Source organism: Cyclopterus lumpus, chromosome 9 (assembly GCF_009769545.1).
Source record: "Cyclopterus lumpus isolate fCycLum1 chromosome 9, fCycLum1.pri, whole genome shotgun sequence".
NCBI classification, from domain to species: Eukaryota; Metazoa; Chordata; class Actinopteri; order Perciformes; family Cyclopteridae; genus Cyclopterus; species Cyclopterus lumpus.
Genome location: NC_046974.1, coordinates 23,558,422 through 23,630,510, shown reverse-complemented (window position 1 = coordinate 23,630,510; position 72,089 = coordinate 23,558,422). Strand labels below are relative to the sequence as shown.

The 72,089-nt window shown below is 43.3% G+C and overlaps 2 protein-coding genes across 2 annotated transcripts in view; both read left to right on the top strand.

Moving 5' to 3' along the window:
* The window catches only part of mccc2 (methylcrotonoyl-CoA carboxylase 2 (beta)), a 15,206-nt gene extending 7,322 nt beyond the window's left edge, over window positions 1-7,884 (top strand). The window contains exons 11-17 of the mRNA XM_034542177.1: window positions 1,815-1,887; window positions 1,996-2,072; window positions 3,741-3,807; window positions 4,093-4,249; window positions 4,594-4,708; window positions 6,364-6,449; window positions 6,848-7,884. Of these exons, the coding sequence (XP_034398068.1) occupies window positions 1,815-1,887; window positions 1,996-2,072; window positions 3,741-3,807; window positions 4,093-4,249; window positions 4,594-4,708; window positions 6,364-6,449; window positions 6,848-6,965 (693 nt within the window). The 3' untranslated portion in view covers window positions 6,966-7,884. The remainder of the gene's footprint in view (window positions 1-1,814; window positions 1,888-1,995; window positions 2,073-3,740; window positions 3,808-4,092; window positions 4,250-4,593; window positions 4,709-6,363; window positions 6,450-6,847) is intronic.
* Window positions 7,885-12,507: 4,623 nt separating this feature from the next.
* Window positions 12,508-55,511, top strand: tmem8b (transmembrane protein 8B). The gene is made up of 13 exons (XM_034541352.1): window positions 12,508-12,598; window positions 17,472-17,661; window positions 18,411-18,618; window positions 24,731-24,864; window positions 25,717-25,985; window positions 28,076-28,458; window positions 39,857-39,953; window positions 41,099-41,222; window positions 45,717-45,859; window positions 47,142-47,320; window positions 47,982-48,128; window positions 50,615-50,731; window positions 54,926-55,511. Exons 1-13 carry the CDS (start codon window positions 12,508-12,510, stop codon window positions 55,259-55,261), a joined length of 2,418 nt encoding a protein of 805 aa, XP_034397243.1. The 3' UTR covers window positions 55,262-55,511.
* The last annotated feature ends 16,578 nt before the right edge of the window (window positions 55,512-72,089 follow it).

The window sequence follows — 72,089 nt, the reverse complement described above, 5'->3', positions numbered from 1 at the left end:
CTACGGGGAGCAATGCAGGGTTAAGTGTCTTGCTCAAGGACACATCGACTAGGGCGGGGATTGAACTGCCAACCTCTTGATTGAAAGACGGGCATGCTAACCACTGACCCATAGTTGCCCCGCAAGGTTTACATGTTTACCAGTGGCCCTGCATCCAGACAACTTAAAACATAACTTGCTCTTTGTTTAATGTGTGTTTTAGCAGAGAGACTTTCCATTGATTATAAATGATTTATAGTTGTGTTACCACCAAAAAAACGAGATTGATAGAACATATACACACTTTGCACCCCTCATTTATACTTAAGAATTATGAAAAACATCATTTAAATCTTGCTTTTACCAGGCTCAGAATGCGCCGGGAACAATATTTAGCTATCGTGGGTCTCTGTCAGGAGCTGAGTCGATCATGGACAGCCGGCGTCAATCTCTTTGTTTTCTCTCTCTCCGGCGGGTTGTTCTCATCTGGTTTAAAGCTTGTGTCTTTTTGATTGTTGATGTCGCCCTTGGAGCAGGAATTACTGCTAACTTGTAGTGTAGAACAGTATTGGCAGTCCATTTAGGAAACAAGATGACGTGTTTGCTCCCTCTTTGACAAGAGATTTTAAATGCTTTTCCACAAAATGCTTCAGTTAAATCACTATTGTAAAAATTGTATTTGTCCAGTGACTTCATATATTTGTCTTTTTATTATGAACAATTCCTACGAAAAGATCAAAACCAGCAATCGATTGATCCGACCAACAAGTCTTGAGTGTGTAGCCAAAGCCTGATCGATGTTCTTCCTTTGTTCCATAGAGTTTCATTATTTTCCAAAAGCTTTTTAAAAACCCACCGATGAGCCACACTGTTGCACTGGTGACGCGTTTCTTCATCACCAGGAACACAGGCATTGTATTTTATTTAGTTTATTGCAGCTATGAATACTATTGATCTGGCCGACAAACCGGGCCGATGAATGCCATTTTGAGATAACTAGCCAATGCTTGAGCTCACAAGGCCGATTATAAAATATAATAAAGCATCAGATGCAACCTTTTTTTTTTTTTCTCCATTTATTTAAGTTTTAAAATTCCCATTCTCTCTCTTCTTCTGCCAGCTGCTGTTAAACGTAGTCAACCAATAGCGGCTTTCTAAAGTGGACGTAGTCATCGTGACATCACCCGTTGGTTTGTGGACTGATGTTTTAAAGCGATTTCAGCATCTTACGTTACGGTGCTCACCATTTTATTTTTTTGCAACCGATTTACATAAGTTACCCTATTTGGAATGTGGAGGAGTGGTGTAGTGACATTGTGTATAAATGGGTGAACGATGACATGTAGTTCAATGCTCTGTACTTGTATAGTGCTTTACCATTTAATGCGGCTCTGGTCGCCTGTGAATCACAGTGAGCCCGCCCTAAGGAATACCCTGCTTTATGGTGTATTTGACTCTAAATGGACCATCATTTAATAAATGAACATCATGCTGTATTAAAGAAGACTTGAAACTTGAGATTGAGACCATAAACTCATGTTTACAATGTTTACTGAGGGAATAAATCCAGAGAGAAGTACTCATTTTCTCGTGGACTTCTATACAATCTGACTTATTTTTGTAACCGGAGGAGTCGCCCCCTGCTGGCCAGGAAAGATAATTCAAATTTAAAGACACTTCCGCATCAGCTTCCCTCTGCAGAACCGGAGGTTGACGCTGGTTCCTCCCTCTAACACGTCAGAACAAACAAACAAAGGAAACGTTGTGAACTTGTTATGGATGTCGTTGTGGTGATGTACAGCTTTTACAATTTTGCTCTATTCATTTCATCGCAGGTCATCGCCAGAATTGTAGACGGCAGTAAATTTGATGAGTTCAAGGCTCTCTATGGAGACACACTCGTTACAGGTTTGTGGAATGAATTTTAACTCAGAGAATTATGTTTTATCTTTCTCATGAAATTGACCAACCTTTTAAATTTCACTCGCGTCAATCTTCTGTCTTCTTGTACCTCAGGATTTTCCAGAATATTCGGTTACCCCGTTGGAATCATCGGCAACAACGGAGTCTTGTTCTCTGAATCTGCGAAAAAGGTAAATGTCGGTTTGTGCCCAGAGATGACTTGAGGCGGTGAAAATCTCTCGCTCTTCGCTCTTCGCTCTCGCTCTTCGCTCTTCGCTCTTCGCTCTCCGCTCTCGCTCTCGTTCTTTGCTCTTTGCTCTCGCTCTCCGCTCTCGCTCTTCGTTCTTTGCTCTTGCTCTTCTCGCTCTCGCTCTTCGTTCTGCGCTCTCGCTCTTCGCTCTTCTCTCTCTCTCCGCAGTGTTATTAAACAAAGCCTCATGATCAAGCATGATACTGGCAGTGTGTTACTCCTGAAGTCAAGGACTTAAAGTTAACACACTGCGATTTGCCACCAACAACACTGAATACCAATATTTATCCCTCTCTCCTTCTTGGGAGCTTTTGATGTCGCCGTGATGACCTTTCACAGTCGAGGCACAATGCGCTCTCCGATTGCCATCTCGGGAGCTCTCTGACGGATGGCATTGCAATAACGCCGTTTAGAAAGCACGGACGAGAGTCAATCATCATTTTCATTCAATATAATTCACCGAATTAGCGTGCCGGCCTGCCGTGAACAGCTGAACTTTCCACAGGCTTAGGAGAAGACGAGGAGCCGAATTATAGACTAATACGTTTTTCAAACACATTTTGAATTAGATTACAAGATTGACCTGGAGAAAAAAATGTAGGGTTTCTTTGATGTTTATATTGTTATTGTGTCTAAATGTGAGCATCGTCGATCTCATCAGTGTGATTGCCGATGAAAGGGACGGACACGGTGCATCAGAGCAAGAAACAAATCAATACCGCAATTGGAGATACATTTTTCAAGACGCGCTGTCATCACTCAAGACGATGCCCGAGGCTTCTGTTATGCTAACTGCTCAAAGAGCTTTTCTCCCCCTCCCAGGTGTTTGTGTTTGTGAAAAAGAGGAGATTTTATTTCTGTTGTTGCGGCGTGCGCGGTCACCGAGCGACGGGTTCTAACAAGCAGCAGCCTTTCACTTTCTCCAGCTTCTGTTTACGCTTCGGGACGCGAGGCGGGACGCGAGGCGGGACGCTCCGCTGAAAGAACGCCAGCGGAGGTGACTGCCAAAAACAAAGAGACACCTGAGTAATCCAGCATTACAAAGCCTATTGGAAATGAGGCTGCGCCGCACACACAAGCCTTTTGTGCTCCTTTCTTTCTTTTTGTTCCCCGTGCAGTAGCTCTGTGTTGTGCAGTAGCTCTGTGTTGTTCAGAGTACTTTGTTGTTGTTTTTGTAATTTCTGGCGAGTCTGAAGGCCGTTCAGTTCCTTTCTTATTCAAAGTAAAATCTAGAGTTCAAAGCCAGTGAGAAGCCAGAGGACCTCCCTTCCCCAAGTTGATGATGGTGATAAAGGGGAGGCCAACTGCTCACGACACACACACACACACACACACACACACACGCGCTCTCTCTCTCTCTCTCACTCACTCTCAATAAATGGCTTTTTGATGTCCACGAAGCAGTTCCTTCCAGATGTGATCCATACAGTACAGGGACAGCCTCAGCACGAGTCCATGTACACTGGAATACAGAAAAGTAGTTTCTGTTTATATTCCTGTTGCAAACCAGATCATCACCATCCTGTCATTTCTAATTAACGGTTGTTGATAGTACATGCCTGTGAATGTGCTGACTGGATATTTGAATTGCTTTTTTTTTTCTTATCAGGGAACGCATTTCATCGAGTTATGCTGTCAGCGCAACATTCCACTTATTTTCCTGCAAAACATAACGGGTCAGTGGGAATAATTTTCTTCTGTGTTTTTGGAGGATTGTGGACGTGTGAGATGTTGTTCCATTCGGGTGTTTTTAAGGCTCTCGTTCTATTCATCCATCGACTCAATTAAGATTGAGAACTATAATGAACATGTTCATGTTGTTTCTGTTAATGGGATCCAATGCACCGGATGAACCTGTTTTTGGTGTTTTTTTCTTCTTCTCATAATTGCTTTTTAACACACCGACTTAGTTTTGTAAAATATTTTTTACCTATGATCTCTCCTCTGCATCTTTATCTCAGGCTTCATGGTGGGCCGAGAGTACGAGGCGGGCGGAATCGCCAAGGACGGGGCCAAGATGGTGACCGCAGTCGCCTGCGCCAATGTTCCCAAGCTTACAGTCATCATCGGCGGCTCCTACGGCGCGGGGAACTACGGCATGTGTGGCAGAGCCTACAGGTATGAAGACTTTAATGGAACAGTTATTTTATTTTAAATAGGAAGGGGGGGGGGAGAATCTTCCACTGGAGCACTGGAAGAATCACAACTTAACAATAATAGACGCACGGACAAGAGCTGGTGTGTCTTTAGCTGTGTCTGAATAATACACATCGTGCATGCGTGCCCCTTTTTATGATTTAGTATTCCTTATGAAGTGGTGCTTTTCTGGCCTGAGGCTCTCATGAATCACGTTATGGTGTCGTTGTCAGATTATTACTGGACTATTAAACCTTCATTAACTGATTGTTCCTGCTCGGCGAATGACGAGCTAAACCGACAGTTTCCTTGTCTTCTTCTCACAGCCCTCGATTCCTGTACATGTGGCCCAACTCCCGAATCTCCGTGATGGGCGGCGAGCAGGCGGCCACCGTCCTGGCCACCATCACCAAGGATCAGAGGGCGCGAGAGGGAAAAGAGGTAACGATTCCCATTAATCATCTTGCCCGCGACGCGCCGGAACGGCTCAAATTGGCTTTTTTGTGGATTTGCTGCCAAATCGCATAAACATTATGAAGACACTTTTTCTCCCAGTAATGGTTGGACACATTGGGCACTTATACAAGGATAAAATGATATCCGTGTTAAGTGTTACGGTGATGACTTATATTGAATAGTGCAGTCGTCAAACGGCCGTAATTAAATTGTGTCAGCTTTGCTTTTTATGGGTGTATTAAGAGCGCATTAATAGCCTCAGAATGTCACCTCGCATCAGCACTCGATGGCAGGCGTTCAATCAGTAGTGTTTAAGGTGGTTTAACAATGGATTGTGATGGATGGACTGCAAAAGAAACCAATCATACATTTATTTTATGCATTTCAAATGTATATAGTTTTTTTTCCAAAAAATGTTAACCATCTTTTTCTATTTACAGCTGAACCCTGTTGAACAAGCAGCAGGCACATTTTTGGGGGGTGGTGTTGTCGTCCCTCGGCCATCTGCCTCTCTGTCCCCCTGTAGCAGGGAGAGAGCCGGGTTGGAGGGGTTGTTCAGTTGCATGTGAAGTCCAGTCTAGACTCATTGGCATCGATGGCCTCCGTCAGACTCTCACTGCACTGCGTAGTGATAAACCCCCGGCACTGTCCGTGGTGCTGATCTATCCATAGACTGGTTATAATGGCAATTTTCACGCCTGTCTCCCTGTTTAAAAATGAAAAAAGCAATGATCAAGCGAGCTAGAATGGGGATGAAAAGAGGGGGTCGCTTTTAGTGAGAACAAAGCCGGCAATCGGAGGAATAGATGTTATTTTCTGATTGTTTCATGGCGGTGAAGTTCTAGAGCACGAATAAACTCAGCCACACCTCCTCCTCACAAACCTGCGGAAAGTTGCCGAATTTGAATGAATGCCGCCCGAGAGACTCTTCGCCCTGCTGTGGCCGGGCGGTTGTACACTCGGAGGAACCGGAGGTTGCCGCCTGGTCAGGATGTCTGTGAGCCGCTGAGCAGCGTGACAAAGCGGCAGTGTTTGAACTGGGAATGGGTACTGGCTGAACACCCTGCTTACTGGCAGTTTAAAAACATTGTCATTTTCTGTTTTACTTTAAACGCCACTTGTGAGTGAAAAATAGCTCACACTAAAGTTACCGACTGTTGCTACGATCTGTGACTGATGTTGCGCTCTGTTATTTGTAAACTGAGTAAAAACAGAAAAATAACGGATTCTCCAGATTAGGGAAAAGGTTGCTTCACATGGTGATTAAAATAATAACAGCAATTTGAGGTCCAGTATTTCTCTTATTTATTGTTTAGTTTGTGTGCTTTTATAGAAGACTATTGGATAAAATATTGAAATAATTAATGTTATATTAGATTTTGAAAAAAAAAAAAAGGTAATTCAAGATGAATAGATGGATTTCTATTTTATTTCTTTTTAAATTTCCAAGGAATAAATGTGGAACGTTTTTTATTTATTATTTCACTGTACGGACTTTGTGTACACTGGATTGCCAGTTTCTTTGTCCCTCCTGGCAGAATATATATATATATATATATATATATATATATATATATATATATTATTAATCTTTGACAGACCGACAGCACCAACTTTTGCTTGATCATTTTTATTCACAGTTCACAGCAGAGCAGGAGGCAGCCATGAAGAAACCAATAGTGCAGCGATTTGAAGAGGAAGGCAGTCCATACTTCTCCAGTGCTCGGTGAGCTTTTGGTCATGATGCATCATTGTATTATTCAAAATGATAGGACACAACACAGTGAGATAAGTGTGGGTTATAATACACTGATACCTTGCTGGTGATTTTCTATAATTTAAGCTCCAAAAAAATATATTCAAGGGAAAAATTATAGCCATGAGTACGATATGCAAGTGTCACAAATATGGTTACTTATGATAGAATTTGCAGGAGTTTTTTTGCATTAAAAGTGTAAGCGAGGGTGTCATTCAGAGAGAGGAGCATGGCATCTTGACTTTTGACTATTAAAGTGATTGATACTGTACTGTAAGAAGCCTCCGATAAGTCAGGCGTGGTGCGCCTTCTCGTAAAGTGATGCCTTGTATTTAATTTGTATTCTTTTTTTTTTTGTGTATATACAGGCTCTGGGATGACGGCATTATTGACCCCGCTGACACTCGTCTGGTTCTGGGGCTGAGCCTCAGCGCGGCGCTGAACGCGCCGACGAAGAAGACTCACTTCGGGGTGTTCAGGATGTAAAGCTTGCATAGCTTGTGGACCGCCGACGAGCTCTGCACTCAAACTAGTCTTTTTTTTATATTTTGAAAGTTTCAACTGTGGGGTGTCACCAGATTAAGAGCAACAAACAATAGAGAACTCACACAACCTCGGATCAGTGGGGATGTGTGCTGCTCTTGTGGGATATTTCCACTAATATATTGTGCCTTTTAACTGTTACTGTTTCTAGTGTAAATTCAAACTCCTCTCCTACATTCTTTCCCCTCTGGATGTTTTTTTTTTGGTATCAAATACTGTGAATGATGAATTATAAAAAATATGAGAACATACAAAGTTGCTGTCTTTTCTCAATCTGCATAAGGGGGCGCTGTTCAGCTATATATAAATATCTGACTGGCCACATCTAGCAGAATGGCAGAAGCACACACCAAATGCCTTTTTAAAACATGTATTGATTTAATTTATTTGAGATAAGTGATGTGTTGACAGAGTGGGTTGAGGGAAATAATAAAATAATGATGCAGCATGTATGCACACTTGAAGCACACCGGAGGGAGAGGGGGGGGACAGGGGACAGGGTTTATTATGCCTTCTGAGCCAGCCTTATGTTCAGTGTTCATGTTTTTTAATTGTGTGTATATATACATATATATATATATATATCTTGTTGCGTCATGTTCTGAAGCTGAGCCACAGAGGAAGGGTGCTTAACTTTACCAGCTGGCCCTCCACACACACACACACACACACACACACCCCAATCTCTCAAACTGAACATGCTGCACACAGTTGGTACACGCAAATATTTGTATAGACCATCTGAGTCACCATCACTTTGGCAACAAGTGACTGTTCTTGTTGTTCCTCTATAGGACTTTTAGCGGGCGGACATTGAGTGCAGCAGTGGATTTGAATATTCAAATAAAAGTTGTGTTTAGAACTGGTTCGCTGGTTTTCTTAGAGAGATGCCATGATGTTGAGACCTAATGAAAGTGTGTGTGTGTGTGTGTGTGTGTGTGTGTGTGGAGAGAAAAAGAAACGGGCCCACGGAAACGTATGTTAATCGATCATTTATGATGTCACTCTAGATTTATGAGCCAACCTTTCTCTCTGCTCGGGACTACAACGTCCTTGTTGTCTTGTCAAACTCTCTGGCAAGCTTTCCACTACTTTTTGTTTAGTTTTTGGCTTTAAGGTTGTGGAGCATATGCTGGATTTAGAGGCATAGCCGGCTCAGTCTGACTCATGGGCGCCTTGTGTTCTTGCTGATCTGATTACTGCAGCAGTTAATTGCGAGGCGGGCCGGACGCGACGGGTTGCCATGCGTGGTGGTGGTAGTATATCATCTAGGGCATCTGTACAACTTCGGAGCTTCCAAGAAATCTGTGAAAACTACCAACCGCATTACAGTTATCAATGCAATGAAAGAGTGTCTTCACCAAGGTGAAAGCAGTGTAGCCCTCCACACAGCTTACAGGGGTCTTCAGAATCACATTCCCTCGAGGTCACTCAAATGTTCTGTTACGCAGACAGTTTCCAGACATCAAATCCCGACCCTTTGTTCCCCCTTGGGTGTCTAATACCGACGCACAAAGCGCCCTTCAGCATCCGCATCATTATTAGACACGTAGATGATGCTCAGGGAGTGTAAGACCCAAAAAAGGCCATGCGAGCATGAAGGGAAGGGAGATGGATGGATGGGTCAAACAAATACAGACCGGTGTTGATGTCCCAGAGTTACCGTAGGGATTCAATTCAATTAAATTGTATAGCCTAAAATGTTGCCACATACGACATCCCTGTCCCAGGACCTCACATCGGATCAGGAAAAACTCCCCAAAAATAACCTTTCACAGGGGAAAAAGGGAAGAAACCTTCAGGAGAGCAACAGAGGAGGATCCCTCTCCCCGGATGGACAGAAGCAATAGATGTCATGTATACAGATTAACAGTGTTACGGAGTTACAACACATTAAATGAATATGAAAGAATGTATGAATAATTAGGCATCAGCAGGGCCATGGCAGGAGGCAGGGCCACGAAGGCAGGAGGCATCGCGAAAGAGGCCAGACCAATGAGGCCAGGCCTTTGAGGCAGGAGGCACAGAGAAGGAGGCAGGGCCATTGGGAAGGAGGCCAGGTCTAGGCCAGAGGCTGGATGCAGGAAACAGGGGCAAGGACCCAGGACCAGCATCAGACACAGCTAGGTCCAATGGACCCTATGAGATGTGAAGTCACAAAGACTCTGGGGAGGAAGTAGAGTTAGTAATGTGCAATGGAGAGATGTAAATTCATCCATAAGGAGAGAGAGAAGAGGAGAGAGGAGCTCAGTGTATCCTAAAACGTCCCCCTGCAGCCTATAAGCCTATAGCAGCATATCAAGGGGCTGGACCAGGGCAAATCTGATTCAGACCTAACTATAAACACTATTAAAGAGGAAAGTCTTAAGTCTATTCTTAAATGAGGTGACTGTGTCTGCCTCCCGGACTGAAAGTGGAAGCTGGTTCCATAAAAGAGGAGCTTGATAACTGAAGGCTCTGGCTCCCATCCTACTTTTTAGGACTCTAGGAACCACAAGTAGCCCCGCATTTAGTGAGCGCAACTCTCTAGTGGGGCAATGTGGTACTAAGCTATAATGGTGCATGACCAATAAAGACTTTGTAGGTGAGAAGAATTTTAAATGTGATTCTTGATTTTACGGGGAGCCAGTGCAGAGCAGCTAATACAGGAGTAATGTGATCTCTTTTCTTAGTTTTTGTGAGTACACGAGCTGCAGCATTCTGGATCAACTGGATCGACCTAAGAGACTTATTAGAGCAGCCTGATAATAATGAATTGCAATAATCTAGTCTAGAAGTAGCAAACGCATGAACCAGTTTTTCTGCATCTTTTTGAGACAAGATGTGCCTGATTTTTTAAATGTTACGGAGATGAAGAAATGCAATCCTTGAGATTTGCTTAACGTGGGAGGTTAAAGGACAAGTCCCGATCAAAGATGACGCCGAGATTCTTTACAGTGGTGTCGGATGCCAGGGCAATGCCATCTACAGAAACCACATCACCAGATAATTGATCTCTGAGGTGTTCTGGGCCGGGTAAAATAACTTCAGTTTTATCTGAGTTTAACATCAGGAAGTTGCAGGTGATCCATGTTTTTATGTCTTTAAGACATGCTTGAATTTTAGCGAGCTGGTTGGTCTCTTCTGGTTTGAATCGGTAGATATAATTGAGTATCATCTGCATAACAATGAAGGTTTATGGAATGTTTCCTGATAATATTGTCCAAAGGAAGCATATATAAGGTAAATAAAATTGGTCCAAGCACAGAACCTTGTGGAACTCCGTGATTAACATTGGTGGTCATCGAGGCTTCATCATTTACAAATACAAATTTTGATCGAGCTGCTAAGCTGGCAACTGGAACTGATGCGATACACTTACCGGAAGAGAGAGATGATGCATTCAGGAGACTTCGTCAGGGATGTTTGTGTTGGATTTCTTTACTTATGTTAGATTGTTTACGCTTTACTTAGTTAACTTTCGGAAATACATCTTAGTTGGTCTAACTAAGTGGTTTTTCTAAGTTCACGAGTTATTTTAAGCCCAACCGTGATATTTCTCCCTAAACCTAACTTGTTGCCTAAACCTAGCTGTGTGGTTGTGTTGCCTAAACATAAACATTGTAAGACCAACTGTGATGTCTTACCTGAACCTAACTATTTGGTTTTATTGCCTAAATCTAAGTTCACTGGTTATTTTAAGCCCAAGATAGCTTTTTCCGAACGTAACTTGTTGCCTAAACTCAAAATAAGTATTCAAACATTACAGTTGAAGCCCAACCGTGATATTTTTCCTGAACCTAACGAACCTAAGTTTACGACGTTAGAAAGCGGCATGTGACGAGAGGTGTTGAAAAGTTGTTGGGTCTATAAGCTGATGGGATGGGGAATAGACTGCTGACTTCCCGTTAAGGCGAACAACCAAAATACGAACAAGATATACTGTACCTGTGAGTCCGCAAAGCAAACCCTCGTTATGCGGTTCATTGTGACCGTTTACTATTAATACATACGTTGAGACAGAGATTCATAGCGCGCTATTCTGTCGTTGGTAGTTGAAGCCTGAGTGAAATAAACGGCACGCAGATTAGTTGATTTAACTGTAAACTAATTTACCACCCAAAAAACTATTTTTTTGTCAGGTGACTTTTATTTTGAGGTCAACAAAAAAAAAGAAAAAAATTAGAAATGGTCACAAAGTGAAATCCAGCCCACTTCATCATTAACCAACAGTTCATTTGAATGATTCATTCGTGTCGGACAGATTACAGCCGACCTGATTCAGGAGCTCATTCACTCTGCTGACGGATCTGCTTGGACAGTTATGACTCATGTTGAAGTCGCCCGCAGCCCAAAAATACTCATGTCAGAGAGTTTGAGTCAGTCTTAATGTCATGCTCCGGGAGGGAAATGGATTATCGTTGGTGATCCCCCCCACCCACCACCACCCCAATGAGTCCGCAATCACCTGCTGAACATGAGAGAGATGCTTAAAGATGAAAGTCCAGGAGATAATTATGTATGTATTGATTTAGGAGAAAAGAAAAAGAAAGGTATGCATTGTTTTTCAAGAAGAAACAGAAACAGTCATTTTCTCATGTCATCACATCATTGGTCTATTTAGTTGTTAACCTTTGGCATTAATTTGGGGATCCACACTGCTCTGTATGACACAAAATAAAATATTACAAAATCTATAATTGTTTTTTCTTTTCACCACGTAGTGACGTTACTTAATGCATTGCATGCAACAATAACAGAAACCCAAATGCACCAATTTGAGATTTAGGTGTTTATATCCCTTGTATCTTACGTTATTTTACAGATGGGGTCTCTGACAAGGCCCACAGATCTAATGCAGACCTCTGAAGATATGCTATGAGTCCAGAAATCATGTTCAGTATCATAAAAGTACAAAGAACCCCGCTTTTACAATCTTGGATGCGTTCTGCTGCAAATGACATGCACTGCAATGCAGAATAAGCTGTGAGAACAGACGTATTTGTACCGATGCCAGAGCAGGTCAGATGTTTTATATACCACCCCCCCCCCGGCCCCCCAAACACAGCAACTTTGCGTCTCGAGGAGTGAGGAGTCTGCAGCTTCCTCCAGAGGCTCCTCGCTCCAGCGTGAGTGTGCGCGCGCGCGCGTCTGTGTTAGTGTGTGTGCGTGGTGGCCCCGGACGCCGAAAGTGACGAGCCTTGTGGTGCAATGTACGTCTGCACCACTGCCCCCCCCCCCCCACCCCCCACCCTCGACCCAGACTGACAGGGCTGGAGGTCCAATGAGATGAGTCGACATATTGAGGTTGTCAAATCAAAGCTAAAGGGGAGGAGCTGTCCTGTCGGCGTCTGAGTTACGTCATGCACAAACAGCTGGTCCTTGGCAAAAAAAAAAAAAAAAGAAGAAAAAAAAACTGGGAAGGAGAAAAAAAAATGTAGACCAGCACAGCGGCTGAGACCTGCACCCGGTCTGTAGCCCTCCACGGAACACTCGGCTTGTAACGATGCGGCGGCCGGAGCACCCGGGCTCAGGATGTAGCCCTCCCCGGCTCCTCGTGCTGCTCTACACCTCTCTGTGGTGCGCGCTGGTCGGAGGTGAGTGGGCTTTCAGTCTCCTCTTCTCCGCCTCCCGGTTCAGTTGCGCTGGTTCGCGGGGAGCTGTTCCTTTTGTCGGGGGTGCTTATCGCCTCTCGGCAGCATCGGATCCCGTTCGCGTGGGGGACGATCGCTGCTAATTATGGCACGCTACACACACTTGACAGATGCTCCCGGAGGTAGTGTATACGCTACGATACCGAGGGATGAATGTAGCCACGGTGGGGTGAAATAAATAAATAATAATACAAATTAAATAAAAGAAACACACCGGTGCTGCACGCTGTTCGTTGTCGTCGCCTTTTTTTTCTCTCTCTCGGTGGTTTCATGGTGTTTGTGCTTTTGTCCCAGAAAGGGCAAAATACAAGTTGAGACACGTTGGCGTAATGCGAATTTCAAAAAATTCAAATAGGTCCGGAGTCTTTGGACAATAAAGAATATGTTGAAGTTGCGCCGTGTCATTTTCCTGTTTTAATTTAGCCTAATTAAAAACACATAATAAAATGATGTGGCAACATTGAAGTTGAATCTTTCCCTTTTTTTGCTTCCTGATAAAAGTAAATATTTCCTTCTGTATATGAGAATCGTGTGTCGACATCCGTTGATAGGGTTTTTTTCTCGTGTCCCTCCGCCGAGACGTCTTCGCTGCCCCAAGACAAAAAAAAAAAGAAGCTCAATGGTGAGACAACAATGAATCCACAGCTGCAGCACGCGCTGTCCTCATGGTCAACGTAAAGATCTGATTGTTGCTGCTGCTCTCCATCGGTTTGGTCTTTTATTATTTGCTTTTTGTAAATACTTGGACTTTGAAGTCAGTAAGATAAGTGTCCCCCTTTACTCTTCTTCTTTTTCTTCTCCTCCGTGGATTACTGGGGTTTTGTTTTTAGTATCAGTGAAGATGATCATTGTCTCAGTGATGGTGTAGACTAGAGAGTGGGAGATGATGATGGCCACGTTTCAAGTCCTGTGTTTTTATTCATTGTTCTCTTGCTTCTTTCTCCTGTATTTTCAAAATATTTTAAAACCCCAAGTACATCCTAATAAAGGAGGAATCCCCCCCCCCCCCCCCCACACACACACATAAGCATTCGAGGCTAAACCATGACAAAAAGCAGGATTATGTGTGTATTAAGCCCCTAACGGAGTAAAACAGTGGTTGGGAGGCGTTTGTTGGAGATTACTGAGATTAAGTCAGAGCCGTGCTGTAAGAATACTTGTGAGCAGCTTTTATCTTTAAACATCTCCATTTAGCTGGCAAACATCAGGTTTCTTATTTTCTTTTTCAATATAATGTTGGTGTGTTCCTTCCCCCCCCCCCTCCCTCCCCCCGCTCCTTTGCACATTCAGTGTGGTTTTTCCACATAGAGACATGCACGTTTATTATTTCATTTTTGTAATAATGACTCTTGGGATTTCACCTGTCACAGCAACCAAATATGTGTCTTATTTTGTTCTTCAATGGAGTGTAACTGTGTGTACACTTTTACACACCTGACAAATGTCAGAAACGAACGCGTATTTGTCACGTGAAATGTGTCAACGCTGTGACAGTGACCCTTATCTCACGACACTGAAACAACAAGAAAAGGAAAAGCCTTTTTGCACACCTGACTGACTATGTTTGATTAAATAGCTACATTTCTGGTACAGTGCCCACTGCCAAGCGTGCATGCACGAATATATATATATATATATATATATATATATATATATAATATTTAGTTTAATAACATCTACTTGCTCCTAAAACGTCTTTTTTTTGTCGTTAGCGGTTCAATCGAAGAATCTTTTTCCCTCGCTGATAAACCTTCCCTCTGCTCTCTAAACTATAACAACAAACACATATTGGACAAATGTGTGAACAATGAACATAATGTTATGGACCAGGAATTAGATTTCCTTCATTCCTACTCCCCTTAAAGGGACAGTGGTGGCGGGGAGACTGTGGCTCAGTAGTGAGCAGGGTCGTCCTTCAATCAGAGGATCGGCAGTTCGTTCCCCGGCTCCGCCAGCCCACCTTAGCTTCCCCCATCAGTGATGAATGGGGGTGAATGATGTCATGTAGTGTTTTAAGCGCTTTGAGTGATCGGAAGACTAGAAAAGCACTATACAGTCCAACCCAAAATACATTCTTTACTATTCTTTTTTGTGTGAGCTGCTGAGTTTTGGAGATATTGGCCTTCTCTCTCCAATATGGGGCTACATGGCACTCGGTGCTCAAAGTCTGTTTTCAGAAATCATGACCAGATGATCCACAGTTCTCGCTGTGAGCAGTTTCATGTGGGGAACTATTTTCTTTCCACTATTAGTTCCTATACGAAGCTGCTGCTGCTCTCTAGCAGATATCTACAAACACTAGGCAACTCACACCAAAGCAACCTGGATTGCTAAAAGGGGGGGAGGGGGGAGGGGGGGGGGGGTTGAATGGGATTAAGCTTCAGCTCTTTGACAGCAAGATTGCTTCATTCTTCTGGGTTGCTTCCCCCCACTTATTCTGCATCTTAGTATGCAACGGTTGCTTCCATAGGAGAGAGCCGGAGTAAACTTGAGCACTGGTAATAGGTGTGGGGGGCGGGGGGCTGAAGAGGAGCCATTCCATTTCTTTCTCATTTTTTTCCATATTAGAAAAGCTTTTCCTTCCTTTTCTGCATCCACCGCCTCGGCCTCAGCACTCTGTCACTGCGGAGAGGGGGGGGGGCACTTGGTTTTTCTGTGGCCCCACATGGCAAATGTCGGCCTCAGTGCAGTGAGCTCGCTCACTCTTAGGTGGATTGGGCTCCTGCTGTTTTAGAGGCACGCAGGCTTTCCATTGCATCCTTGAAAAGTGGCTTTTTACGAGATTCTACCGCTTTCTTTCTGTGTGTGTGCGCGTGTGCAAATTGCAGGTGAGATAAATTATCCCACCAAAACGGTCTAACCACTTCGCCGCAGGTCCTCCATGTGCAGATGGCGGAAGTGCATGAACACAAAAGGGAGCGCGTCGCAAATGGGGAAACATTCTCCTCCGGTGAACCATCAAGCCTTCACATTGTTCTGATCGAATGCCGCTGCTTTCTTATCTCCTTATATTTATATTTACGATAACGCTAATCTGAGAGATGCAGTATGTTCCGGTGGAACAATTAATTGACTCCCATCCCCTCCTCCCCCCAAACACACACACACACAATTCCACCCACCCGTTGGGCGTTGCTCGGCGGCAGATTACACCTGTCGCTCGTTCCGCTTGCTTTTATATGCGGGAGGCTTCGCTGAATGTAATCCAAGGATTTTACATTATGCGAGTGAGCCTGGATACATGCATCTCCCTCGGCTGCTTTAAAAGGAGTTAATGTCTGCGATCATATATTTGGATGATCTAGCTTTCTGCGGCTTGCCGGGTTCAAGGAGAAGCTTGTTGTTGTGGGACTTCAGACGGAGAGCGAGAGACTCTGCTCCGTTTTACAAGAACGGCAGCGCTGACGAACCGGGAAATGTTTGTACTTGGGGTTCGGTCTTGGTCGCCAAAAGTCCTGACTCACCGGCAGCGGCGACGGCGGCCTGTCTGACGGTGGATCACTCCGGGACTTTGGGTCAGACGGAAATCTCTGGACAATTTGACCCTTCGCCAAATCTGGACAATCGGAGCGTCGATTCGGGCTAGCTCTGACCAGGGATGGATTTGGAGCTGGTCGTGGTCAAATCTGGTGTGTGATAGTGATACTCAGTACCCGGAGAGGTTGGAAGGAGATGAACTTTTCTAAAACTTTACGTTTACATGTAAAAACCTGCAGAGCTAATGTTAGCGGAGTACGTTAGCATAGCATTAACTAACGTAAGTACCGCTTTGCTACGCTAGCCACTGAAGGTATTCTGAATGTAAACACATGGTGCTCATTCTTTTTAATGCTTGTAACAGTGAATAAAAACCGTGTTGTTCCTGAGTCTCATCGTCTTCTATCTTGATCGCCATTGTGATGTGGTGGTTCACTTTTACACTGTGATCTGTAGACTTTTCAACCTTTTTTTCTTGCTGAATCATTTTGACATTCTGGATATATTCTTTATAAACTTATGATAGACCCTTGTGATAGATTCATCCACGGTGCAGTTAGTGACAGTGTGGGCTCCAAGGTAGTTCAGGGGGCGGGGCTTAGCGAAGCATCAGTTGTTTGATAAAAAATGGTCCCCAAGAGGGTGTATTCTAATCTTGTCTCACGCCACCAGTGCATCAAAGTTATTGGCACAAAATCTCTCCTCCCTTGAACCCCAGCAATCCTTCCCTCTCCGCAATCATGGAGGATCTTTCAATCCTTAAGAGTGCACCGCGAGGAGACGAAGAGCAACAAAACAATGGACAGCTGACGCAGCTGTGCCACACGTCATATTTAATTGGCTTCACTCTAAAATGCCCAGTTGCCTCGCATCTCGTCCTCGCTTCCTCCCCTCGCATCTCGTCCTCGCCTCCTCCCCTCGCATCTCCCGTTGGCGTAATCGAGGAGACGCGTTAGCCAAATGAAAAAGGTTCCCGGAGGATGAATCCTAATTGCATTGATGATCCCCCGACTATTCATCTCAAGCCATCAGTCTCCTCTGAACTTTTTTGTGTAGTGCAAATTACCAAACACACCGAACCAATACGGTTAACATCACAGCTGCTTGACAATAGCACATTCATCGTGACATTGTGAATATTTTAGCGCGCTGACACGTGGTGAACTCAAAGCTCAGAGCAGTGCTGTGCATGAGTACAGCTCTAATACTCTTAATCCCGTCAATCAAATGTAGGGGCAGACTTTACTTTTTTATTTTTTAATGAGGGTATCTCGTGTGTTTCTGACATTTATCCCCTGCACTAGTCAGAGAGACTCTCCTCTGGTTCTGCTCCCCACAGATTGCCTTTTTGTGACCGAATACTTCACCCGCACGCCTCGTAAGCTGAACGCTTTCAACTCCTTCGCCAGCGTGGAGCTGTTCCACTTCAATGTGCCTGACGACACCATGATGGCTGTATGGAACCTCATCACCTTCAAGGAGCAAGGGGGCACGTTTGGAGACAGCTGCCCGAACCGCAACGTGACCGTGTAAGGCAACGACTTTGTACCCAACATGTTTTCTTTTCTTCTTCAAGCTGCTTGTGTTTATTTTAAAGCCTTTCTCTTGTTGGATTGGAGCACTTAGAAGTTGAAGTCTGCGCCTTCTCGAGGGTATAAATAGATAACAATAAGCATCTTATACACTTTGCCTTTTGGGCGGGGAAAGGGTTATAGCAGCTGGCTCAACACTGAGCAGTGTCAGCCTCGGCATATGGAGGGGACTTCTGTTAAAGCGTTACCTGCATTTAACTTTCAATTTTGACTGTTTATATTTATCATATTACATTACATTTAGCTGACGCTTTTATCCGAAGCAACTTACAATCATACACCGTAGACACAGCTACGGGGAGCAATTCAGGGTTAAGTGTCTTGTTCAATCGACTAGGTGAGCGGGGATCGAACCACCGATCCTCTAGATTGAAAGACCAACCTGCTAACCACTGGCCCACAGTCATATTGTTAAGTAGTGTTTGTGATGCTGGCACCTCAGGTGACTCCTCTGCGTCCCTGTGATGCTGTGATTGAACGTGGGCACGGTTATCGCGTTCAAATACGTGTGGCTGGATATGATTATTAATGGTTTGGGATTTGAATTTTTTCACATATCCAAAAAGAAGACGCCATCTGTGCGCTCGTGCTGTCAGCTGCTCCTAGGGAAAGCAGAAGCCTGTGTTGTATTGTGAGAAGATATTAGGGCCAAACAGCGATCACATTTCTGTGTTGGTGATCAACAGGTACTTCAGGTCTGGGGCTCCTCCAGTAATCAACCCCCTGTACACCCGCTTCCCTCGGGACACGGTCGTCCCAGGATCCTTTGCTGTGACTCTCACCTGGACTCTCCCGAACCGTACCACGGGAGCATTCAACGTGACCAGCCCGCTCCCCGGAGACTGGTTCCTAGCCGCTCATTTGCCCAAGGATGAAGGCAAGATCTCCGTCAAGGTGAGGCTGAACATCTGTCGCCAGTAAACATCACAGTTCTATGCTGGAATGGGAATCTCTGAGGTGTGATTTCGGCAATGTTGTTGCTGCTCGCATTGGTCAATCTGTTGAACAGAAGGTGCTTAAATTATCCACCAGATTAATCCTTCAATACAATTAGAGAGTCGAGAGCACAGACTGCATACCAAATATACATAGTCTCTGTGACGTCACCCATTGGTTTGTGAACTATGATTTTGAAGCTTCAAGTTTGACATTTTGTTCGTTGACTTTGCATTGTTTTTTGCAACCAGACTTCACAGGAGAGGGTGGAGTTAAGTAAAACCGAACGCTGAGTAAGACATTTTTAGGCGACCAAATTAAGGAAATGAACTTTCATGAACTGAAAACACACGGTGAAAGGGTTAAAGGTAGCCTCACCCTAAAGCATACCTTGCTTTTTGGTCCGTTTGACTATAATTGAGCCATCATTTACGAAATAAATATCATGCTCGATTGAAGAAGACTTAAAACTAGCGATTGAGACCATAATCTCATGTTTACAATGTTTACTGAGGTAAGATAAAGTCATTTTGTTATAGACTTTTCCAAATCAGACTTCTTTTTCTAACCAGAACTGATGGACATTAGAAAAAATGCAAGTTTAAGCCATTTCTATATGACTTTTTGGACTGGGAGGTGGCTGCCCGGTCGACCTCGTCATGCTACCAGCCCTATGAGACTATTCATTGGCACAGTAATGCATTGAGCCACATACGAACACAAGCATGCTATCATGCTCACAATGTTAATGCTAACAAACAATGTTAACCATTGATTGGCACTTTTCAGTTTGTTATCCAAACTATTAATCAATTTAAATTGTTATAACTTTGACTTGATTTTGGTCAAAGTAATTAGATGAAAGTCTGAGTCGCATTTCATAGCAATCAATTTAGTCAAAACCACAAATGTCAACCTCACGGAAAAGTCAATTTTACTCCAATCCATCTTCTAGAATCTAGATGTTGAGATTGAACAACTTTACCTGTGCTGGATTAAAGTCAGGGGGTCACCATAGTCAGTAAGATGTATCCTTCAGGCACCATCAATGTCTGTAGCAAATTTCATGTCAATCCATCTCATAGCTGTCATCACTAATTACCAGAAATGGCAATCTCATTGGGGTGCGAGAGGAAAAGACGGGACAACCGGAATTCTAGAGGACCATGAATGTACGTACAACATTTCATGGCAATCATCAATTAATTGGACGTGAGATTTGTCAGTCTGGACCAAAGTGGTAAACCGAAAGACACAAGTATCCATGCTGTTTGTATGACATCTCAGGAAAAAGCAATTCTTTGTGCGTTTTCCTATAAAAGTCCACCAACAGGTGTCAATTTCTACTCGTTGCATGCGTACAACCATTTCAAAATAAAGAAGGCAACCAAAAAACTTAGTTAGGTTAGGATTAAGGATAGGAAAACCGATTGACCTTAACCGTAACCCTAAAATAACTACAGAAGTAGCGTTACTTAACCCTCTGGAGTCTGGCGCGTCCTACGGTGTTTATGTGATGGTTAAATTCATATCTCCGTGGTAAAACGGCACAGAAATATGATTTGGATGTTACATAATCTGTAGACGTTCTACTTCCGTGTCCTTCTTCTCACGAGGACCTACCCACCTTATGCTTCGGAAAAGCACTGCCGTTTTTAGTCAGTTAATAGTTTGTTTTTATATATAGGACATAATCTGTACTTGTTTGGAAAACTTTTCTTGAAAAACAGACTAAAATATATAGTAAATATTTTGTTTGAAAACAAAAACTAGTTATATTGTTTATTTTTTATTTGCAGACTTCCCATGATGCTTGATCTGTAGTATGAAGTCATTTATCAGTCCCATTTTATCTCAGTCTCTCTCACATTTGGTGAAAGTAGAGTGACAGACAACACTTTTACTCAAAAAACGATATTACAACATTTGGTTTTAGACATTTATTACATGTATCTACTATTTTATTCATATATTCCACCACATTTGTGAACCTAAGACTTTGGCAAACCAATTTCCATCACCAAAACAGTTCGTCCACATGAGTAGAGGTATGTTTTCACAAGAGATTTGAGGAATTCTAATAAAACTGAACTTTTTAACTTTAGGGCCAAACACTGTGCCTAAAGACAATGGTGCTTCATTAAATAGATAGCTGAGATTAACACATGGGTATGTATCAAATACAAGTGTCTTTTAAAAAGTGAATTTAAGAAATTATGTAAAATTAAGAAAAAGGCCGTAGACCCCAGAGGCAGAAGTTACATGAGAGATGAATCTACGCCGACTTCTTATTCCACACAGGGTATGAAAAGCGAGTTCCTGGGTGAAAGACCACTTTTTTGTTCATACTTTCTCATTCATGATTGCGTGGACATACAAATTGATTTAGTTGGATGTCTGTGAATTACAACGCATCATTTTCCGTGGCTACAGCTACAACAGCTGTGCATAGCCAACCCTAGACCAAAGCTTATTAATGTGGAAAGTCTTATTGCCAAAAGCTTTAACAGAATCTTCATCTAAAATATTTTCTTCACGGTTACTTACCTCACCTGCAAGATAGAAAATATTCTAATAAAACATGATGTAAGTGATAGTTGGGATTAGTATTCTTTGCGTGTTCTGCAGAGCTTAGAGATGCTTCTTGTTTCCCCTTTCATCTCATCATGTTCTTCTATTTGGCCACATAAAAACACCTTGCCCTGGTCGAGCCCCTTGATATGCTGCTATAGGCTTATAGGCTGCTGGGGGATGTTTTAGGATACACTGAGCACCTATCTCCTCTTCTCTCTCTCCTTATGGATGAATTTACATCTCTCCATTGCACTTTATTAACTCTGCTTCCTCCCCGGAGTCGTTGTGACTTCACGTCTCATAGGGTCCATTGGACCTGGCGGTGTCTGATGCCTGGTGAGCCGGCCTCCCGCGTTGGCCCAGCTGATGCGCCCCGCCCCCCCCTCCTCTCTACCTCCTTCTGTTTCATGGATTGGAGTTCCATTCATACATTGTCATATTCATGTAATGTGTTTATGTAACTTTGTAAATGCTGTTCATTCTGTACACATCTATTGCATCTGTCCATCCGGGGAGAGGGATCCTCCTCTCCTGAAGGTTTCTTCCCCTTTTTCCCTGTGAAAGGTTATTTTTAGGGAGTTTTTCCTGATCCGATGTGAGGTCCTGGGACAGGGATGTCGTATGTGTACAGATTGTAAATCCTCTGAGGCAAATTTGTAATTTGTGATATTGGGCTATACAAAATAAACTGAATTGAATTGAATTGAACCTGCTGATTTCCATTTTCAGGCAATTTATTTGTCACTGGCGTGGCATTCAGTTGTGCTTCCTCTGTGGTTTCCACTGACTGGCACAAGTGCACCTGGAATACACAACAATCAAAAATACCATCAATAGTTGCTGTCGCATGTGCAAAAATAATCCGAGAATAGAAGCCGCCGTGGCTCAAATGTGACCGGCCTCCAATGAAACACCGTATGGATGGAAAAAACATATTTTCATCTTTCTGAAGCATTTTTTAGACAACCAAGATGCAATGTTATCAGTTCGGAGAGGAACACACGGGTGGAAGCAAAGCAAGTGGAGTGAGAGGGAATGCATTTATAACAATATCTGTCAAATATCCTGCGCACATAGGGTATGATCATTTAGTAACTAAGAACAAAGAAGCGAAAACTCTATTTTCTGTCAAATACATAATTTACATTATCTTCTTTGGCTTGCTGAAATGCGCCCTTGCACGATTGGAGAGTCGCTGTGTGATCATATATATATATATTTATTCAGCATATTTGTTGATTGCAGTGATACAAGTAATACACAATTTTAAATGTTTACCAATGCAGCCAACCACCTTAGTAACTTGTAGACGTTTGTTGGGCCGACTTCAATTAAGTAAGGGCGGTGGAAAATAGACGTACTCTCACGTAATCATCACAATTCTGACGGGGTTTCTTTTCTCTCCTCCACCCGTTGCTTAAAAAGTTCTCACCGTTTTATGATGCTCATTAAAATCAGGATTTGATATGATACATTAGCTTATTATTAAATGCTGGATGTTGGCCAGTCAGTGTCGTCTGCCAGTCAGTAGAACAGGGGGGGGGGGGGGGTAAACTGTGTAAAACCTGCAATTTAGTATCTTTATTATTTTTCTCACACATTAGTTACTAATTCAAATGTTCTGTGAATGAGCATCATTCTCTATCAGACACACTGACACACTATTTTTGCTGATAGGATCTAATACCCATCTAATATATTGTTCCTGCAATAAATCCTTCCTATGTGAGCCTTAAAATGATAATGGAAGGTTTTCCTCTCTGTCTCATTATAATGGGCGCTTTCAACACATGAGACACTCAATATAATGCAACGCGATGCAACAACAAGCACTAACTACAGACTTTAAAATGACCACAGAGTTTAATAAAGCTGCGCATAAGCTCGTAAATGTTGCATTTACTGCAGCACTATTGCGGCGGATTGCATTAGATTGTTCAGGTGTACCTAATAAAGTGGAAGCCCGGCGCATAGAGTGCTCCATAACAGTTCGTGGTCTCAGTGGGTCATTCGGACTGAAAGAGCTAAAGTAATGCAATTAGTCAAGGTTTCAGTGGGGTTTAGTGCTCCAGGGCCGAACAAAAGGGTTTTAGAGGCTTTAAAGGGACAGTTCTCCCCGACATAAAAACAACACAGTTTTCCTTTTACCTTTGGTGCTTTTTGATTTGTTTTGGTGTGAGTTGCCTAGTTTTGGAGATATTGTCATGCTTTCTGGAAAGAATTGAAATTTTCCAAATTTCAATTCAGTTTATTTTGTATAGCCCAATATCACAAATTACAAATTTGCCTCAGAGGGCTTTACAATCTGTACACATACGACATCCCTGTCCCAGGACCTCACATCGAATCAGGAAAAACTCCCCAAAAATAACCTTTCACAAAGAAAAAAGGGAAGAAACCTTCAGGAGAGCAACAGAGGAGGATCCCTCTCCCCGGATGGACAGAAGCAATAGATGTCATGTGTATAGATGAACAGCATTACAGAGTTACATAAACATTCAATGAAAATGACAATGTATGAATGGACCTCCACAATCCTTGAAACAGAAGGAGGTAGAGAGCAAGGGGGGGCGGGGCGCATCAGCAGGGTCCATTGGCGCATCAGCAGGGCCAAGGCAGGAGGCCGGCTCACCAGGCAATAGGCATCAGACACAGCCAGGTCCAATGGACCCTATGAGATGTGAAGTCACAAAGACTCCGGGGAGGAAGCAGAGTTAGTAAGGTGCAGTGAAGAGATGTAAATTCATCCATGAGTAGAGAGAGAAGATGAGATAGGTGCTCAGTGTATCCTAAATGTATTCTTTTGCTTTTGCTATGAGGCCGACAGCTCACACCTAAACCTCTGGACTGATAAATAGCACTACAGTTAAGAGGAAACATGTTATGTAGTTTGGATTAGATTTTTGTCAGTGAACAGTCTCGTTAATATCCCGCCGAAAGAAAGGGAAAATAAACAAATGCCGATATATATTTTTCCGCAAGAAGTTTACAAATATTGAACACAACATAATGTAAAAACATTGGCCCCTTTAACCTCCGCCGCCCCCTCCTATTGGTCGAGCCTTAATTAAAGCACAACCTCCCCTATCGGACACGTGTGTAGGTCCAACTGACAGGCTGTAATAAATCAAAGGGTCACCCCGGCAGCTCCCGGACTAATGACATGCCACGGTAATTGCGGCAGGAGCAGACGGGGTCAGTGATCTGCTGGCAGGAACGAAGGGCCTCATTTGGCATTCACACCTGTCCTTTCGAATCGGTTGTGAAAAAGGCGCGTTCCATTTTTTTCTCAAAAAATGCGTGGCCCCCTGGCGCCCTATCCCTCTGGACCCTGGTTGACACACACACAAACACACACACACACACAAACACACACACACACTCAGTCCATTAGGAATTTATCAGGCAGTCTGCATGATATCTGATCTCCTTCTGAGCAGCTTTTAAGACACGCCGGCGAGTTAACCACTAAGACACCCTTGTGTTGTCTCTGCAGGGTCTGTCTGAAGAATGCCAGTATCTGTTCCAACCTCAGCTCATCGTCCAGAGGCTGATTGGGATTTCCATGCTTTACCCTGGATACTTCATCGACCAGATGATCCCCATCCATAATAGATCCGCACTCTATAAGTAAGTCTTCCAGACTGAAATGTCAGGATGTGTTGGCCCTAATCGTTGGCTTTCTGAAAAGGAAAATACACTTTATTTATGCAAGTGTGTGCTTATGGTCAGAACATCTTTATTAACTTCCTCTTCTTTAAAAATTAATCTAGAAGTGTTGTGAGCAGAGGAATATGAATTTCCTTTAGGTGGTTGTTTGTCAGTATTATTTGAGTTCTTCTCTAAAATTTGCAGGGTATTAAAATGTTCGTTCTTTGAATATTCCATATGCAGCATATTTACATGGAAAGCTTGTCGTTGGAAGTATTTCCAGTCTTTGATATATGTTTGTACTGTGTGAAAATGTTTCATTCTTTAAAAATTAGAAAATGTAAGCACCAGCCTTTGCAAAGTATTAGTATTGTTATTACTAGGCAAATTCAAACTACTGCATTTTTGTATTAGTTATAAAGTTACTGCAGAGCTAAGGCTTTATCTGCTTAAAAAAAACCACAAAAGCATGTGTCTCATTACCATAACAGTCAAATTAAAACTGCATGGGCAAAGACCTGCTGCTCTCTTCTTTGTCAATTATCATTTTTCTTTAAAACCTTACCTTGAATATATACTTGATACACAAGGCTGTTCTACATTCGGCTCCCTGTTACAATGTATAACCGAGGTTGTTGTTATCTACCCCTAAAACACGTCTCTGTGTGTGTGTGTGTGTGTGTGTGTGTGTGTGTGTGTGTGTGTGTGTGTGTGTGTGTGTGTGTGTGTGTGTGTGTGTGTGTGTGTGTGTGTGTGTGTGTGTGTGTGTGTGTGTGTGTGTGTGTGTGTGTGTGTGTGTGTGTGTGTGTGTGCGTGCGTGCGCGCGCGCAGAGTGTTCATCCCTAATTATATGTCAAAGGTAAAGGTCCAGTTGGTGAACTGCAGCACCAGGAACAAGAGCAGTGCCGGCTGTCCCGTGGTGCTGAAGATGCGAGCGCGGGCGCCGCCGGTGCACAACTCGAGTGCCCTCGACTGCCGGGAGTGGAGCCCTTGTGAATTAGACGCCCTCGTCCCCGCTTGGGAACAATGGTACTACATCCTGGTGGAGAGATACCCGAGCAACGCCGATGTCTACTTCCGCATCGGGGTGCAGGTCACGGGTGAGTTGGGTTTTGCGTGCAAAATGTGATTAATGAGTCCCTTTTTTTTTCTTTCATTCTTATGCATTTTATTTCAAGCTTGCAATATGCATTCTTGCTTTTTACTCGAAAAAAAGACAGTGGGAAGAGGAGAATATCCTTCCCATCTATAAATGTTACTGACGCCTAATAGGAGCTTGACCTTCGCCCCTTTTTCTTTCGACAAGGTTACCGGCACCCCATCATAAATCATACAGATTATTTTACCATTTACAGTCAAGTGCAAATCCGGGTCTGTGTACAGTGGTTATAATAATAATAATAATAATAATAATAATAATATGCTGCACAGGATTGTTTACATATCACATCTAAAGAAGCAGATCACTAGTGTGGCTAAATAAAAAAAACATAGGGAGGTTCTAAATGTATGAATACCGGATACGAAATACTTGCAGTGTTTTATGCGTCCCATCAGGGTTTTGTGTGTTGAGCATTTTAAAAAATGTTCGCCAATTAACTAGCATTATTATTTAAATGATTGGCGAGAGGGTAACGCCTTCTTTGTTTTGATTTTTCTTCTTCCTGCTACTTTTGATGTTCAATTCAATAACAATTTAAGACGATACGTAATGTGTTTTTTAAATTGATAATTTTTTTTAGAAACCTTAAATGAATTAGGCCACATCAAAGCTTAAAGTAGATCATAACCGACATCCAAAATGATACAGTCAAAGAATCTTCAAGTGTGGTTTTGCCCTGGCATCAAAGCAGATATGTCTTTCAAAACGTGTCCGAGATGCTCGAGCTTCTCACAGATGCGTTTGGGTCTCGACACATGTCGGAGCATCAAGAGGCTAAGCCCAAGCTGAAGGGATTCAAAGGGGATGACTAAGGTATTTATATTGAATTGTAATTATTTATTTTTCCTGCTCACTACGCGGGGATGGCTCACGAATCTGTGGGAAGTCCTCTCCCTTTGTAGTGATGCCCCCACCCCCACCCACTTAACCCCTCTCTGTCGGACACTGTACCGTGCACTTTGTCGCCATGGCAACGCAGACACTAATTATTCACTCTCTGTGTGTCTTCTCCCTCCCCATCTTACTTGACCTTTTGTGGAATTTGAATTGAAGGAACACCTCAGGTTCAGAGGGAGGGGGGAGGGGAGGTGAAACACCATCTGGAGTCCTCACCTTCTCTTGCTCTCTCCCTCCTATTAGTCATCGGCAAAAAAATAAATAAATCAAAACGTGCCCTGAACCAGAATTCTGGCCCACTCCCAGACGTCGTGGTCGATACAGGAAGTGGCGGAACTAGGCTGCGCTTCATTATTGATCGCCGTCGTTGAGGCAGCAGCGTTGTCACTGCAGGTGCATGTCGCCCTCAGCGCATGATTGGGAACCAAAGAGACTGTTACCCCAGATAGGAAAGCAAAGAGGAAGCCAGTTCTTTGGATTATTCATATTCTGAACGTTTACACAGCCCCTCCGCTCCCACCCGCCCACTCACGCACCCCCTGCATATATAAACATACACTGTACGTTTGGGTCTTAGCTGATTTTCCCCGTGTCTCGTGGACCAGCGTTCCAATTGCCTTGAGTCAGCGATATTTGTTATTTCAGTCTTTTTCTTTTGAGAATGCTTTAGCTGCCTGAGCGGGCATCAGAAACACTTCAAACCCCTTTCAGGGACAACACTGTGTGCAAACGAGGGCCAGGACACCTGCATACGATAGTGCTTTGCTAGTTGCTATCAATGGCCTTGTGTTGAGTGAGAGCATACTGTCTGCAATTCCTGCAAACCTTTGTCTCATTAAAAAAGCAGCGTACGGCGCCGAAAGAACCTCGCTGTTTACATTGTGGAAGCCAGCCGAATGGGATCATTTCAAACATTGGCAAAAGCCCCGGTTGCTTAGTTAGCGCTCAGAACAACGCAAGAAGGATAAGTGACTTGGTTATTGCCTGTTTGTTTGAGATATGGCGGGGATCGGTTATGTAAATTCCTGATGGGGATTCTTATATCACACAAGGTGTAATTTTAACCAGTGAAAAATCCCCCACACTTGATTGATTTCCTTTGTGACTGTGATGTCTCCCTGCTCCGGCTAGATTGCTCCAAGTCCAAATTGTCCAAGGACCAAGCGCAGCCCGGCTCCTCCATGAACATGCCTCAGTCTTTCGGGACGGCGATGGGCTTCTCCCTGTCCGAGACGCTGTCGGTGGCCACCCTGCCCAGCCTATCGCAGAACGCCAGCCGACTGCGCGCCTCGGAGGACGGCGTCATCTACCTCGCCCCCGCGGCCGACGCCAACAAGTGCTGGCCCATACGCCCGACTCTGCGCAACGAGCTGGACACCTTCTCCGTGCACTTCTACGTCTTCTTCGGTCCGAACATATCCATCCCGCCGGACCGGGCCGCCGTGTTCGCCATCAACCTGATGCCCGTTCTGGACAGTGGAGGGGTCCTCAACATGGAGCTCAAGCTCAACATGGTGAGTCGCTCTGATGGCGCCGTTCCTGCTTCTTTTAAAGGACCTAAACTAGTCTTATGGTTTTAGTATAAATAGTTTTCTGAAACTTCGATTACGATACTTTTTATACAAGATAACACGATTATTTGTATTAGGCGGCAACCTCAGGGTCTGAAAACTGAAGCCAAAAGGAAGTGTATTAAACTTGCAAAATGAAGTGATTTATTACCTCAAAAAACATTTTAAACATAGGTTTATGGTCTCAATCTCTAGTCTTCTTCAATACGGCTTGGTGTTCATTTGGTAAATTATGATCATGTTTAGCGTGAAATAGACCATAGAGCAGGATATGCTTCAGGATGGGGATACGTGATTGACAGGTCGCTACCCGTTGACTGATATGGGAGTTGTCTGTGTTTTTCGACCTTGTCAAAGTCTGTTTATAGTTATAGTTCATTTCAGTTAATTGTAACACCTTTGGTCACCTAAAAATGTCTTATTCAGTGTTTGTTTTGTACTTAGCTCCACCCTCTCGTGTCACTTCTGGTTGCAAAAAAACAAGATGGCGACAGGTAAAACGCCAAACTTGAGGCTTTAAAAGCGTGGTTCACTATGGGCAAAGTCACTGTGACTACGTCCACTTCTTATACACAGTCTATGGTTTTCATTTATGTTCAGTTGATCAACACAATATTATTATTTTTGAACAGTAAGACATTTCAGTTAGGTACGCAATTGTAATTTTAGCTTTGTTAAAACTGAAGGATTGGGCAAGATTGAAATTCTCATATTTTTTTTGTTGCTACCTTGACAAAGCTGTAGACATTTGTAGTCTCATGTAACTACTGTAATTCTTGTATATCAGTCAAAAGAAATGGTTGCACGGGGCTCTCTTGCCATCCTTCACCTGCTGCATGCTTTACTATGGCAAAGGATCAGACAGTAATCAGGGTACCTGGGCAACGTGTCTGGCTGAGCTAACATGCTAACTTTGACGTGGTCACAGTGAAACAGACGCAAGCGTGGGTTTGCTTGTGACATACCTGTCTAATTAAGAGCTAACGAAATGCAAATATCAGCCAAGCAGGATCTCTGTGAAACGGCCCTTCAGGAAGCAATGGCATTAGGGACACATTTTACTCCAAACTGAAAGCAAGCCAGCCACTGTTGAGGCAACTCGAGGCTGAGGCATAAAACCCTAACGAATGTCATTGTTCCGTTCAAAGGAATACCTTTTAATTTTTGTTGCTGTCTTCGTGGGAGTTGGATTGATATTGGTTTCATCGCGGTGTTCATAAAAGATATTGGTTGAGGATATTATTACCCCGCAGTACATGTAGCTCAGCACAAAGGGCGGAGGCGGGAGGAAACAGGAGGGTAAATAAGCTCCGCTAACAACTTGAAAGCGAAACAAAACAATCTCAACACCACGTCCATTCAGAGGCTCTTCTGATTGGATGACTTCCTCAGCGGCTGGGGATGCCCACTTGTTTTTTTCAGAGTATACCTGTCGATTTGAGATTGAAAGTTGATTGTTGACTGTGGAAACAGAAATGTACTGAACAGACCTTGTGTTAGCAGGAAAGAAATGTTTTTGTCTCGCGATTGGAAAGCGCTTCAGCGGAATTCAAATTCCACCTCTTCAAATGGGAACATTTGCTGCTTTTCTTCTTTTTATTTTATATTAAACTTCTACGGACATTTAACAACTCAACCATGAGTAGATTAATCCATCACGAATATAATCGTACGTTGCAGCTCAACATGTTAAAAATGGCAGTTCTGGAGTTGTTATCGTGCAGCCCCTGTGCCGTCACTCCCTGCTTGCAGACATTGTGATAAGCTAGGCTAAACACATCTTTCATCTCCCCCGAACACCCGGAGATGAAATTGATAATCGATCTTCTCATCTGAACCCCCCCCCCCCCCCCCCCCCCCCCCCCCGATGAGAAAGCAAGCAGCCTTATTTCCCAAAATGTTGAGCGTTAAAGGAAATGAAAAATAATTGACTGTAATGAATCTGATGGCTTATTGATTGATTTCCTTGGTGGATGTGGCCACTGTCACCTCACAGGGAGATTGTCATGGGTTTAAATGGCGCGTTTTCCTAATGTTTATGCGTGCTTCATCCTAAAGGCGTCACCTGCGTTTGTCATTAATTGTAAATAGCGATCTCCTGGCTGTTTCCCTGCCTTGCGTCCTTGCGTAGACCCTGACCCCGCCAGTCCACCACCCGAACTCTGAGACGCAATGCTGTGATGAAACCTGGTTACTTTCGTCGTTATGAGCAGGAGATGTATTCATCAGAAAGACGGTCATGCTGTGTTATTCTTTGGACAGATTACCCCCCCACAGACGATCTGACACTCGCTTGTCACAGGCGTGGAATACAGTCAGCCGCTGCCAGTGGGGTACTCTGGCAGATTTGCAGGAGCTTTAGGAGACAATAGCTGGTGCTGCTTGTCGGGCCTTGCGTCGCTCCCTGGGAGAGACCTTTTATTTGTAACAAGCCACCTCGAATGGCGGTGGTTCAGTTTAATCGCTTTAGATCCATCTTTCAGGGTTTTCTCCGGGCGGCGGATATTGCAGGTAAAGAAACCGTTAGCACTGTAATGAGACTGCATCAGTGTAGGCCTAGTTGTAATATGTTAAAGTTGTTTTTTCTCAAAGCAATACACTGTGAGGGGTGCTCAAATAAACTGATGAATAAATAAGCACGATACATAAAAAATGTATTTATGAAATTGAGACGTTGCTAAAAAATATAAAATAAATGGCCAACAACATTATATAAATAAAGAGTATCATTTTTCTGTATTTATTTATTTATACATTTATTAATTCATTCTTTGAATATTTATTTGCACAGCTAATAAGAGCCTGGAGATGCCATGACATTGCTGTGTGACTCACCCAGGAGACGTGGACATTATGAATATCTAAATGTAGAAATAAATCAATACAAAATAACAAAGGAAATGTATTTTATTATTGTATTCATTCATTTTTAAAGCATCATGCTCAATTATTTATTTATCTCCCGTGTCACTTTAGGAACCCCGGATCTGAGGGTCTTAAAAATAAATAAAAAGATGCTTAATTTGATGTTTGCTGTTGCCCGAGCTGCATCAATATGTTCAGAGGAGGAGATGTTTACAAAACCTAATCATGAGGTCCAATATGAGTCAAACCAGAAGACAGTTTCATATTTTAGTGAGCAAAATTAATACTCATCATGGAGTTTATTTTAATTAGTTTGGGCACTGGGAAGTGCAGCATATAGTGCACATGCCAGCTTCTTCTCTGTTCTTGCATTCTGGCACATGTCATCGGCATTACTCCTGGGAAATTTAGCAAAGCAAAAATCACACGAGTAAACAACACAGATGAACCGACATTCATCAAAAGTTTTTCTTCTTCTTCTTCTTCTTCTTCTCTCAGCAGCCTTTCCACGAGTGTTGAAGTCAGAAATCTGTGCCCGTCGTTGTGATTATTTTGACGGGAGGTTCTTTTTGAAGCTTTTCCTGCAGTAGTTCTGCTTCAGCCGGTAACCTTGAGGACAGCAGCCCTGATTGAATTATGCCTCCGCAACCCACGATTCACAATCCCAACTAACAGCTGCATAATGGATCTGGCCATATAAATCTAAAATATCAAACGTGACGAATGTAGTGAATGTTCCCCACAATGTTCCCAAGCACTTTACAAGTAACAGCAATAAATAAAAGAACCTAAACAAAATTAATTCCAGGCATGAATTTAAAAATGGGACACACAAGCACAACAAGAACATAACTTCACTGACTTCTGGGACTTCCTGTATCTTGCTGAGTATATTCTTTAAAGAGGTTTCTCTGCTTTATTACTACTGTATCTGCTGTATTTAGTTATACTAGAATGCTAGTCTGTACTGTCTTTCTAATTTGAACACTTTGAGCTGCGATTTGTTGCTTTTTTACACAAGTGTCTGAAAAGTCAACCAAACCAGCTAGGATTTCAGTATTTGCTCTGTAATCCAAATCTACTAGGGACTAAACTTTATTCTACTTTTTACCTTGAGGTAAACTGATCTTTGTCCTTAATCAGTTTGGCAAGAATTTCACATTCTAGCAAACTGAGACTTCACTGTTAGCAAGGATCACCTGCTTACCAGTATCGATCACTGAGTGGGCAATTCCTTCAACGACCTGTGGGCGGGCTCGACACAGCTGAATTAGTGGCTACTTAAGCAGTGCGACAACAACAAGCTCTCCAGTGCATCTGAGCTGTGTGTCCACTGACTTCTGGGACTTCCTGTATCTTGCTGAGTATATTCTTTAAAGAGGTTTCTCTGCTTTATTACTACTGTATATGCTGTATTTAGTTATACTAGAATGCTAGTCTGTACTGTCTTTCTAATTTGAACACTTTGACCTGCTTACCAGTATCGATCACTGAGTGGGCAATTCCTTCAACGACCTGTGGGCGGGCTCGACACAGCTGAATTAGTGGCTACTTAAGCAGTGCGACAACAACAAGCTCTCCAGTGCATCTGAGCTGTGTGTCCACTGACTTCTGGGACTTCCTGTATCTTGCGGAGTATATTCTTTAAAGAGGTTTCTCTGCTTTATTACTACTGTATCTGCTATATTTAGTTATACTAGAATGCTAGTCTGTACTGTCTTTCTAATTTGAACACTTTGACCTGCTTACCAGTATCGATCACTGAGTGGGCAATTCCTTCAACGACCTGTGGGCGGGCTCGACACAGCTGTAACCAATTACCGCCAACTCGGGTGTATAACCAGGTTGGGGCTTGTAGCGTCAGCTGAAGCGTCAGGAAGACTCCTCGTATAAAGACTCAGAGGATAAAGACCTAGGAGTCTTTCGTTGGAGTCTCGGAGGATAAAGACTCGGAGGATAAAGACCTAGGAGTCTTTCGTTGGAGTCTCGGAGGATAAAGACTCGGAGGATAAAGACCTAGGAGTCTTTCGTTGGAGTCTCGGAGGATAAAGACTCGGAGGATAAAGACCTAGGAGTCTTTCGTTGGAGTCTCGGAGGATAAAGACTCGGAGGATAAAGACCTAGGAGTCTTTCGTTGGAGTCTCGGAGGATAAAGACTCAGAGGATAAAGACCTAGGAGTCTTTCGTTGGAGTCTTCGGTGGTGGCTGAGGGCGGCTGAGTAGAAACATTTCCCTGTGATAATGTGTTTTCTCTTCATACCTGTGTGCACATTTACTCGTAGATATTATAGACCGCGGACTCGGTCACACATGCACCAAAATCCTTCCTCTCTTATTTATCCCACCCGCTCTACACAGACCCAGCGCCTCGTCACTGGGGGCCTCTGGAACTGCCAGTCAGCTAACCGCAAGGCGGACTTCATCTTTGGCTTCACTATCAAGCAATCGCTGGACTTCTTTGCTCTCACTGAGACCTGGATCACACCAGACAACACATCAACCCCTGCTGCTCTCTCCTCGGCCTTCTCCTTCAGCCACACACCCAGACCCTCTGGTCGGGGTGGTGGCACAGGTCTACTCATCTCACCCAAATGGAGTTTTGCTCTCTACCCGCTTCCATTTACCCCACTGTCTTTTGAGTTTCATGCAGTGACGGTTACTCATCTGGTTCATCTAACCATTGTCGTTCTCTACCGTCCTCCTGGTTCCTTTGGAGACTTCTTGGAAGAACCTCCTTTCAAACTTCCCAGAAAATGGACCCCCGCTCATCCTTCTGGGTGACTTTAACATCCAGACTGAGAAGTCATGTGACCTGCTACTCTTACTGTCTTCCTTTGCTCTCTCTCAGTCCTTCCCCTCCTACTCACAAAGCTGGCAACCACCTTGACTATATTTTCACCAGAAACTGCTCTACAGCTAACCTCACTGTAACTCCACTTCATGTTTCTGACCATTTCTTCATCTCTTACTCTCTCCCACTCTTTGGAACTGACAACCCTCCCACAACGGACTCTGCACCTGTCCGTCGCAACATCCGCACCCTCTCACCCTCCTCTCTGGCCTCCTCTGTTCTGTCAGCCCTCCCCTCAACCGATTCCTTCGCACTTATGCAGCCTAACTTCGCCACTGACACTCTTCTCTCTACGCTGTCGTCCTCTCTTGATTCTCTCTGTCCTCTTACGACTCGAAAGGTCCGCAAGTCCTCTCCGGCTCCGTGGCTATCCGAACCGGTGCGCGCCGAGAGAGCCACAATGCGAGCAGCGTAAAGGAAATGGCGAAAATCCAAACACGCCAGTGACCTGCTTGCCTATCAATCTCTTCTCTCCTCCTTCTCTGCGTCCATCACTGCAGCCAAAAGTTTGTTCTATCAATCCAGAATCGAATCCTCTTTATCTAACCCTAAAAAGCTCTTCTCAATTTTTCCAACCTCCTTGACCCCCTGTTCCCCCCCCTCCCTCCACCCTTCTACCAAGCCACTTTGTTGACTACTTTACAAAAAAGATAGACGACATACGCTCTTCATTTACTAATCCATCTTCCTCAACTACACCTCCAGTAACTTCACCTTCTTCCCCCTTGTTTTCCTCTTTTATCCCCCTGTCTCCCAATCAAGTTCTTACCTTGGTAACCTCTGCCCGCCCAACCACCTGCCCCCTTGACCCCATCCCTTCTCACCTTCTCCAGTCCATTGCTCCGGACCTTCTTCCCTTTTAAGAGATCTTTCAGTAAGATCTCTTAATTTCAGCTCCACGAGTTTAGAAAATAAAAGGACTTTTCTGAGTGGATCAGACGATCCCTTTGAGAAGGATCAAACGTATCACAAAACGATCTTGAGAGCGTCTTGCTTCCTTAATTTCCTAAAACGAGGCGGTGGCGGGCATGTGACACCGTGGCGTCATTTAAAACCAATTGGAAGTTAGGGATTCTAATGCTGAAGGTTGAGCTCAAAGGAACTACTGAACTTTAGTATTTTATTGAATGGAGCTGAAGCATTGGGATGTCCACCAAAGCGTTTTTTTTTGCACAAGCTTTGGTTGCGATGGAAGAAGACTGAGGAATCGCCAAAGTCAGTATAAGTTATCCTTTAGTTATCCATTTAATAGTGGTCAATATATCATTCTGAACCACGTGGTGGCGCTGGAGAAAAGGTCAGAGAAACACCTGTAGAAATAGTCTAGGAATAGACTATTATTTTCCGTGGTCATTTGACGGGTGTAACAGGTTTCTGCTGTCATGTACGTGTTTCTTTCCTCCCCCAGCACCAAAGGATGAGCACACGCCGTGTATATTTGGTAATGGTCTTTATTTCGTTGCAGACTGTCCCTCTGCTCTCCCCTCTCGTGCCTCCATTCGTATCCACCTAATATAGGGAAAAGACACTCAGACCTTGATCCTATTCAGCTGAGGCCAATTAGGCTTATTCCTGGCACCTGAACCACTCCCCCAAACCCCTCCGCAGCTGAGCCTAACCACACCCCAGCCACCACATACCTCCACTGCCTGACTTAGGGCAACCCCCTCTACCTGCTGGGACAAAACAGCCCCTAGCCCTCTGTTTGACGCATCAGTCTGCAGGGTAAAGGAAAGAGAGAAGTTAGGAGTGTGGAGGAGTGGCTCCCCACAGAGAGCTGGCTTTACCTTCTCGAACACCAACTGGCACTGCTCCTTCCACTGGACCGGATCTGAGGCACCTTTCCGGGTCAGGTCAGTCAAGGGGCTGGTCAAATCTGCAAAATTTGGGATGAACCACCTATAGTAACCTAGTTCTTGACATGAACTGGGTGCCCTGGTCAGTCAGAATCTCTTTCGGGATTCCGACTCGGTAGATGACCTGAAACAGCGCCTGTGCGACACTCTTTGCAGAAATGTTGCACAACGGCACTGCCTCCGGATATCGTGTTGCGTAATCCACCAGGACTCACAAAGCGATATCTGCGTGCACTCTGGTGAAATGGCCCAATGAGGTCCATGGCGATTCGCTCGAACGGAAACTCCATTAATGACAGAGGACGCAAAGGCGTCCTCGGAATGGCCAGGGGATTTACCAATTGACACTCCGGGCAGGACCCACACCAACGGCGCAAATAAAATCGGGTCATTATCCGGTCCAGTGTTTTTTCATATCCCATGTCACCAGCCATCGGGTTATAGTGAGGCGCCTGGAAAATCATTTCCCGGCGGCTTTGCGGATATGACTACTGACCATCAATTCTTATCACTTGGTCAAAGGCTGAGCGTAGAGTATCGTCCCGAGACTGCTCGAGTGGAAAATCTTCCAAGAAGTGGAACTTGGGAGCCGGTGGAGTCTCTGCAGTGTCGGACGACTTCGCGTCACCGCTGAGCACAGCGCACGGATCGCATGACCCTGTCCGCCGTGAACGCACCTCCGCAGCCTGTTCCATTAACTTATTAAACCCCGGCCAATCTGTTTCTAAGATTACGGGGTGCGTAAGGCGGGAGCTAACCGCGACCTTTACACTATGCTTTTTCCCCATGTATCTAATTTTCACTGACACTATGGTATACTCGTCCCCATGCACACACCAAATTTTTACCCACAATGCCTCCACCAATGCCCCGGGTTGGTGGTCTGGTGGATCATAGACTGCGTACAGCCCGAATCCATCATCGCCTGATGTGTACCCCCCATGATTACGGAACACGGTACGTCACTCCCGGACCGGGGGAGGGTGTTGGAGAGCCGACAACCCGGATCACCTGGCCCACTTCCATTAATGGACACTCCTTCCGCAAGTGTCCGGGCTGCCCGCACCTCCAACACTCCTGCCCTGGTGTTTGAGAGACTCCCCGTGGGCTGGGAAGGGTGCCGGTGTCAGATGGTGTCGAAAGATCGGGGAGCTGGTTTGAGGGTGCCGACCGCGGAGCCGGCACAGGCCGCGCCTGAATCTGCGGTGGAAGCCTCCTCCGCGGGGCGGCAATCGGCCGGGGTGACGCCCTGCAGCCGACCGATGTCCCCCTGATTAATGGGATGCACCGCCAGGTGGTCCTCCGCTAGGGTGACAGCGGTTGCCAGCGACGCGGGGCGGTGGCAGCGGACCCACGCCGACGTTCTGGCTGGCAGCCTCCCCATGAATTGCTCCAGGACGGCACTCCTCCGGGGCTCCCCGGCTGCAGCCATCTGGTGGCGCCGTCGCTCAGTCGCTGTGCGTAAGCGAAGGGCCGGTCCTCGGGCCCCAGCGTGGCCTCCCGGAACCTCCTCCGGGGTCAGACCCAGCCGATCCATCACGGCCTTATGCACGTCTGCGTAGTTGTGTCGGGCTGCCGGGGGAGGTCCCAGGGCTGTGGTCTGCGCCTCCCTGGTGAGAAGTGGTAGTAGACGGATCGCCCACTCCGCCGCCGGCCAGCCGCATGCCCCTGCCATCACCTCGAAAGTCTCCAGGAAGGCCTGAACATTATCCGCCATCCCCCTCAAGGCAGAGGGGCCCGGCGCCAGTGGAGCCGCACCTGTGCGGGCGGCGAGCTGCTCAAGGGCTTGAGCCTGCCTCTGTGCATGGATCTGGGGCACCTCCATGACTGCCGATTTGCCTCGGCTTGGTCCTGCTGCATTTGGGCGATGCCCCCCAGCGCGATCATCGGCTGGGCCAGCAGCCTTGGTTGTTCCTCGTCTCCTGGCATGTGTTTTTTTTCTTTTTTCTAATGGGGCCCCCATGTGGGTCCTAAGAAGTATTTCAACCTTTAGACGCAGCGTTCACCAGCCTAGTGTAGCATTAAATGGTGAATGGTAAAAGAACTTGTACCCGTATAGCACTTTTCTAGATGTCTCACCCCCATTCATACCATGCAAGGTGCCACCTGGCCATCAGAACTAACTAACGTTCATATCCATTCATACGCAGGAGCCTACAGGAGCAAAGTGTCTTGCCTCAGGACACGGACTAGCGGAGCGAGGGATCGAACCACTGATCCTCTGATTAAAGGACAATTAAAGGGTCGTACTTCAATCAGATGATCAGCAACTGAGCCACAGTGGTAGAGCCATGAACTCATGTTGCTGTTGACTGCTGCTAATTTAACAAAGCCAGTGTAGCGTTGCGCTAATTCCCCCACGCTTTTGTGCTACACTGGCAATGTGTGTGGAGGAAGCCCCAAGTTGTTAAATTTGACTTAATTACTCTCTACACTTTGTAACGTTACCACTCCACTTCTCAGTTGGTTTGTATGACAGTTAGCCCGCTACAGCGTACATAACGGCAGCAGTACACATACGAATGGCTGCAGCTCGGATCCTCCATGTTGATTCGAACGGGAATGTCTGTTCTACTCCAATTCTATTTCTCATCATTCGAATTTGACCCCAAGTTACCTTGATTATTTATCGCAAATGACGTCCGTCGAATAGTTGTGGACAGCCCAACCAGGCCTTTACCATGCTGCAGGCGTGACCTTAACAACATGTCTACTTTTAACCGAGCACTTTTACTATACCCAACAAAATTTTTATAACAATCACTTATTAAGAGTTTGACTTTGTGGAGGGGGGAGGGGGCTCCTGTTCCCTCTAGAGCCCCTGGCCTCGTTTTTTCGTCCAGCTGGTAATTCATCCATGAGTGTGTCTCTGCTCCATCCTTCAATCTGCAAACTGTATGGCAGAGTCGGGACGAAAAGGTGGGGAGGGACTCTCTTGAAGTGCCAGTGGGCGTGATTGAGTCTTACTACCAAGAGTATGGGCCAGATGGCGAGTTTAGGAGGCCTGAAATCTCAGCACCTGGTGAAGTGTTTGTTGAGTCATTGCATTAATCAACAACTTTGCCAACTCTCTGCATATACATCATATTCATTTTGGGGGGCGGTGATAGAGATCTTATTTATTCAAGAAATAAATGGCCTAAAGTTATCCTCCCTACCATGAAGCACATTTCCTTCAGCACAAAAAGCAAAAGGCTATAATGTGCTGTATCTCGTTTGTTTTTTTATCTGAAAAATACTACTTTTTCACAGTAGATCTAAAACCTTTCAATGCTCTTAATTTCCAAATACAGAGGTACTGTGAATAAATTAGGAGAGAATTTAGAATCTTAACAAAGCGTCAAATTTGATGCCTGAGTGCACACGGATACTTTATTAATACGCGCAGCAATTAATTGCTTAATGGTATTTGTACTCCCGTTGTCCTTTTACCCATTCACCTAATTGGACCGTGGTCTGCTTTCACCTCTCTGCGGAGTAATTTGTATAAGCGTATGCAGCTCCCACCGCTTGAATAATTTTTTTTCCTTCTCCTTAATGCCTGAGCACGTTGATGTATAATTGATGCTTTAAGGAGATAAACTTCCAGCATCTTCATTGAGGGGCCTCGGGCAGACAGAGGGGGAGCAGTTTCACTTGATGTGTTAGTATTAAAGTTTGCCATCTCACAGCTGAAGCGAGACACGAGGTAACCGCAAACGGCGTTGGCTCGCCGGCAAATGGCCGACAGTCGGACAAATGACGCGTGATTGTGCTTCCTCCTCTACAGTCTACGCTGAAAGGAGCTAATGTCACAGTGTTTGGCTGCCTGACCCACGGGACGCCTCTCTTCATGAGGGAAAATTCCTCACTCAAATGTGAATCAGGTATTGTCAAAATGCCCCCCAAATGTACTTTATTTTGTTGTTTATTGTAAGAATGTGATTCACGTTTCTTTTTCCACACTAGAGAACTAGAAATACATTGTTTTAAAAATCAATCTAATTCCAGTGTATGGCGTCCACACTTTAACGACACTGGCAAAAAAAATCACTTTATTTCTTACTAAAAAGAATATGAAGAATAAAAATAAGAAAAGTGTTGAAAATTAGCAGATGGTGTTTGTCTTTCAGCACCATGGAGGTGAGGACACTTTATTACTGATGAAAAATATGTTCAGAGACCATTTTACTAATCCACCCATGTGAGAAACAAATACACCTTCGTATTCCTGAGCACATACATTCGTTAACAAATTTTTCTGTTGTACAAATCTATCTGCCGTTTCCTGACCAGGAAAACAAAAACTGAAGAACATGTTGTTATGTAAAATACCAAGCTATGTACATATCGGCCATTTGAATAATTTTAATGTGTATAAGTACTAGGCCCTAGATGTTGTTTTTTTAAATTAAAAACTTTCCAAAGTGACGGTGCCCTAATGAAGTGGACAGCTGGAGCGGGGAGCACATGCTTGGCACTCTGTTTACAGAACGATATCGTTTATCAGTGTGGATGTTTACGTCATTATCATTAGAGTTCTCGGTCCTGGTGTGGATGGCCCTCAAGGCTCGTCCAGGGCTTCACCTTTGAGCAAGCCGCAACACTTCTCCAGCACCTCTCGACTCCCAGAACGTTGACTATTCCCACACTATTTACTCCACCTGTTTTGCTTAAATGTCAGCCAACACTTCAATTGACATCATCTTTCAGTGTAATCACTTGAACTAGCATTAATTTCTGTCAGGACAAGCGACACTTCAAGCTCAGTACATATAGCAACACATGACTGACATTTCAAGTGAACTCCTTTCAGCACTTACAATTTCACACTTCAACTACTTTCAGCAATTCCAATTGAACCGCTCCTTCAACTTCTTTTAAGTTTTTTAATTTTGAATGCAACTTCAACTGTTCCAGTAGTTCAGAAAACGAGTAAACTTTCATCAGAAAATGTAATCTGCTCTTGTTACCGCTGTTTCCAGTAAGCACTTTCAGTTTTAAACTCTCTGATCGTTTTCTCCTGTTGCAGAATCGGTGGCTGGGTTTTTCCTTGCCGTGAACACCTCTGCTAATATCACCAAATTGAGGATTCCCTACCCGCAAACAGGCACCTGGTACCTCAGTCTTCGCTCTCTATGTGCCACTGAACATGGGTAAGACAGGCAACGCTGCTCCTGTATTTATATCCTAAATGCTACACACGCCGCTTGACTGGAGAACTTCACTCAACTATATTTAAATTATTCATGAAGATAAAATTGCTTGCTAATGTCTTTAACAGAAATATTTAACACTTAGTTACAAAAATGTTTATTCACCCTCTTTGAAGTCCAATGCCACTGTCATGACTGTATACTAAATGTGAAGCTTCTGCCAGCAGCAAGCTAACTTAGGTTAGTATAAAGATTTGAAACAGAGGGAAACAGCTAGCCATGTCTCTGTCCAAAGGTCAGAATGTGCCGAACAGCATTTCGAGCGCTCCCTGTTTTCAATCTTTATGCTAAGCTAAGTTAGCCAGCTGTTGGTGGTAGCTCCGCATTTAGCACACAGACACAGCACACCATGAGAATGGTATCCATCTTCACGTGTAAAGGCCTGGACACACCAAACTGACATCAAAGAACTAGCAGCGGCAAAGGCAGACTGCTGCCTTGCCTCACATTGCAAGTGCCTTGACTAAATGCCGCACCTGAACCACCACAACGACGGCCAACTAGCATGCACGTTCTACGCTTGCCGGAGAGGAAATGACTCTCCATACCAGCAGGTGGTGGTTGTCTGCTGGTATGGAGAGTCATTTTCTGTCAAGCTGCCAACAAGAGCCGACCAGTGCCAAGGGTGCCGGACACGCTGCAAAAACCTGGTGTGCCAGGGCCTTAACTCTTGGCAGGAGAGCAAATAAGTATATTTACCAAATTGTTACACCTTTTCACGTTATACCTATAAAATAGAAACAATGGTGTAAATTGTTTGCTCTGGAGCAGTCAACTCAGAAAGTCTCCAAAACATTATTAACAATCTGAAATTCATTGAAACAGTCTCAGTGCCCCAAAGCAACCTCTGTGAGACAATATTTGCTATCAATTACAGGAAGACAATGGCAAAATAGGTCATTCAGTATTTCTTAAAAAACATCTTTGTATAATGATCACACTTTCTTTTTACCACAATGAATAATTCAGTGCTCTAATGACGACACCATACTCACTGTTTAAACGGTGCTGCCTCCCTCATTCAGCCACGTGCTCTCCCATCTGTCACCCAGCAGATTATTTTGGGATTGACTCATAAATGTGCCCATGGCGCACACCCAGCATATGACACGGAAGAGGGCTAGATTTTGAGGTTTAAAAAGCAGATTTTTCAGATTTCCCTCAGTGCTCCTGCAAAACAAATTTTCCAGTCAATGAAATCACATTGAAAATTAGAGGCAATTGTCAAATGTCGTGGAAAATCTTATGTTGCTCATTAAAATTATTTATCATTATTTATTATTATTTTCCCCATCGGAGCTCCCCAAAACAGAACATTGCCACACAAAAGTTATGTTCAGGATCATATTAACGTTTAAATGGTTGTTTATGGACGAGTGTTTTGAACAGGCTTCCTTTGGTAATATTGTCGAAATGTTGTGAACACACCGCTAAATCTCGTTACATGGTAGCACATGCAGGTTGGATGAAATTATGTGACGTTGCTTTTTTCCCAACTGGTTTTAAATGGTTGAATAATAGGTGAGCAATATTTGGTCCAGTTGCTAAAGTTGAACCGCTTGCTAGCTTGTTTTTGCCTGCAATGGGTGGGTGATTCAACTCTGGCTCAGAGCAAGTTTCAAATCTGTGTTGGCCGATGTTGAGAGAGTTGGATGACAATGAATGGAAGCGTGGGTCAAAACAATGAATGGGAGCTCAAAACACCATCTAAATACTGGCTAACTGGGCTTTTTTACTTCGCTAGCACTGTCTCCTCAAATACATTGCTGCATTGTTATGGGAAAAAGGACTATAACATGAAAAGTTCAACTTGTGTTGCAGTAGCTCACGGTGGGTGTCATCTAATTATTCACTAGGAACAGCTCAATGTAAATATGCCAGAGTTAGCTAGAGAGCTAATCTTCGTCTGTAGTCCCTGCGCAGGTTATTACAATTAAGTGGCCTAATATTATTATACAATTCAACAGCAAACACTATAGCACAACACAATACAGCACTATACAACACAATATGATACAATAAAATAAATAAATACATTACAAAAGTAGCAATTTGTAAAAAAAGAAATTAGAGTATTATGGCAGTGCCATTGATGAGGTAGTATGATTACTCGTTATTGTAGGTTTGGTTTGCTTTAATCTTTAGCATCTCCAAAATGTTAACCATCAAAAATAAATAAATTAGCCTTGTTAGAACCCACTTCACTTACTAACAAAGGGGGGAAAGTATCAAGAGTCAGTGGCAGTACATACATTCCACCAAACTCAACTAACTCTGAATTGTACATTTAGGTTTGTAGAGTTCAGTCTAGATTTGTTAGTAACTATTTGCTGTGTTGGTATTCAGGCTATTCATTCTAAACATTTGAATGTTCAAAATTGAATGTCCTTTGAATCAGACCTCCATAGAGAAGAAAATATTGGTTTATTGGGCGATCTCTGTCATATTAGTTAGATCATCACTAAAAATGTCCTGGAAAAGTCCGGGAAATTAATATGAACCTTGACACAATGCAGGATAAGAGGGGGGATTTATGTAGGGCACAACTCTTAACTTCTCATTACCGGAACATATCTTGTTATCTCTATTGTTCTATACAACATCATGTGCAGTTTAATACACAGATGAGTGTAATAAGTACACACTCTCTGTCTCTCTTTGTCTAAGGGTTGTTTAAAGTCAGTAAAAATAAATGTCCATGAAGTTTGTCCAACGCAAAGTTCTTAAGATTTAGCTATTCAGCAGATTGAGCTGTTTGCCAAACCCTTAATGGGATGAAAATGTGAACAGAATTAAATTAAGCAGATTTCTTCCAACGGCCACTTGAGACTTTTCATTTGAATTTGAAAAACAAATAATAACAGATGGTGTGGGACATCACACCATCTGAGGATACCTCAGCAATCCTCACATGACAGGATTGCTGAGGTATGTACATTTGTAAAACAGTCACGTAGCTGTGCGTTAGATTTCCAGAAAATCTACATGTGATAAATTAATCCGGTCTCGTTGGAGAGGAAAAGAAGTAGTGTAAATGATAGTTGCTCTTCAAGGCTACAATTAAGTTGAATGATGCAACTTGAAGATGAAGAAGTGGGCAGCAGTGCCAATTAAGAAATAGGTTCTGGGGGAAAGCAAAGAAGCACATTTGATAGCTCCTTGAGTTGTATTCTTTGTGACAGGCTGTATCCACTAGCAATTAGAAAAGATTCAATGCAAGCACAATATTGCAAGTTTTTTTTCTGTTATCATATATAGTATCGAAGATGAACTTATATAAAAGTCCATGTGCAATTTTAGTTGCGCTGCAGTTAGCTGCATAACAACGACCACTATCGTGAAATACGAAACAATTCTATTACCTGTTGTATTTGACCTTTCACTAAGTCACTAACTGCACTCTTTTTTGGGGGTAAAAGATAAAAGGAATGTAGGAAAAAAGCAGAGAGAATGTTCTACAATATCAATTTTAAGTATATATCCAGGATGTCAAAGTGATTCAGCAGTCTGAACTGGTTAAAAATACAGAAGATAGAAGCTAAAGCTGCAGATCACATTGTAAAAGTGAACCACCACATCACAGGAACAACCCTGTTCCAGTAAAGCCGGGAAGGTTTTTATCCTCTCTTGCAATCATTAAAAGTTTAAAAGCAGCATGTGTAGACATTAAGTACACCTTCAGAAGCTTGCGTAACGCCAGGTAATTATGTGCTAACGTAACCAGCTGATGTTAGCTCCTCGGATTGTTACTTAGAAACCTAACGTTTGCTTTCGAGGCCGGGACTTAGCGAAAGTTCAATTGAGATAATGAATGAACGTTAACCTATAATAGCAGAATTCAAGCTGCCTAGTTTGTCTTACAAAGCACAGGCATCATTTTGGAATGGTTACTTGTGTAATTGCTCCTGGAGAGTTCACAAGCGTAACAGAGTAAAGTTGAGTTCTGACAACCCTAAAATGGTCTTTTGATCTCTGTAGTGCTGGAGCAATTAAATCAACATGGTTGAGTCTACGGTCGCACTGACTGACTCGGCATTCTAACATGCTCCCAAGGTGAATGCTTAGCAAGTACCATGTTTAGCACCCTAATTTAGCACGTTAGCATTCACTAATTAGCATGAAAAGCATAGTACACATGAAGCTGAATGTGATTAGTTTGGCAGCGTTAGGCCGTGAAGTATTTTGAACTGATGAAGGTGCAGATAAACAGCGAGGGTATCATGAGAGTTGTTCCAGTGGATGCTGGAGGGGGGGTGGGGTGTCCTGCCCGGAAATTTAATGGCAATCCATCTAATCGTTGTCAAAATATCAAACAAAATGACAGAATTCGACCACTTCACAAGAGGAAATATCAATAGATCAGCGCAGTCATTAGGTTCTATTGTCTTGGAAATCTATTTCTGTCGATCGTTTTATGGCAATAATTTTTTCCAGATTCGAGGCGTGCGCCAACGTCACTGCCGAGGTGTACATGCGCGCGTACCTGACTCCGTGCATCAACGACTGTGGGACGTACGGACAGTGCAAGCTCCTGCGCACCAACAACTACCTTTATGCTGCGTGTGAATGCAAAGCAGGTAAAAAGCTACTTCTACGATTTAAGTTGGTGGACTCCTCTCCCTTTTTCCCCCTCTTTGTTTGTCGATTTGAATTTGTGCAGAGTTTGAAAAGTGAGCTAAATCCACATCCGGTGGTCCATTTATATCTTTTGATTCTATATTAATGTTCGATTTATTATCCCATTGCGTTCACATTCTCTTTCACAACACAGCAAAGCAAGAAGGTTTGGTAGAAGGGGAGAAATAATTGTACAAATGTGGTATAAACTTAATGATGGCTTTAATTATCAATCAGTAAGTAATGAGATTAATGACCATAGATTCATTATTAGATGGTTTTGTTGCATACAAGATAAGATGCAACTTTCTGTGAGGAAACTGGGTCATCATTGGTGCAAAGAATTTCTAATATGTTGGGAAATGCGTCATGCAGAGTGACAAGACAACGAGAGGAGAGCATGGTAGCAATGCGGCGATCAGGCGGTACGTGCCGCTGTGCCCAACGAGTCACACGGCATCCCGGTATTAATCTTCCCACATAAGCCAGCGAAACGCGCTCTTAATTACCACCAGCTTTTCAATAAAAGATGCGCTTAAGAAACTAAACAAAGCATGTCCTCTGAGGCCCTTTAAAAATTAAAAATAAAAACCTGCCTTTGATCTCCTTTTATCAGAGCTGCTTTCTCTTCAGTTAAATCCATTGTCATACCTCATATGTGTGACTGCTTCCTGGCAGGCGCTTTACATTTAGCACTTGCCCTTGGCCCGTACCGCCCCCCCATGCCCCCATCCCGGTTCAACAGCACTCACGAATATTTAATTTGCGCTGTGTCAGCCAATCCACCACTTGATAAGGATCCAATTTGAGTGGCAAAGCAGGGGAGCGTTTAAACATAGGAGGGAGTTCACACCAGGAGGCTCCATTATTTACGGGACAAAACAACTTCACACATATCTGTTTTTGCTTGTTGTTGTTGTTTTGCCACGGGAGGACCGATGAAGCGTTTATCCCGTTGAGAGATAAATATTTTACACATTTTAAGAGGTACTGTTGAATTCTGAGAAGGTGGAATGAGCTTTTTAAACAACCTGATTTATCCACAGTATAATTCCTTCTCATCTATTCAGCCTGAAAGACTTCCGAAAAGTTTATTTCAAAATACAGGAAGTCGGAAACTGCTTCAACTCCATTCAATTTTTTCAAACCTATAACCCCTGCAAAAAGCTCTTGGATCTTTACTTTCTCAGATCATCACACAATACAGTACTGTGTGTGTGTGTGTGTGTGTGTGTGTGTTAGGCTGGGATGGCTGGGGATGCACAGACAACTCGGAGGCCTACTCCTACAGTTTCCAGCTCCTCTCCACGTTGCTGCTCTGCCTCAGCAACCTGATGTTCATCCCGCCCGTGGCCATTGCGGTCAGAAGCCACTACCTGCTGGAGGCCTCGGTCTACATCTTCACCATGTTCTTCTCCACAGTGAGTGACTGCCACAACAAAATAAAAACAAACAAGCAGTGCATGTTCTATCCTGTGTAAAAAAAATAATATATATATATAATTTTTTTAAAGAGTTGACCCCAAAAATAAAAGTTTGTTTGGATACAAACACAAACGATTACCGCTTCCTCTGCAGCAAACATGGGTGCAAGCATTGAACAATTTTAAATAAACAAAAATGGAAGGAAATATGTACTCGTTTTCCAAGCCACTTTCAGTTGAGCTTTACATGAAAAAAAACAGCCCTCTGAAGACACTGAAGCGACAACTCACACACCAGACATCTACGATTTGTGTAGTTGGTTAAAAATTAGAAGATGGAATATTTATTTATTTAAATTTTTACTACTAAAAAAATTAATAAAAATAAGAATTGATCAAAGCCAAAGAAAACACAAAGTGACGACTCAGTGTCACTTTGAAGACCGATGAAGACAAGAAGACCGATTTCGGTCTAAATTTAGACCAAACCAGAAAGATCCATCACTTTGTCTCAGAGCAATTGGGATAAACCGACGACCACAGCTCGTCAAACAATAGTGTGCACGTTAGCTGTCGTCAGGTAAGAACAAACTTACCAAACAAAAATAAATAGTAATTTCACTGATATTTTGTCACACCCGCTCCTCTCCTCTGACAGTTCTACCACGCGTGCGACCAGCCGGGCATCGTGGTCTTCTGCATCATGGAGTACGACGTCCTGCAGTTCTGCGACTTCCTCGGCTCGCTCATGTCAGTGTGGGTCACCGTCATTGCGATGGCCCGGCTAAAGTCCATCATCAAACAGGTAGGTCGCCTGGTTCGACACAGATATCCTCGAAGGTGGTGGAGCTGAAAGGAAGAGGAACAAGTGACTAGTTTAATGGAACTGGGGTTTGCCAAAGAGCAGCGAGTGTCCTGATATTCCACTTTAAATAAAACCCATTTCCATGTTGTCGAGCACACGCGCACAGCACTCTGTGCACTGTTCGACACGCATCGTCCGCACATCAGCCGACCCCGGCCACGCGAGAGGCTCCATTTGCCACGTTGCGTCTCTAAAAAACATTTTTTGTGTTAGTTTTGTAAAGTGTGTGTGTGTGTCCATGTCCATAAACGAGAGAAGGGAGGGGCGGAGTCGTGCAAGGGAGGGAGAGTATACGAACATCTGCTGTCCTCTAGAGTTTTCCTTTTTTGCTGAGCGCTGCAGAACGCAGCCACTAATCAAATCGCACATGTCAGGACTGGCAAGTGGAGCTGTGTGTGTTTGTGTACTGGAGAGAAGAGAGGTGGTGTGTGTGTTTGTTTGTTTGTTTGTTTGTTGAAGTCTATGACCGCAGCCGCGGTAGAGGGTGGAGGACCCAGGGGGCCGAGAAAGTGTGTATGTATGTGTGTGTGTGTGTGTGTGTGTATGACTTTTTGTCCTCCAAAAGGTTAAAAGGTCCTCTCAAATGTGTAAGCAGGATATCTTGCAGGGACCTTTTTGCTTTTGGGGATTTGTTTATCTCAACTTGTTGAAGGTCAATTGAGAGGATAATTGTGTTTTTATTCCAACTCATCTTTGTAGCTTTGGCCCTCTTTTACTGAGCGGTTATGATACCATTGTTCTTCTTCTTTTTTTTTTGCCGAGACGTGTTTACGACAGGGTTTAAGCAACGAGCGATCAGACGAGCCTCGGCTGGCCTTGAATGTATGCGATATCGACTCTGGCACCCAACGACTTAGCAGGATGACATTGTTTTGCTCTCCGGTGATTTGTGTTTGCCTCCAGCTAATCACGACGCCGGTCGTAAAAACGGTCCGTGCATGTACACATGCGTGTGTGCGAGGGGGGGAGGGGGTTGCAGCATGACTGATGACTGTTGATGCACCGGGTCCTCGGGCTGCGCCACACCGCTGCTCTCCTCCGCCAATTAGTGCTGTCCCCCTGCAGCATGGGTCATCCCATCCACAATCCCCCAATTTCTCCTCACGTTCTCTTGCAGACAGAATAGCGCAGACCTCAGGCATCCTGGAGAGGCTTAAGTTCTCCCAAAGCATGTGCAGCACAGCGTATTGATTTTTTTTCCCACTCTCACTTTATTTTTTATATATCCTGTGGCTTTATGTCAAATTGTGAGCTCGGAAAAGAACAGCTACACTGGCATTATTTATAGCTTGGGCCTCTATTGTCACTGTTTTTTCCCCCTTCTCTTCGATATATGGTGGCTCTCTCTCTCTGTACTGTGTTCGCCCACTGATACATTAAACCTATAGCATATATTTGTTTGGGTAATCACAGATTTGCATGCTTTTGCTGAAAGCCAACTCTTGTTGTGGCAGTTGACATTACAGGATAAGGTTGGCATTTGTCCTCTGTCTCTCAATGCTTTCCGACCTAAATGTCCCAAGCCCATTCCCTCCTACAGAGGATGTAAATGTTTAACAGGGGATCCCGAATATATTGTTTCATTTCGGGGGTGGAAAAAAGGCTAATATCCTTAAACACTGCACTGCCCTGCTTTGTATTAATCAAACTGGAGTAAATTGTGCATTTGTTGAGGACTATTTTCTGTGGCGGATTAATACACAGTGCTCTGGAGCATGTTTACTGCACCACAACGCTGTGTTTATAATAATGAAGGAACATTATTACCCAGTTTTTAAAAATATCTTTGGCGCAACAATAGCACTCCATGGCGCAGAGTAATACGATGCATTCAATGGGATTGGTTGATAACAGGATAAATATAGAATATCTCCCGTCCCAATTGGCAAATGAATATAGTTTTCAAAATTAGTTTTCTGGTTAAGCCAACAACAAAACTGTTGCCACTTTTTTACGCTGCAGTTTCTTGTGCGTTACCATGGTGACTTGCACCAATTGATTACAGGCAAGATATTATTAGTAATTCTTCTTCACTGTACTTCTCAGTTTTCTCAACCTAGATGAACTGACTCGTACCCACCCACTCCTTCCATTTCCTGCCCGTTCAAGCTTCTTCTTTTTTTTCACAGTTCTACACTAGAACTCCATGAATCCAGCAGCTGTCTCACAAAAGACTGCAGAAAGAATGAAAATGTAGTTCCACAAACACAGAATCCCCCCCCCCCCCCCTCTGTGTTTTGACCACCGTCGATCATTACTTAATGACTGAGAAACACTGCGAGAAACATTTGTGAGAAACACTCACAAAATCTCCTTAGAATGGCTTAAGAGAAAACTCTAATTTAGTGAGTGTTTCTTCTTCTTCCTCTCCAAAAGCGGCGATGTTTTATGGAGGGCTGTTATTGATCCGTGTGTTTTCTGTCAAGGTGCTGTATCTGCTGGGGGCGATGTCTCTGTCCATGGCTCTGCAGCTAGACCGCCACGGTCTGTGGAACCTGCTGGGACCCAGCCTGTTTGCTCTGGGCATCATGGCCGTGGCCTGGGTAAGGGAGACGCATGTATCCACTGCACAAGTAGACCAGTAGCCCCAAGCTAAAATGGCTTTATTCCATCAGGAGTTTACTCGTAGTCGCTAGACATGTGTGGCGATTAGTCGATTAATGGTTGCTACCCTAGAGCGGTGCAACGGATCATAAAACTCCGGTTCGGATCGTATGCCAGATTGGATCAGTCGCTGATACCCTGTCATTTATAGTTTAATTTCTTCATAAAAACATACAATTCAAATGATAAGGAAATAAAAGATTGTATTTTGTATCGTCTAGTAGTTTTAATGATTTGTTATAAGCTGCTTAGAACTAGTTTAAACAGCTTATATTCATCTCCAATATCTCTAATACCTATTTAAGCTCCTTCAAACAACTGAATTTATTTACTCACCAACACTACGTTTTACGAGATTACAAGTGAACGCATCGTGATAATGTTGTAATTTACCTACGCCTAATACAGAGCCTGAACGCATCATAATGGAACCGAATGGAAACTTCGTTAGTGGTGCTGCTAACGTTACTAGCTCTCCTCCTGTCGATTTAAACACGGATTATTTGTTTACAATGAAATGTCAGGCAGAACAGCAAAAGCATGAACTGATTGCATATTTTTTCTGAATATCGCGGATAACGATCGTCGCTAAAATTTTATTTCTCACTGTGATGGTTAAACATTAAACTGTGGAATTTATCTGCGGATCACATGCACAGCTCGTAATTTCAACGTCAATATATTTTTTGGACCCTCAAAAATATAACACAGTGTGTGAGCAAGTGCTCTGCCACTGATTTTCTTTACTCGGAGGGGGGGGGGGGGGGGGGGGGGGCGGGGGGAGTCTTTGTAATACATAATGTCTGTTTGACGTTAAAGACGAGCTTGTTCAAACATGCAGATGAAATGTGTCAGCACTGTCCCTCCATTGTTCCTCACGTGTAGAAAGGGTAAAAGGATTTAAATCCATCATTTAAGCTCAGGGATGGAACATGGGGCTGATACATGTACATGGCGGGGAAAGAAACTGTGTTTTTCTGACCAATGAAGCTACTTTACATTAGCATTGAAGGGGCTTTAAAAGTTGTGCAGCCTGTGGGTATTAGTCATGGGTTGTAGTTCCATTATAAGTCAGCTAGTACTTCCTTCTCCGAGTCATAATGTGCTCCCTGAACTGAGAAGATAAAAAAATAATAGTCTTTCAGGCAAGTTTCTTGGAGGAGAGAAAAAAAAGAAAAGGAAAAGGAGCCTTTAACACCAAACCTCCGACAAGAGTTTGAAAACAAGGTTTGCGGTTTCCTTGGAGAAAGCTTTGCTTTGAATAAAGTGTGGGAGTTGTAGCTCTGAGAGGATCCTGCGGAAACAGTGGAAGATGTTGTTTAATTCCACCATGTTAAAACCCGAGCACCACAGCTGGGAGACGCTACGTTTTCACCATGCCGGGGAACCGTTGTCTTCTGAGATGAACGTTTAGCGCCACTTCCGTCTCATTCAAACGTGTATGGGGAGATTTACATGAAGCCGTTGGCTCCCTCTTTGGCTGGCTTTCCTTTCGGCTCCGGCACATTTGTAATTCAATTATAGATGGACTGTTGACATATGTTATTTGACAAATATAAAATATCCCGGTCTGGTGCACTGTGACAATATCTACAGAATGGGACACAGATTTCTTTTGTGCGATGCAAAAGAAAAATGAGCCAGACAGAGGCAAATAATGCTTGTGTAAAAATGTGCTTGAACCGCACACTAACTAGCACAGCGACATCTCCATAAAAGTTTTTTTTTCTTCCTTTTTCCAAACCTGCGTTCGCACTTTGATCGCTCAACACTTCATAATTCATCTGCCGCTCAACAGCGCACGTCTGCGTTGCAGCACTCCGCCGGGTTTGAGCGCCGGACATTTTTCATTTCAGCTTGTCATGTTCCTGCAAAAGCCCCGGCGTTTCTGAACGTTCCCAGACACAGCCGAATTAGATCAGTCAAGTGAAGGGCACGCCGTCTGCTGCCTCGCGGAGGCGTCGGCGGCAGCGCGGAGAAGTTCAACTCTGTCAATGCCGAATATCCTCGGCACTCCGAACTAAACAAGCTCTCTGATTAAATGCGTGAAAAGACCATCCGGGGCTACAATTGTTTGATTTAACCGGGGAGAAATAAGTTATAAAAAAAGTGCAGTTCCAAAGGGACTGGAGCAAGCGACAACACACTCCATGTTTCTTCCTCACTTGGCTTCACGTAGATTATTAGTCTTTAACCTAAAAGGCCTTCAGCATAATAACTCAATCGGAGCCATTTTTACTCACAGAATGCATGTAATTATCTGCATCTCTCGTGAACCGCTCGCAACTCCCTCGACAACGTTGGGATTCTTTATGTAAATGTTTTGGTTGGGGGAAGTAAAAATAAGAAAATAAAGAGAAATTGAATCATTGTTTATGAACCGATGAAAATAGAGCGCACGCTCAATAATGAAGCGCTCTCTGAACACTGTTTAGGATCAAATTGAATATCCCAGGCCCCTTTTCTGCACCGCTCGTGACTATGCGCTGAACAAACACACACGTCTTGTACGCGTTTATGGCGTAGACAACAAGAAAACCAAAAACAACAAGAAGACCAAAGCGCTGACTGGCCAATCGCCGGTGACCAATTTAAAACGTCTTTTTGCCGGATTATGATCATCGTGATGGATGGCTGCGGTGGGAGGCATGAATGCAAATTTCAGACATAAAAAAACCCCACGGAGATTCATGAAGAATCCTCGTCCCTCTCTCTCTCTTTTTTCCTCCAACCAAATCCAAATCCCATTGGTCTACATTTTTGAATAACTGCTCCCTGTGTGTTCTCCCACTTCAATTTCCTGCTTATACATGAAATGTGTTCATTAAATTAAGGGAAAGAAGAACATTAAACACAGGGGCCTTTGAGATCAACTAGAAAATAAATTAACTGCAGAATTGAATGGGTCCCTTGGTTTCCTAATAGTTTTCTGCAAAGAAAAAGGACTTGCAACTGTATATCTTCCAAAAGTTTATTGGAATGGACCGTTTTTAATTTGAGACTCGTTAGGAAAAATCATTGAGCATTTGGCTTTTTTCTGATTGGAGCAGAGCGAAGACGGTGTCATAAACTGGAGTTATCTCTCAGATCTTCAACTTTAAGCCATAAAGGATCTTCTAATGGAGCATATGGCACTCAATTCCTATTCAAGGTAGTGTCAAGCCAACTGATTTAAATTCTTTCAGGGTGTGTTTGTCACCCGAGTGGAATTTTCTTATTTCCTTGCTCTGCTTTCTGTGTTTTCTTTACTCTGTGGTTCCCCCATACACACACACGCGCGTTTGAACGGCGCCTGGGTACTTTTGCCTGGAGACACCTTATTGCTGCTCTGCTCGGTAGTGAACTGGTCGGATCACTTTCAAATACATATTTCTCTGGTTCTGTGTGGTTGAAAATAGACTATAGAATATGGTATTAATTTGAGTTAGCAAATGGAACCCGGTATTTCGGATTATTGACATTGTGCAGTTCTTTCCTGGAAATTCTTCTTCTTCCAGTAAACTCCCAACTCCACTCCTCGTTCAAGGAGCCGTCACATGCCGCCTTCTTCAGCGCCCTAAAATCCATTGCTGTCAATGTAGACGCGCAGTAGGGCGCGAACGACGTCATCGCGATGGCCTTCCGTTCCCGAGCGCCCATTTTTACGGGTGTCACGGCTGTGCCCCAAGATAAAAAAACGACAACTTTTGAGTCATGTGACGAGGAACTCCCCAATCACAGCTGGCAGAGATCTTGTCTGATGTAAATATGGCAGAGAAGTTAATCATTTTAGTGCAGGTCTACCTGGAGCTTTAGCATCTGTCCGAGGATGTCACAATCTTTCGTCAGCGAAATTACCACGGACAAATTAAGAAGTTAAGCCACTTTGTTTAGTTTTGTCAGTGAGGCTCACCGCTAATTGACCGCAACTTTTGGTTGCGTAGAAACGTCAGGGACAAGAAGAGTGCAACCTCCCAAGCTACTTTGGATGAAGGGATGGCTGCAGCACAACTGGCTCTCGCCTTCTGAGACTCAACATGTGCCCGCCCCTTTTAGGTTTTATGTAACGGTCATTTCCCAGCTCCCAAGTATAGTTATAGATATCAATGTATTGAATGGTGAAGTTGAAAAACTATGTTTTATGTGTTTGTCAGACGGTGCGCACCATCCGCCGGCGGCGCTGCTACCCACCCACCTGGAAGCGCTGGGCGTTCTTCCTCTTCCCGGGCACCATGATCGCCACGTCGGCGGTGGCCCTCTACGCCTTCGTGGAGACGGAGGAGAACTACTTCTACATCCACAGCATCTGGCACATGCTGATCGCGGGCAGCGTGGGCTTTCTCTTGCCGCCCCGCGCCAAGCCCGACGCCAAGGTGACCCCGCTGAAGCGCAGGTGGGGCTGCGGCTATCAGCTGTGCGTCAACGAGCACGAGGAGCTGGGTCTGGTGGACCCCGCCATCATCTCCATTAACAGCATCTGCACCAGCTGATAAACTCCCCCCCCCCCACACACACACTCAGCCTTTTACCTTAGAGACACTTCATTGCCTTCTTTTACTTGGGAAATTCACACACGGGAAATTAAGCCAGAGAACTCGAAACAGCAATGTAAATACTTTAATGCAGATGTGACACATTGGACATTTTTTTTCGTTTTGTTTGTTTTGGGGGGGGTTGTTACCGTCATGGTAATTACTATCAATACAACTGTAATTATTATTATCTATAGTTAAAGTTGTTCTGAAGAATTGTGGGTGTACAGTGGCACACTGTTGTTTGTGAATATGTATTTAAAGTCAAAGCTGAAACACTGCTGCTATCTGACGGTGACTGTAAAACTGCTTCTGTTGGTTATTTATTAGTGGTCCTGTGAACGGGCCAGTTATTTTACTGGGGGGGCGGGGGGGGGGGCACAGATCAGGGGCCGGCGGTGGGAGGGTGTTGGGGGAGACATTTATCAAGGGCACGGCTTTTCTGAAATTCTTTTCGAATATATCTTTTTGCACTGAGACACAAAAAAATGTTATTCTGTACATTTTTATAACTAAACTATACAGTGGGCATCACAAATGTAAAACCTAGTCGTCATGTGGAATGTTAGACTGTCTTTTGCAATCGCAAATGTATCGCTTTTACACGAATGTGCAGGTTGTTTCTCGACGGGAACAATTCCAAAGTCCAGATGCCTGTTGTGATAGAGATGAAGAGGGGTGGGGGGGCGAGATGATCACCAGAGACCTCAAAACCAAGACCTCACCTCCCTGTTTTTTTTTCAGACGGGACCTGTGTGACACAACATTCATAAACAATAAATGTTTTTCTTTCTTGCCTCGGCATCTTTACTGCTTTCGAAGCTTTTCGACACAGTGCGCCTCCCACGCAGACATCACATTGCAATCCGTGCCCTAATGGAAGGCATGAGGTACTCAGACAGTGAGAAGAGACGCTGTCAACAACGGTCTCCCAGGAATAGAGAGAGAGAGGGAAGGAGAGATAAATAATTCTCCCACAGAGCAGCAGTGCGAGCGCAGCTTCAGAGCGCAGCTTCAGAGCGAGTTGTCGATATGCAGCCTCTCTTATATAAGGGAAGAGGGAGGTGTTCGGCTCTTTGATTTATGCCTTTATTCCCTCAGCCGCTCTTTGCTATTCATCATCTTGGGTGCACGCCTGCTTGCTCTTTTTCAATCAAATTATAAGAGAAAAGAAAAACAGAAGAATTATTTTTGACCCAATACCACGCTAATAAACACAAGTCTACGGCTATGCTATGCACTTAAGATGAATGCTTATGTGCAAGCATGCTAACATTTCCTAATTAACTCTAATCACAAGATCAGGCTGATGTTATTAGCTTTGCAGTTATTTGGTCATTAAAGGTCAAGATGAGAATGCCATTTTTTACCAGAAGATGGCGCTAGATGAATGGCCCGGGCGATCAAAGTGATCACAATTCATCTTCTGGAGACCATGAATGTGTTTCAGCCACAAAACGGTTGGCTTACCCTAGAATGAAGACATCGACACGCTCACCATGATGATGCTAGTGTGTTGAGCAGGTATTGTTACCATGTTCGCTTTTTTAGTTTGACGTGTTAGCACGTTAACATTTGCTAATTCGCACAAATCCCAAGCTGAAGGTGGTTAGAATGTCATAAACCCTAACAAATATGGCTTTGGCCAGATGATGGCACTGGATAAAAGGTCAGGGGATAAAAGTGACTGTAATCCATCTTCTGGGGATAATTAACATGTTTCTATAGCTTAGCAAAAAAGACACCATCAGAATAAAAATGTGAGTAAGTTGATGTTTAGCAAGGTAAACATGTTTTGATCTTAGCATGACGTGTGGCCATGCTAACGTCACAAGCTTAGGCTGGTGATGTCGTTAGTTTTGCAGTTGTTTTCTCATAAACCAAAGTGTTGGATGGCATGTAGTTATGATCCGGCAATTGCGCTAGCCAAAAGGTCGGGATGAAAGGGATTGCACTTCATCTTCTGGGGACCATGGTTGTGTTCCGGAAACAGTTAGCTTAGCTCAGCACAAAGACTGAAAACAGGGAAACCGCTTGTCTGTTCTTGTCGTTTTTATACATTGTTAATTGTACAAATTCAGCTAAAAGATAATATGTTGATTAAAGGCTTTAGAGGTGAGCCAGGCTTGCTGCTTCCCTGCGCTGTCAGTCTTTATGCTAAGATGCTATATTGTTTATCACATTATTGGACTCGATTGGCACAGAAACCCACTCACTGCTTTGGCCAGACCCTCGACCTTGTTCTTGCATGTGGCATTGACATTGAGCATTTGACGGTCTTCCCACAGAACCCTCTTCTGTCATAACTTTTGAGTTCATACTACCGGAGTGTACACCGTTAGTCAAAAGTTTCTACACCAGATGTCTAACTGACAGTGCTGTAGCTAAATTTAAAGAAGTGATTCCTTCTGCATTTGATTCAATACCACGTCTCAATGTGACGGAGGACTCCTGTGCTAACTTTAGTCCATCCCAGATTGATCATCTTGTCGATAGTGCTACAGGCTCACTGAGAATGACACTATTTTTCAATTCAATTCAGTTTATTTTGTATAGCCCAATATCACAAATTACAAATTTGCCTCAGATGGCTTTACAATCTGTACACATACGACATCCCTGTCCCAGGACCTCACATCGGATCAGGAAAAACTCCCCAAAAATAACCTTTCACAGAGAAAAAAAGGGAAGAAACCTCCAGGAGAGCAACAGAGGATCCCTCTCCCCGGATGGACAGATGCAATAGATGTCATGTGTACAGAATGAGCAGCATAACAAAGTTACATAAACACATTAGATGAATATGACAATGTATGAATGGAACTCCAATCCATTAAACAGAAGGAGGTAGAGAGGAGGGGGGGGCGGGGCGCATCAACAGGGCCAACGAGGGAGGCCGGCTCACCAGGCATCAGAAACCGCCAGGTCCAATGGACCCTATGAGACGTGACGTCACAAAGATTCCGGGGAGGAAGCGCAGTTAATAAGGTGCAATGGAGAGATGTAAATTCATCCATAAGGAGAGAGAGAAGAGGAGATAGGTGCTCAGTGTATCCTAAAACATCCCCCAGCAGCCTATAAGCCTATAGCAGCATATCTAGGGGCTTGACCAGGGCAAACCTGATTCAGCCCTAACTATAAGCACTATCAAAAAGGAAAGTCTTAAGTTAGACTCAATAGCCCCCCAGAAGAAAAAGACGATGAGGCAAAGGAGGTTTGCTCCCTGGTATAACCCTCAGACCCGCAATCTAAAGTAAACATCACGAAAGCTTGAAAGCATATGGCATTCCACCAATCTGAAAGAATCACCCTTAGTTTGGCGAGATAGTCTTAAAACATATAAGAAGGCTCTCCGTAATGCCAGAGCAGCCTATTACTCATCAGTAATAGAGAAAAATAAGAACAACCCCAGGTTTCTCTTTAGCACTGTAGCCAGGCTGACAGAGAGTCACAGCTCTGTGGAGCCGTGTATTCCTATAGACCTCAGTAAGGACTTCATGATCTTCTTCAATGAAAATATTTTAACTATTAGAGGCAAGATTGATGATCTCCTGCCCTCAACTAGTGCCGATCTGTCCTCAAGAGTGAACTTGGAAACGTCTGTATGCCCTGCTGTATATTTGGATGGCTTTTCTCCCATTAACCTTGACCAATTGTCTTCAACGGTTTCTACTTCTAAACCGTCTACCTGTCTCTTGGACCCCATCCCAACAAGGCTGCTTAAAGACGTCTTGCCTTTAATTGGCACCTCTCTGTTGGATATTGTTAATGTGTCTTTGCTAACAGGGCATGTACCACATTCCTTCAAAGTAGCTGTAATTAAACCTCTGCTAAAGAAGCCCACTCTTAATCCAGAGTTGTTGGCTAACTACAGACCAATCTCTAACCTTCCCTTCCTCTCTAAGATCCTTGAGAAAGTAGTCGCAAATCAGTTGTGTGTACATCATAGTTTATTTGAGAAGTTTCAGTCAGGATTTAGAAAACACCACAGCACAGAGACAGCAATGGTGAAAATTACAAATGACCTCCTAATTGCATCAGATAAAGGACTCATCTCTGTACTTGTTTTGTTAGACCTTAGTGCTGCGTTCGACACCATTAATCATGACATCGTATTACAGAGACTGGATCAGTCGATTGGCATTTCAGGCACTAAGTTGGTTTAAATCCTATTTATCAGATCGATCTCAATTTGTATTTGTAAACGATGAAGCCTCGATGACCACCAACGTTAATCATGGAGTCCCACAAGGTTCTGTGCTTGGACCAATTTTATTTACTTTATACATGCTTCCTTTGGGCAACATTATCAGGAAACACTCCATACACTATCATTGTTATGCAGATGATAATCAATTATATCTATCAATCAAACCAGAGGAGACCAACCAGCTCGCTAAAATTCAAGCATGTCTTAAAGACATAAAAACATGGATGACCTGCAACTTCCTGATGTTAAACTCAGACAAAACTGAAGTTATTTTACTCGGCCCTGAACACCTCAGAGATCAATTATCTGGTGATGTGGTTTCTGTAGATGGCATTGCCCTGGCATCCAACATCACTGTAAAGAATCTCGGCGTTATCTTTGATTAGGATGTGTCCTTTAACTCCCACGTGAAGCAAATCTCAAGGACTGCATTTTTTCATCTACGTAACATTTCAAAAATCTGGTCCTCACGTTAACTTTTCTTCCTGTCTCTTTTGGTGCAGCAGAAGAAAATAGATGCCTACAGTTAAGTAGTGTTTCTAAATGTGAAACGGGAGCAATATGACCAATAGATAGTGGAATTGCGTCCTGCTTTTATCTAAATTGTGCTGAATCCTGCTCACATAATATATTTTCTTACATTTAGGATTATGTATTAAACTGAACAAGGTACAACCCACAAAGACTATATATTGGCGAGAGTCTTTTGTAGCTTTCCTTTTCTCGTCAAGAAGGCTCTTTTCCCTTTTGTTGTTGCGGCAGATCATTTCTGAAATGATTCAGTTGATATTGAAATGAGAAATGAAGAGCCGTTGAAATGCAAAACGAAACACTGTGTTAAATCAACATGAAACTTTGTGAAGTTCTATATATTTCTGGATCATTTCTCTGTCGCTGTCCTGACGCTCCGATGAAAAGCCAAAGTAATGAAAGTGTGTGCGATAAGAGACTCAATATTCTAGTGGAGAGTGCACCCCTTGGTTGGAATAAAAGGCCCGTTACAGCACTTAATGAGACAAATTACACCAAAATGACAAGGTGTTAGAGATTGAAATGTTCAAACAGTGGATACCCCTGTACTTCCACCACACACGGAACCAAAGGGAGTACCTTTTTTGTATTCATGGTTCTTGCCTAACATATCTATAACAGGATTATTACACTGACACGCCATAACCCGCAGCACTCGAGCAATTTCAGCTTGGCTTATTTGCATGGCTGTTTTTTACACCTTGGATTTATGAATCCTGCCGTCTTCAGAGATGAAATATGACCAGACGCGAAGTGCCGTGATGGGACTTTTTTCTTACTTATCTCATTTGGCTTTTTTTTGCGACCTTACATATTGGTGGACCACCTCATTCTTCAAAGACGAAAATGTTTTTATCTGACGGTAGCGCTGGAGGGAAAAACAGGCGATCACTAAATTCAGAAGTATTCGTCCTCTGGGAAACATGAATTTATTCATATTTGTTGTGGTGGACACGCTTACGCACCTATATTGTTGCTATAGAACTGTTATTTCATCCATTACTGTTATGTGGGGCTGCAAACAGGACACTGGACCCAAACGCCGTCAACGATGGAAAAGCAACTTTATTGCTAAACAGGATTCCAAAAACAGGCTTCAAAAACCAGGATACAAAACACGCACACAAGATCTTCCACGATCTAGACAAGACGAACCGACAAAGGGGAATGACACAAACAGGACTTAAATACAGAGGGCTGGTGCAGATGATTAGACACAGGAGGAAACAATCAGGGACAGGGCAGACAATCACAGGGACAGGAAGTACAGAGAAACAGAGGACACGAGAGACAAGGACTTCAAAATAAAACAGGAAACACGACACAACACTACAGATCCTGACAATTACAACCTTAACTGACAAACGTCACTGTTCCCAACCTGTGACCAGGAAGGTTTAATTTGTATTTTTTGTAAAATCTTTAGAAACAGTTTATTCAGGATGTATGGTGATAAGAGTCTGCAGTGATCCAAATCAGGCACTTGTATTCACAATATGCTTCAAATGGGTATATGCAAGTGTGACTCTTCACACATTCATGAAATGTCAAACGCCTATTGCTGCCACGGTTTTGAGCATATTCATAAATATTAAGCTCTCAGTGATACACGGTCCTATAAACTATTGTTTCTTAATTAACCCTGCAGAAAGGTTTGGAAACAGATGTGTGCTGTCAAAAAGCGAGCTTCATAATGATGGATGAGCACAGGCTTCACGACAACATGCACTGCTGATGTTCTGAAGCACAGCGAGCGAGGAGACAAATTGCTGCCCACACCGTGTGCAAAAAAAAAAGAACCAAAATCAACCAAAGCATAATTGCGAAGCCGCCAGACAGACCAGTCATATTCATTTGATTACTAATTACTGGTGGCTTTACAAGAGTTGATACAACGTGAGTTTAAAATCAACACAAGGCCGCAAACAGAGTTGAGCCCTCATCAGACAGGGTTTTGTTTCGCATTTTGGAGAGCAAAGCCGCGGTGACTTCCCTGGCTTGTTCAGACGAATGTTTGCTGCGTAAATTTTTTAATTGTTGCTTGGTAACCACCTAACCAGTCAGCGTAACACAAATAATGAACAGTATGCTTTTTGTTCGAACAGAAAGAGACTTTTTTTGCAATTAACCACGCCTTTTTTAAATGTTTTGCTAGGCACCACCGAATGAGTGCTAACGTTAGCTTAACACCAACCATGAACTGTAGACCACCTACGGTTTAAGGTAATGAAAAAAACTTACCCAGAGTGTAAAGTACAGCACTCATTTGCTATCTACTGTTCAGATCATGGTAACTACGGTAAAAAGAAAACACTCATATACAGTAGTTCCATGGTTTCCAGCCACAGCCTGTTTACAGTTGGTGAAGTCATATAGCTCTGGTTATCCAGGAAATATTAATAATAGCTCATAACGTTGGGCGCTTTTCCGCTCTTAAATGAGCTTGTTGCAAAAACACGAGGCAACGCAGCTGTGTGCAAAACACTTCACTCTCATTGAACACATTACATGAAACTCCTGTCTAATCGGGGGCCTGACAAAAGGGGAAGGATAGATGCTCCTGAAATTGCAGGTGCATCTGTCAGAAAGATTGAGTTAAATCCTCGAGAAGGAACAATTTTGAAAAATGAAAACAGCTTATTCCAAAATATGGACAAAATGCCTTGCCAAGGACTCCAATTTTACTCAAATTTCCCCTTCATTATCGACAGACAATCATAAGCATCTCAGACGAGGCCAGTTCTAAGCATGGGCCATGATCCCCAAAATGCTCCGTCCGCCCCACCAACATCCCAAGTGTAAAAAGTAAAATAGCAAAATCATTGATGACCAAAACACATTAAGAATTGCATTAATTGCACAGACAAGGGAAACCCTGTATGCCGCACGGTCATGGGCTTCATGAGTGAATTAATTATCTTTATTCACATTGCGTTTTTTTACAGCAGCACCATCTCTCAGACGCATTGCAAACACACACTAAAACAGGCAACGTTGAACAAGTAGAAGTTCGAGAGCATTGCTCCAGTTCCCTTGACAAAAAAACTATTGGGATTTCTTTCCGTCGGATTTTGGATCATTCCATCCGTAAGTATCACAACGACAGAATGTATGACTGTTTTGATCGTTCACTTTCTGTCACAAAACATCTGTAACAAAACATAGGTCCATGGTCCTATTTGTATCAGTTTAGGGGTCCTTATTAAGATATGCAACAACTTAGATCAGTGTATATGGTGGAATTGTGGCATTAAAATGTATGGTACACAGCCTGCCAGTATCGTGACGCTTACAGTCCTAAAAAGAGCTTTAACGATTAATTGTAGTTTCCAACAATTTAACTAATCTGCAACTATTTTAATAACCAGTTAATTCTCTGATTCCAGCTTTTTAAATGTGAATATTGTCTGGTTTCGTTATTCCTTTGTTTCTTTCTGAGTTGCTGATGAAACAAGACATTTGAGGAAGTCACCGTGGGCTTCAGGAAACACTGATTTACGTATTTCCCCATTTTATAGACCAAACAACTATCGATTAATTATCGTTAGTTGCAGCCCCAGTCCTAAAGAACACTTAAATGAACACTGATCATTAGTGATCAAACCAACATCTCTTGCCCCTATTTAAAGCAGCTCAGACCCGGTCCTGCAGAGTGAGAGGGTAATAAAAGAGAGGAGGGAGCAGTATGTGCTCCAAGGTCAACAGACAGATACATAATGTGGTCTAGGGAGCAGAAACGCTGAAGGGCTTATTGATGATGAGTCATTTTTAAGCCTCTTTTTATCCAGACAGGTCTGAATTTGAAGAAAGCCAAAAGGATGCATTTAACCTACACCGTCTGTTGCCCACCATTAGGCATGTTGGTCGATCTTTAATGGTTTGGGTATCCATCCGGTGAGAGTCATTGGGTCCAATGTTTGTTCTGCACAATTGCATAGCAACCGGGAAATATGAGGCCATTTCATAAGACCAGATGCACTCTAGGGTACAAACAGTGGTCCGTAATGATGATGGGTTAGTTAGGGTTGAGTTAATTTATTTCATCTGGGATGGGCCGATTTTATTACATCATTGACTATTTTGTTCATCAAAACATTGGCTTTTCCTGCATCTCCATCATGCCATCAGTCATTTAAACTGAGCTAGAAACACTTGAAGACTGCTTCATTCGCCTCACGAGTCAGACGTTCTGCTTAAAGTTGCGATTTTCATATGAATGAGAGATTAGCGGATGTCCATGGGGCAGATTAGAAGTGAGGAGAGAGAGCACAGCCAGTGAAGTTGTTACAGCTATTGCAGCTCTATCTGTCGGAGGAGGCAGCGAGGCCCTTTCTTTAGCTGCAGCTGCAAACAGTTCGGAGAGGCTGAGGGGAAAGCGGAGACTCTTTAGCTTTATCTCAGCTACTCGGGGCTGCAGGTTAAATACTGTTGGCTCCTTGGGAAAAAGCCCAGCAACGGGCGTAGCAGTTAACAGGAGGAGGAGTAAGGAGGTTACAATCTGGAATATAATTTTGCCAATGGGCAGAAGCACGCTAGTACTGATTTTCATTTGGTGGGAGGTGGGTGGGGGTATGTAATGTCAAAGTACAGGCAATGTAGATACATCGAAGGAGAACATTCTTTACCTAGACACTGTCCTGTCTAGTTATACCTAATGGTGCAGCCACTACCTGCAGGTCTAGTGCTCTCACACAGTGTGCAGCCAATCAATATCACATATAGAAGTCCTGAGGCCAAATCCTATAATGGTGTCCCTTAGGACTCCTTATTGCTGAAGTATTACATTCTAGTTTGTTATGTACAGTGATTTCTTTGGCTTGTAAGCTTGGATGTCGATGCTGGTCCACCACTTTGTTTCAGACTTACATATCTCAATAGCTATTGAATGAATCCTACTGACTACCTAACTTTTCCTAAAAAAGCCACCATGAGGTTGATGTTTGTGGTTTTGAGTGAAATGTTTCGACAACTATAGGATACAGACATTCAGGATGAATTGCATTCAGTTTGACGATCCTTGGTTTTGGTTTATGACTAAAAGCCTGCAAAACTAACGACATTCCCATCTGCGTTAGCTTTATCTTGTATTTAGTGCTGATAAAAAGATGTTCGCTTGCTATCACCAAACACACTAAATGGAGATGGTTAACAGGGTTACTATTATACCTGATTTACATTAGCATTTTGGCATACATATACTGTATATTTGAATCAAAACATATAAACCAACTATTTGGGTTGCACCACTAAAGCAAAGGGAACAATGAATTGTTTCAGCTGACATTGTTTCCCGAATAACAGCTGCTGATATTAATAATTCAGATGTAATGGGGATTTTAGTTTATCAGAGCCTGGAGCAGACTGACTCCACATATAAGACCAGGGCACAATGATTACCAACATCATTACGTTAGGTTGCACAGGAAATTACACAATGAGATGAGATGAGAAAGTGTCACACAAAACTAGAGAGCACAAATTCTTTGTATGACCTGTATTCATTAGTTTTCTCTCAAATGTAATCCATGATTAGGTTGATACAGTTGTAATTAGCCTGTGCACTATCAGATTTAAATACTGAAATTAGATAAATTGAATACACATCAGAGGCTGCGCACTCATCTATTACATTCACTCATAAGAAAGGAAGCAGGAGTGCTGATTATCCAAATTCCTTGTCTAATGAGCACTTTTATCCTGTTATCCTCAGACAGAAATTAAAGTGTTTTCAACACATTATTGCTGGCAACTCATAGAACAGTATCTGACTATCAATCTTTTACATTCAGCCCACGCACCCCCCAAAGAATTGTGGGTGACGCTGCACCTAATTAGCCCTGGCCCTGTAATTCAAGATGAATTCCTTCAAATATAGAAGGATACTCAGTAGAACCTAGATGAAGCCCTTTGCAATATTAACTGGTTCTCAGTAGAACCCATTGGGTGAGTTCTAGATGAAGCCCGTTGCAATATTAACTGGTTCTCAGTAGAATCCTGTGGATGGGTTCTAGATCAAACCCTTGGAATATAAAACGATTCTCAGCAGTACACCCTGTGTGGGTTCTGGATGAAACCCTTGGAACATAAAAGGGTTCACGGTAAAACTCCAGGGATGGGTTCTGGATAAAACCCTTGGAATATAAAATTATTCTGGGTGATACCCCTTGGCTGGGTTCTTGTTCACACCCTTTGATGGTGGCAAGGTTCTGGATATAACCTCCAGTAAGGATTTAGCGTAGAACCATTAAACCATAAAAGTGTTTCCTACCTAGGGGGTTCTGGATGAAAACGTTCACAGATGGTTGTAGTTGGACCCTTCCAAAAGGTTCTACCAGAAACCCCCCAAAAAGTCCCCACCCCCCCACGCCTCCCAATGAGGACAAGTTGAAGAACCTTATATGGTTCTAGTTAGCACCTTAATTTCTAAGAGTGTTCTGACAGTCACATGAAATCTAAGCTTAGGGGTGTTTTAAATAAATACCAAATGGAGAGGTATGGAAGATTGAGAAAACTGTCACAACAGGGCAGATGTGAGTAAGTGTAGCTCCACTTATCCGATTTGGCGGCGCTCTGCTCCTCCTCTGATTCCTGTCAGCTCATACTGGACCCAAACACATCAAGCAGACAGCCTGGCAGTCTGATGGGAATAGAAAAGGTCACGCTACATTTCAGACGCTGTGTCGGGAGGAATCGGCCGAATGTTGGAGCTCGGAGATTCAATAAAGTCTGCCGTGGGTAGATATTCAGTGTGAATATTCACACAGACATCTGTCACAAAGGGACTAAAGGGTTGCTGGCTTTTGAAAGTGTGAGAAGCCTCTGGGTTTCTAGAGTGCTAATGATGCTCGCAGTTTAAGACACAATAATGTTGCGGCTTCAAAATAAAGGGTCCTTGTCGCTCCCTCTCACATCGGACTGTTGCTGATCAGAGGAACGGTGGCCTGAAGAACGGTGGCCTGAATTATCGCTCCTCAACACACTGATATGAGCGTGGTGTGTTTTAACATTTGTCACAAGCAAGGTAACAATAATAATAAAAAATACAATAAGAGCCTTTATCAACGCAGTAGGCCTACACAGGATTTTCTTGGGAATTATTTTGGTATAAAATCTCGTAAAACTGATACAAATGTGAAAGGGGTCCCAGGGCCAGTAGTACAAAGCAGGATTTGGGGTTAGTGAGGTAACGTTTAGCCCTGCTTTGGGTTTTCAGTCCTATGTCGAAGGGTCACTTCTTGCCGGGGCTAGAACGCCATGGTAACTTGTGCTAATCACCTAGCCCTGCTCCCGAGAAGATTATGTTCGAGATAAGAGATCTACTCGTATAAAAGCACCGGATGAATGCAGATGTGGTGTTATGAGGCGCGTATGACAATGTTTTTAGCCTCATACTGCAGTCCTGGCGGTGTGAAACCCCTTTAAACTTCAGGTAAAAAAAATAAAAATCTGTGTGTGTTCAACAACCTGGAAAAATTTGAATGAATAAAACATAAAACACACAAGTACATAAAATTAGGTTTCAGATTTGTCAAAAGAACTTGCATTATTCTCTGCTCTGAAATGCTGGGGTTCGCTGAGGGCTCTGAAACCGCGGCCCCAACAGGGGGTGAGGGTTGATTACTTATTACTTATTGACTATTATTTGTTATAATTTAAAACGACATGTTGGACGTTTAACTGGAACACACATGAAGCACACCGTCATGCACACCTGAACGACGGTAAGGAGTCAGACAGGGCCGGCTGGCCGGTAAAACCTTTCTGGATTCTTTAACTGCCCACCGGTCAACCGTGCCGATGCAAAAGCGCACGGCACCCACCCTCATGCAAACACAGGGAGCTCTGTCAGCGCTTTTGCAGTTGTTTGCACCAAGCCGCCGGTTCTCAGTCGACATGTTGAGAGCCCTCTAGAGGCAATCGAATTGTCCCAATCTCGAATCTCGCGCCTTTTACGTAGACAAAAACACAGCAAACACAGGCAACATGCCAGCGAATGTGTCGCAAGTCGTTTCATTTGGACGCTTTCTTGACCCAGCACCTGGTCCGTGCCGTGGAGAATTGCAGGCATACCTTCGCAAGACTATTACAACTAAATAAGATTTATTTAAAAAAAAATCTGATTATTAATTTTTTCTCTCGTTTTTTTTGGAAAAGACTTCAAATGGAAAATAAAATCTCTCTAGTAATTGAAATCTTTCTCTTTCTGATATATCTAGACCAGAAGTACAAAGATCACGAGGTGCCCTAAAGCCCCGAAACTGAGTGGATCTCTGAGCTTCTTTCAAAGAGAGAACTCTCATGCTCAAATGTGCAAAGCCGCTCTCACCTGTGTTGCCCTTTTTATGAACATTTACCCCACAGAGTTCAATTCTATTTTTTAAATTTTTTAAAAGCATTTTGCTGTTAGACCGTGTAGCTTTGCCTAAAAGTTCTTCCACTTTTATAATTGCAGGAGAGCCAAAAACACTTTCCCCCTGGGCTGTGGTAGTTGTTTATCATGAGACACATCTGGCCCCCGATGCACACTTCAGGGACTTACGCATTATGCTAAACAGTCAAATGTATCAACACCACATGTAGGCTTGTGCCAGCTGCTGAGGGTTGTGAAATGAAAATCATCACTTTAAATTATATGATTCATTTTAACAAACGTTGTACCTGCTGAGGTTGTCGCTCATTAGTAATCAGTGTGCGCCTCACATAGTCTGTGAAGTGTGCAGATACTATTAACCCCTTCATGCCAAAGCGTGCCGTCTGTTTATGAAAGCTGTGATCATATGCATATATGATATCATATTATTACTTTAAAAAAAAAATTTAAGCAATTTCATTTCCTCACCTGCCTGTCATTTCTTCTATATTCAAATCCAGTGAAATGATTGTGTAGCCGCCATTGTTTTATTATTTTTGCCTGGTGGATGCGGTTCCTGTCACAGGAATCATAAAAAACAATCACCCCTGAAGATTAAAATTGATATGACAGTTTTTTCTTTTTTCTTCTGCAGCTCGTCATCCACTGTTTTCTTTTGGACAGCGAGGTGTGACGTGACCGGTGTTGTGATATTTTCACATGGTGTCTGCCACTCGCTCATAACTCCTGCTGCCGGCCTTCAAACTGCTGCACATCCCAATTTATTTTTTACTTTTTTTGAGATGAGAGTGAAATACATCAGCAGCTATCGGGAGGATTGTCACGAAAGTTTGGACACACATTCAGGTCAAAGTATTCACTTATCCAGTCAAGTATCTCAACAACTACGTGATGCAGCAGCACAGGCTTTTGCGAGGATATTCATGGTCCCCAGAGATGTATTTGACTTTAGTGACACACTGACTTTCTGCTAATGCAGGGGTGTCAGACATACATACGGTTGCAATTGATGAGAGCCCGGACATTACAGATGTTGGTCTTCTGGCCATATTCATTCATGGTATTGCGGAGACTTTGACTGCTGCCAATGAAATAATGGAGGACATTTTGCGGTTGACAGGGTCGGCAGAGGTTTGGCTACAGATGGTCCACCATCAATGATTCAGAAAAAAAGGCTGGTGTCATAGAATTTAGAGAGAAAGTACGAGCTGCAAATGGAGGGCACAGGTATTTTTTATTGTATTTTGAATTGTGAAGCATTGTGTTGCAAGTCATGGATCTCGTCATGGGAGTGGTGACTGAAGCGTTGATTTCATCCGAGCCAAAGGTCAGAGTAAGTTTGACAGTCTCCCAATCGGCAAAAATATTACCCATAGCCTGCCATACTACACCGATACAATGTGGTTTAGCCGAGGAGCCGCGCCGATTCGTTTCTTTGATTTTACGAGAGGAAACTGGACAATTTATAGAGTAAAGGGGAAAGCCAGTGGAGCATGCACAATGGCGAAAGAACCTTGCATTCATAGTGGATATTAAAAAACAGTTGAATAATCTGAGCAAAATGATGCAAGTCCAAAACAAAGTTGCGACACAAGTATTATAAAAGCATATGCACTTTCCAGATAAAGGGAGACACAACTGTGAAATGGTAAACCATTGCTCATTTTACCCGTCTAAGACAAGATTTGCTGGGAGTTTTTAGCAACGGTTTCAGGAGACAGAATTGGCACAGTGGACATAGCACCTAAAATGACTGATTTGCAAAATTATTTAGATTTAAAGAAAAAATGTGCCTTTTGAGCTTGGACTTTTTTTATCATTATCTCTTACCAGGGTAACTTGACAGCCCTGGCTGCAAAAATGCCGTTCATGTTTGGTACCAATTAACTTTGAGAACAAGCTTTTTTTGTAATGAGCACCAATAAAATATAACTGCGTTTCAGGCTCACACAAAATCACTTAAATGGCATTATGAAATTGGCAACTGCTCAGCAATTTACACCTAATAGTGATGCACTTGTGAAGGCTATGAGGTGCCAGGTTTCAGGAGCAAGTTAAACAGTAGAGGTCCTACTTCATGTGAAATGCTGCTTCAGAGGCTTTTCAACCATGACCAGAATACAGTTCTTTAAAATAACAATTGATACTGAAAATTGTGCAAAAACTCAGCTGCAGTTTCAGTACACAAGTCATTCATGTTTTTCTCAGGATGAATTGTAATCACTGTGGTGGTCTTCTGACTTTTATCTTTCGCCATTATCAAGTCGTTTGTTGTCAAATTTTTTTTATGATCATAAACCTGCAAAGCTAATGACATGATACTCTTCTCTTTGAGTGTAGTGATAATTAGCCAGGCTGCAACTTGTACTGTTTATGTAATTGGTAAATGTTAAGTAAAGCTAATATAGGATGGTGGACAATACTTGCTGACAGGTATAATCAGTGAGCGTCATTGTGCGTATGTTAGCACGCTGATGCTAGTATTTAGCTCATAGCACTGTTGTGTAGCCCACCAGAGTTGTTAGCATGGGCACAGAGTCTCATTACAGTTCGATTGGCATCTCAAGGCACAATTTGATTAATTGTGCCGTTAGATGCCGCCTATTGTGCTTTCTTCCTTCGTTGCGTCTCATTGTCATTCTGTCAGCCTGATAATTGGTTCTGCTTGGCCAAATATCTTTGATTTGAAAGGTTTTGGAGGCATTGTGACAGGATGTTTGACTATGATGTTATGTACTTTCCTCAAATATACCACGTCACGTTTCTACTTGGTACTTTTTTTAATGGTGGCGAGACAGGTGGGGATTGGAGCAACTTTACTGTGTGTCTGGTGTGTGCCCGTGTGCTGCTGCTCCCATGATGCTACAAATAACGATGCCTTAACAAGCTCCACAGCCAGCATGCAGTTCCACTCCCGTCGAGAAGGAGACATCCTGATTGGCTCATGCTTGCTATAAGCCCACAGTCTTCCCAATTAGGGGCTCTGAGTATTGAGGTGGGGGACAGGGAGCCCGGCAAGTTGGGTCAATCACTGGATCGAGTCGGGCCAGCTTTCGGGAAGCTTGTTGGGTTTTTCCATGGAGAACATGGCGCGTCGTTGTTCTGCTGGAAATGTAGTGTTTCAAAAAGTTAATTTACTCTTGTTTTTTTTTAGGGATGTGATGTTATCCTGAAGATCACAGAGCTGACACACACAGCTTCAAGTTGAGAAAAGTGGTAATGTGCCAATGCTGAGCCAGTAGCAACCTTTGCTTATGCTGCAATGTGGAGCTTTTTGGCATTACTATAGCAATATACAACAACAACATTTGTGCTGGTTCCACATTATCAACCCATGCAGGTCTTGATACCCTTGTTCACCTAGAATTGTCTCACAGTGATGTTCAGGAGGTTTTGTGGCGGAGACATTTGCTGAGGGCATGCATCTGGTGATGATGAGCAGGTAGAAATGATTTTGGAAGACAGCCAGAAACAAAAGGAAAAGTTAGGTGGGTGCCTTTTCACAATCAGTCACAAAACATCATATCGCGATACTCAAGTGTATCACTATTTTTATTCACCTCTTCTTGGTTTAGAATAAGGAATGATCGACTGTCGGTTTAGGAATTGACCCCCAATGGCAAAGTTGCAAGAAAAAGTAACAATTCTGACCAACATGTACATCCTTTTATGTC

Coding starts and splice junctions, on each gene's coding strand:
- tmem8b (XM_034541352.1), top strand. CDS start 12,508: ATGCGGCGGCCGGAGCACCCGGGCTCAGGATGTAGCCCTCCCCGGCTC. Junction 18,619..24,730: donor AAGGCAAGATCTCCGTCAAG/GTGAGGCTGAAC, acceptor TTGTCTCTGCAG/GGTCTGTCTGAAGAATGCCA. Junction 50,732..54,925: donor GCATCATGGCCGTGGCCTGG/GTAAGGGAGACG, acceptor TGTGTTTGTCAG/ACGGTGCGCACCATCCGCCG.